This window comes from Macrosteles quadrilineatus, unplaced genomic scaffold (genome assembly GCF_028750875.1).
Source record: "Macrosteles quadrilineatus isolate MER2022 unplaced genomic scaffold, UCM_ALF_1.0 Scaffold_2__2_contigs__length_208266976, whole genome shotgun sequence".
Lineage (NCBI taxonomy): Eukaryota > Metazoa > Arthropoda > Insecta > Hemiptera > Cicadellidae > Macrosteles > Macrosteles quadrilineatus.
The window spans coordinates 66395030-66455977 of record NW_026542595.1 but is presented as its reverse complement, the minus strand read 5'-3'; the positions used below and the strand labels follow the sequence as shown (position 1 = coordinate 66455977).

General features: G+C 37.0%; 1 protein-coding gene across 3 annotated transcripts; it reads right to left on the bottom strand.

The window, feature by feature from the left end:
- Nucleotides 1–2276: 2276 nt before the first annotated feature.
- On the bottom strand, nt 2277–56723 carry LOC128985880 (sodium-coupled monocarboxylate transporter 2-like). 3 transcript variants are annotated; one of them, XM_054405841.1, is made up of 15 exons: nt 56634–56723; nt 48973–49166; nt 47389–47548; nt 46828–46893; nt 45091–45142; nt 23562–23629; nt 21779–21933; nt 20473–20613; nt 19207–19315; nt 16235–16344; nt 11112–11295; nt 10778–10864; nt 9669–9844; nt 2820–3003; nt 2277–2362 (listed from the first exon to the last, which is right to left on the bottom strand). In XM_054405841.1, the coding sequence occupies exons 2-15, from the start codon at nt 49164–49166 to the stop codon at nt 2327–2329; spliced, it is 1722 nt and encodes a 573-aa protein (XP_054261816.1). In that variant the 5' UTR covers nt 56634–56723; the 3' UTR covers nt 2277–2326. The 3 variants fall into 3 exon arrangements, with proteins under 3 accessions (XP_054261816.1, XP_054261817.1, XP_054261819.1); XM_054405842.1 differs by lacking the exon at nt 10778–10864; XM_054405844.1 differs by lacking the exons at nt 2277–2362; nt 16235–16344 and having other exon boundaries at nt 2887–3003.
- Nucleotides 56724–60948: the final 4225 nt, after the last annotated feature.

The following is a 60948-nucleotide window of genomic DNA, read 5'->3' as shown; positions in this document are numbered from 1 at the left end:
TTTAGAGGCTGAAAAGCGGCTTGACTCCCTTGAGAATGAGCTTAGCACCCTGAAAATAGCGACTCCAGAATCTGTCAATTGTGATACTATCCTCGAAGAAATCGCTGAGCGTAATAACTGCTCGCGCAATATCATAGTATATAGGATTGTCGAATCTAATAGCTCCGATGTTGAGTCGAGAGTCAATCACGATAATACTACCGTAACCCTGGTGGTAAATAAATACTGCCAGCCAAATCAAGACTTAGGATTCAAGACTTATAGGATTGGGAAAGCCTCTAACAAAGGTCCTAGACCTCTAAAAGTTATTTTCAAAGAACAAACTATTGTTATGGACATCATGAAGAATCTAAACATCGAAACTTTAAGGAATCTTGACCAATCCCTCGCCAATGTTTCTATCACAAGAGACCGAACCAAGCGTGAAAGGAAACTGCTCAGCCACTTGCGGGAGGATCTGGAGGCTCGGACTAAGGCTGGAGAGGCCGGACTGACAATCAAATACCGGAACGGTATCCCTAAAATTGTATCAGCAAAAACTAGATAGGCCTGGTAGCAGCAAAGCAGTATTAAGTTACTACCAGGTCTTGTGTGATATTTAATCTTTTTTTCTAATGTTATCTACCATATCTCTCTAGTCATCATTTTCTGCTATTGCTGGTGTATTATAATTGCTATTGTATGTATTGCTATTGCATGTACTAATTTATGTATGTATGTATTATCTTTTTTTGTTATTCTAGTCGCATGTTTTCTTGTAGTAGCCTATATTATCGATTGTTATTGTTGCCAAATTTTATCTATTGTTATGCTTGCTATTCAACCAAGTCTTTTCTATTGCATGTAATGTTAGTCTCTTATCTGCCTGTCAATAAATTATGCAAAACAACAAAAAAAAATTAAAAAAGCATGAGAAAAGGCAGAAGGGAAGAAAATTTAATTAGGCTAAGCAATTGTATTTCACTCTTTAATCACTTTTCGTTCATTTAATCTCAATCTTTCAATATTGTATCTGTATCAGCATGTCAACCCTGTAATGTCAACCCTTGTAAAAATGGTGTTATACCGTAAACAAATAAACAAACAAACAAACAAACCTTTTCTTCCTTTAAAGTACACGTATTGTGGCACTTTGTTAAACTTGAATTCAAAGATACCACTTACTCTAAGGACCCTTAATGGAGGATGGAACTGTAGACGAGAATGTCTCTACAGAATATAAACTTCTTCAACGCATTCATCTGATGGGAACTGAAATAAGTGCCAAACCAGTCTACAGGAGTCCCACAATCGCAAGGTTCACTACGACAACCAACGTCGACGGAAATATCCGTTCCAAGTTGGTCAGCTGGTGTTGAAAAGGCTGGCGCCTCAATTTGAGGGATCCTTCGAAATAATCTCGGATCAGACTTCAATGACAGAAAAATAAAACTACCTGCGTAGCTCATGCCAAAAATCTCAAACTATTCAATTCCTAGGCACCTCGCACATCTCCGCCGCGGGTGTGCCTCCCCTTCCTATCTACTAACCCGGGTTGATTGTCGTCTCCTAAGACTTCAGCTTAAACCCAACTCCCGTTAAAAGCATGGAGCGTGAGTTCAGCCGAGTTTCAAGGCCCGATAAGGAGAAGTTGAAGACGGGAGGCTGCTTCAATGACCTCCACATCGAAAGTTTCCTACGACTTGTAGAATGACGAAGTCGACATACCCCAGGTCTACCGAACAGCTTATGCATCGAGACCCTTTTTCTGGCAGACCAAGGGAGAAGAAAAATAAATGCCACCACTCGTAGATTCCGAAGAGTATACCCATTCCTACCGGAGGTCCTGCTGGTAACCCTATTTATTCCAGGACATCATGTGGTACTCTTGGTCTTGTTAACTGTACAGTTGGTCAATAAACCGATAAATGTGTACGACTCAATGGGCTACAAGCATCCCAAGGAGATGCGACAACTCTTCAATGCCCTGCAGAGGAACGCCCAAGTCAACGACATACCATGGTCCCCGGAAGCCTGGCACATGCAAGACACGTCAGATTTTGGGCCAAGGCAACGCAATGGAGTGGACTGTGGCATTTTTATCCTTTGGTTTGCCGAACTTATCTCTAGGACAACACATTCCCCATGCTTTCACCGATAATGTAAAAAACAGTTTTTCCTGATAAAGACCCTACATAACCTCCCACTTTGACAGCATAATCTAAGTCTTTGTTTAAAAAGAATTGACAACTTAAACTCTTAGAGCAGAGGAAGTAAAAAAACACACAAGTATTTAACATAACTTGTAATAAGAAAGAAAAGTACAAGGCAATGTAGCTCGTTCTCTTTAGGATTTCTTTTCCAGCTGCATATGTGATTTAGCCTGAAAGAAACAGTTTTATAACATCAGTATTGAACATGTATTTATAAAACCTTGACCCTTAGAGCGGTATTATTAAACAGTGTTGTTTGCACGTTATTGGTATATATTACGTATCACAAGGTGAAATGATTAATGTACAGAAGCAAACATTTAGTAATACATTTCTTTATAAATAGAAAATCCGTTACTGCAGAGAGTTAGCACGAATTAATTAGCTGAAATAATGGTTTATATACATTATCTGAAAACTTTGATGGGATAAGTACTGAATTTTATTACCTATGTTATTAAAATTAGTTTAGGTTTTTGGCTTGATTCTTACCATACCAATGCAAAATTTAAGCATGTAACAACCTGGTCCGGTTGATTCGAAGTTGATTTCACAAGAAAATGTATAAAAATTTTAAAGTTGATACCGTGTTGCCTAACAATAGTTTTATAGATTCACTATACTTACTTGTCGCTTGGCCGGGTCTGGTAGAAACCTGTGTATAACGGGAGTAAGCAGGTCGCGGTCGACAGTGGCCGGGTCTGTAAACCCCGTGGCCCAGCTGACTAGCATGCCTACAACTAGGGTGATTGTGGTACCAATAACTGAGTACCACATGTAGGAAACCCTGTATACGGCCAGTGGCTCCTCACTGAAACAAAGAAACCATCATGTGGCATATATAAAAGAGATAATGGAGAAATGATATTTTAAATTAGGTATTTTGGATTTGATGAAGTTAGAAACACTATTCTTACTCAGAGCATCATACAAGAGGAGACAATTTTAAAACGTGAAGATAAATATGAGGATAAGATCACCAAATACGATTCTTGGTATATTCTGGAAGTTTCTTCTTAAACCGCATATACTGTATAGAGAGTAGTACTCTAGTTATAGTTGTAAAGAACACACTTGATATCTATGAGCATTACGGTATGTTTTGATCTAGACGAAACTCAAGGTGGTGCCTGGGGAAAAAGTAGTAACAACAAAAGCACTCATTTTGTCATGCAAAACACAACAGAAAAATACACTGATGCACTAAAACAGTGCAGGGCCACCGAGTGAGTGGGGCGACGGGGGCGAGAGCCCGGGCACCGCGGTCAGGGGGCAGGTGCAACGGAAAAAATACAACAAAATTGAAAAAAAGGTTAAATGTACATAACGTATTTTTGAAAGTTATGTATAGCTGAATTTTGAATATTACGTTGTATGTAATTATTGAACAAATACATATTATTTGACACCAATCAATTTTTATATTTGCAACGTTTTCCCAAATTAAACATTTGATGAGAGTGGAGTAACAGGATTTGTTTGTATACTACTTTAAGTTTAGTAATAATGGCAGAATATTAAGCCCCACTGTGGAGTTGAAGGCCTTGTGCCGACTTAATTATCTTAATATAAATCAATATTTCAATCTCTTATTTCACTATGTAAGAACAACTGTAGGTAGAATTTAAAGTGAAATTGCGATACTTAAAACCTCGGATTACGGGCAAACTGATTTAAGTGAAAATTAAGCGGCTGTTTTAGTCCAACTAGTCAGTCTGGCAAAATGGGGATTCCAATTACAACTATGGAGCTACAACTTGTCAAAGGTTATTTGGAGCGTCACGAAGGAACAGTAAGAGCATTTGCCTATCTAAGGCAGCACTCCCGGAGAAGAGGGGGCTCTTAGTTTCATGAAGAGACACAATGAAAAAATAAGAGCCAGGGATGTTTATACATAACTTGACAGTTATGTCCCTAGGTCTGTCAGAAAAAGAGAGTCGATGCATAAGCTGTTCGGCTGGTATCATAAGCTGTATCTTCTTCGTTCTACAAGTCATAGGAAACTTTCGATGTGGAGGTCATTAAAGCAGCATCCCAGTTTAGGTTCTCCTTATCGGGGCTTGAAACTCGGCTGACCTCACGCTCCATGCCTTTAACGGTAGTTGGGTAAAAGCCGAAGTCTTAGGAGACGACAATCAACCCGGGTTAGTAGAGAGGAAGGGGAGGCACACCCGCAGCGGAGATGTGAGAGGTGCCTAGGAATGGAATGGCTACGCAGGTAGTTTGGTTTGTCTGTCATTGAAACGTGAACCCATTTCGCCCTTTACCCGATATTACTTCGCAGGATCCCTCAAATTGCGGTTCCAGCCTTTTAAACACCAGCTGACCAACTTGGAACGGATATTTCCGTCGACGTTGGTTGTCGTAGTGAACCTTGCGATTGTGGGACTCCTGTAGACTGGTTTGGCCCTTATTTTTCAGTTGGCCCATCAGATAAACGTTTAAGATGTTTATATTCTGTGGATACATTCTCGTCTACAGTTCCATCCTCCATTAAGGGTCCATATAGTGAGTAGTATCTTTTAATTCAAGTATAAGAAAGTGCCCCATACGTGTATTTTAAAGGAAGAATAAGTTAAGTCATACACATTGTTGACTATAGTTATTTTATTGAGGAAAAAGGTAATATTTATAACAAATAATAGTCAACTGAATACAATAAGGCGTAAATTTTGACAATTTTCATCAGAGCTTATGTAAATTTTACTGAGCATTATCCGCGCCACAATTTTGAAAATTATAGAAGAACCACTTCTGCATTTCGTGTGAGCCCAGTCTTTGCACTTCGTACATTGCGACCAATCTTCATTTGGGACATTGTCATAAAATCTGTTCCACAGACTAGGCATAGCACATCATCTTCTTCGTCCGATGATAACTTCAATATGTGCTATTTCTTGTGCTGTCCTCCAATTTTTTTCCTTACATAAAGTTTTCCTCGCTGGCTTCTTACCTTCTTGACATTTGAATGTAACCTTTAATTGAAGATTACCTTCTATTCTATAGCATATGTATGCCCTTCTCGTCTTGTTGTTGTCTAATGTCTTGAAGAGAGGCGGAAGTTGAAGACCGGGAACTCACAACCCCTGTTTGTTGTAAAATAGATACACCTAAATTCACTGAAAGTGAATTTGCAGTTAAGCTCCCGAGCCTGCTTGTTGCGAAGTAAATGCACCTCCATTCTTTCGAATATTTTGTAGTGGAGGGGCCATTGGGTCACCTACATTGCTGGATTCACCACCGTCATTGCAAGTAGAAGAGTAGAGTTGGTGGGAGTTTGTTGCTCTATTGGCACAGCTATCTGCTTGGGTTCAAGACGATCGGGGAAGTAGTTCGGAAGGAAATCAATATCCATAAAAATATCTCTACTTAAAGGATAAACTCCCGACACTCTGAATCTGACATAATATTGGAAGGCTTTAGGGAAGACATCTCACAAGGTTCCTGGATTGTCTTAAATACAAAGGGATTTTCCTGGATTGTTCTTAATCCAGCTATCACAAGCGGAATTTAAAAATGCCTTCAAGGGGCCAAACACTGACGTATCTAAAGGTTGGAGCTTGTGGGAACAGTGAGAAGGAAATAAAAGCTTTGTAATGCCGTTTCCTTTTGCTTAGTCAAGGGCTGGAACTGACATGTGGTGTTCATGGTTGTCCAGTAGCAGGTGGACTAAGCATTCTTTTGTACACTTGACATGCAGTACACAATGATTTAGAAATCTAACAAAATCTCGTTCTATCATCCACCCAGAAGAGATACAACTAATTGGTCCATCTCTAAAAAAATTTCCTTTATAATTAACCCTTGGGAATACAAACAAGGGCGGAACACTTATTCCTAAATGCTGACACAGTAACAGCAACTATCACAAGGGAACCTCTCTCTGCTGATGTTAAATTACCTATACAGGGTGTTTTTTAAAAAACTTGCATCTTTATTTATGTAAAAACCGCAATAGATAGAAATATGCAGTTTGCGGGAATCATCTATTGACGTAGGGGGACCAATTGTTTTGAATTCAACGTTACATTCACATTCCCCCCCTTTCCCCCCCTGCCCCCAACTTAATTTTTTTAAACAGAAAGGTACCCCTTGTGACATATCAAATAAAAGAGCATGAAAAAAGAAAATGTTTGATGAAAAAAAATTGAAAATCGGTTCATAAATTTGTGAGATTTTCCCCCCCTCACCCCCCCGGAACTTAATTTTTTTTAATAGCAAAGTACCCCTTGTGATATATCAAATGAAAGAGCATGAAAAAAGAAAATTTTTGGTGAAAAAAAAATTAAAATCGGCTCATGAATTTGTGAGATAATCACCCCCCTTTTCCCCTACCCATAACTTGTTTTTTAATAGCAAGGTACCCACCCTTGTGACATATCAAATGAAAAATAAATTTCACCAAACATTTTCTTTTTTCATGCTCTTTCTTTTGATATGTCACAAGGGGTACTTTGCTATTAAAAAAAATAAGTTCCGGGGGGGGTGAGGGGGGGAATATCTCACAAATTTATGAACCGATTTTCAATTTTTTTTCATCAAACATTTTCTTTTTCAATGCTCTTTTATTTGATATGTCACAAGGGGTACCTTGCTATTTAAAAAAATTAAGTTGGGGGCAGGGGGGTAAAGGGGGGGAATGTGAATGTAACGTTGAATTCAAAACAATTGGTCCCCCTACGTCAATAGATGATTCCCGCAAACTGCATATTTCTATCTATTGCGGTTTTTACATAAATAAAGATGCAAGTTTTTAAAAAAACACCCTGTATGCTTAAAACGTTATCGAGCAATAATTCTGTTTGGGCGTTGGCTTATGACAAGCCCAGACTCATCACTGAAACACATTGGAAACCTGCTGGACAAGCTTGACGAAGGAGTCATACATATCAGGTTGTGGAGGGCTATTAGCGATTTCTCTGTCAATGATCTCCCTAAAACCCGTCCAGTTGGCCTTTTTGAAATTAAACCTGCACCTTAGAGGAACAACTTCAGGTTTATCAACAGCACTAACAGTGCATACTATAGGTCTGTTTTGAGTTCGGGGAATCGGATCACCTACAGACTTTTCACACTGAGAGGCAATCCTGCTGCTCACAAAGATGTTGTCAGGATTTATAACCTCTCTTCCATCTACCGCTGTTAAAGGAGCAGGGGAGCTTAGAATCGTGGATGAGCTGCAGGTCATTTGTCTCAGCCCAGGTTTCAAGTTTTGTCCCATTTTCACTTGTCTCTCTGTGTCCCCAAGCAATGCTCTGACAATTAAAATCCCCCAAGACGAAATTAATGTCATCACAGCATAGATTATCGGGCTCTGTAAATACATACTGAGATTCGGGAGGCTTATACAAAGAGGTGATACTGTACTGTGGTGTCTGGCCGTTAGTATCTCAGTATTGTTCCTCTCAGTCAGCGAAGATGAAGTGATGTCAATGTGTGGCCTGGCAAAAACAGCGCTACCATATTGATCATGAGGTCTCTCTAGAATCAGTCTCATTCCCTCTATGTTGGGTCTAGGTTTTAAAATGCCCGGTGTGTTTCTTGCACAAGGAGGAAGTCGCATTCGAACGTCTTGCACATATCAGACAGTAATACTTCTTTGTCTTTCGATATTCCCTCGATATTAATCGAGATCGTTACTAATGGCCTTGAATAAGACCGTTTAGGCGGATTCATTTTTCGAAGTCTTCCGGTTGTAGAAGGATTTGCCACTGAAACGGAAACGTTGCCCGGGGTGAGCCCGATTGTGATGTCCTTCTTAGCGTGTAATGGTCACAATCTTCGGGGAGGCTCCATCTGTGCACCCCACTATCATGATGCATGCGAGTGAAAAGAACCGAAAAAAGGCAAAAAGTGTGTGTGCTTTTTTTAAGCACGTTTTCCTAATTGTTTGGGAGCATTTGATTGTGGATAATTAAAAATCTAATCACCAGGTGGTCCCAACGCAGAACTGTATAGGAATAGAAAGGGTATATTTCCTATAAATGTTCAGCTTATCTGTGATGCAAATCTAGTAATAAGTAACATTGTTGTTCGATGGCCTGGGTCAACCCATGACTCGCACATCTTTCACTCCTCCAGAATACGAGTTGAATTTGAATCAGGCGTGTATGGAAATGGTCTGTTGGTCGGTGATAGTGACTACGCTTGTGCTAACTATTTAATCACCCCATTAGGCTCTGTCACATCACAAGAGGAAAACCTATTCCAAGAGTCAATCGTGAGAACCCGAAATCCGATTGAAAGGTGTAACGGGGTGTGGAAACGTCGATTCCCTGTGCTTTCCCTAGGGATTCGATTTAAGTTAAACCGGATCGAAGGTAGCATTGTTGCTACTGCGGTTCTCCACAACTTTTGTAATAGGAAGAATGAAGATGTCCCACCCATAGATGATGAAATTGAAGCAGCCATCGAAGCTCTAAATGCAGCACAGCTGCTAGACCAACCAGCAACCAGAAGGCGGCAGGGTCGTGAAACAAAGCTTGACCGAAACCAAGCAGCCAAGGAAACCAAGGAACAACTTGATCCATAACTTGAGCCGTTAATCAGGGTCACGCCACACTATACACAGTTTTAACGAGCTTAACACGAAAGGATTTAGTCCAGAAAACAGCTATTTGCCACCAGCTTAATCAAATGGAATTTCGTACGTGATGAGTTTTTTGCGGACATCAACCAGCTAATTATATTTGGCAATGAGTGGTTATAAACAAAAACATAACCTCTAAGTACATAAGTAGTGATTGTTAGTCCTTAAGTCGGTGAGAATATATAAGGATGTGTACAGATTTTTTTATTGTTAAGTTAGCTCTGAGTGGTATTCCGTAAAATTTCGTACGTCCCTCATCCAAAATGTGTTTACCGGACTCGTATGGTAATACCGCACTCGAATACGTCTCGCACGGGAACGACCACACTAGTCCGGTAAACACACATGTTTTTAAGACTAGTAACGGAATATACTATTACCGGGGAAATATGTATATACCCCATATTTACAGCATTATGTTTGAAATAAAAACGTCTAAGGGACATGAAATACTACCCGCAATAAGAAATTTATTAAAAACATTCACCACCCGCATTACAATGTGTGACATCCCATTAGGCTGATAAGCAGTCACGACTAATAAAAATAGTTATGAAACTCAATATACTAACAACATATTACAGTAGTTTTTCAGAATTTTAAGTTAAATTATAGAAAACCTTAAAAATATGAAAAACCCGATTCGTTTGTTAATAAATATGTGTAATCAACTGAATCAATTCGGAAATTTTCTAATTAAATTTGACTTAAAGTGAAAAAAAATATGCTAAAGAGCTCAAACTTGCGATTCATTTCTCAAATTAATAAATTGTATTTAAAAAAATTACATTTTTAATACGTTAAAATTGTAATTAGTTTATTTATTCAGAGGGTAAACTACAATGAGAATCGTTTCATAAAAATAATTACAAATATTTGACACTTACAGTACCCGGGGATGTGTGACGAAGGCAATTGTCCGGTTCAGGATGTCCTCTGGACAGCCGTAGGTGTAGACTGGCTTCTGAGGGAATGTTATAACACCACGAGCAACAGCTCTCTGAGTACCCACAGACAGCCAAGCCAGGAACACAATGGACGCCAAACCTCCAGCCAGAGCACCCTGTGGAGTGGGGGAACGTTATAACACCACGAGCAACAGCTCTCTGGGTACATAGTCAGCCAAGCCAGGAACACAATGGACGCCAAGCCTCCAGCCAGAGCACCCTGTGGAGTGGGGGAACGTTATAACACAACGAGCAACAGCTCTCTGGGTACACAGTCAGCAATATACGCCAAACCTCCAGCCAGAGCACCCTGTGGAGTGAGGGAACGTTATAACACCACAAGCAACAGCTCTCTGAGTACCCACAGGTTAGAGCAACATAACTTTAAGCAAACAATATTTTTGTATTTATAGTTGTTGAAAAGGTCGTTTATAAATTAAATTGGTAAAAATAGTTTACTCCTCCTCTAAATATCATTTATATTTGCAAATAGCTATATTATTAAGTAACTATATCTTTTAATTTGTTGCAATAAGTAACTCTGATAGTTACTTTCCAAAATAACAAACTTGTAATGTTTATAACGCAATTCTTAGTGGTTATTTGTGTTATATCCATTTTGTTAAACTGAAATAAATTGGGAGGAGTCAGTTACATTATGTCATCATATCCCTGTCAGTCCTCCTGACTTGTTTGGGATTGTTTCATTCTTCAGATGGGAAAACAAGATGTTTTATATATTTATAAAACATTGTATTATATATTTTTATATTTTTTTCCTAATTTGTATATTATAACCTGTAATATACCTGTGTATATTATATCATGTATTTTCAAAATAGCAAAAAAGACGAACCATTAAAATATCCAATTTGTTTGCCATAAACAACACTCATCAATACAAAACGAATAGTCATACAAACAAATGTTTATTACATTTCCATTATACAAAATAAGTATAGATTTTTTGCGTTAATAAAACAAACAGAAACGGTAGTGTGCTGCATCAAATATGTAATTCAGTACAACTGTCATGCTTGAAGGCGTACCTTTGAATTGGCCCATGGGAAAAACATCCCTAGAGAGAATACTCCGAGTAGAGCTCCTGTAGTAATTCCCCCGAGACTCTTGCCAGCCTGAATTAGATAGAATATATTTAATGCAGAATCATAATTACAATAAAGTATTGCAATGACAAGATGCACTGAACATTGTATCTGGGACAGGATCGCCCTCTCATGTTTAGGTTAATATTTCGACAATTGTAACTGCACAAACTCTATTCAATAGTTCTAGCTACAGCACCTAAGATAAATTATTGAATTACTTTCCACGCTTGAAAATCTTTTCTGTTTACAGCTGCCCAATGTTCGCAAGGTTTACCTGTATGATCGCGCCCAGCTGTTCCACTAAGAAGACCATGGCGACACAGAGGACGCCAATGGTGAGGACTATCCCTTTCATTATCCAAGAGGCCCTCGCCTCTGAGATGGGTCTCCTCAAACAGGGTGTGACGAAGTCTGTGTATATCACACCACACATAGAGTTTAGGCCCGTAGACATGGAACTGAATGGAAAACATATTTGAATGTATGAGCAATAAATAAAATACTTAGGCACATAGAGACAATTCAATATATTAAATGACTCTTTTGTACGAAATCAGGAAATGGTTTGATGTAAAATATCTCAAAACTAGGTTAAGGTGTTCATTAGTATACTAAGATGTACCCACGTTTTTCAAAAGTTAAGAAGATTTTTCTACTACGAATTTAATGCGTAATATAATGTTAAAGGGAAACTGTTTTTATCATTGCTTCGAAATACCTAGCATTCTTTTCTAAATCCTGTGTTCGTAAAAAGGACAAGTACTAGTTATAGTTCATTAGCGCAATTGGCTTGAGTGAAAAATTATGATAATGTTTCGTCAAGGAGCCGAAAGCGGGTACTTGAACAGAACAAGGGCCTCTTAACGCGCCACCAACACACTGGAGTGGGCGTGAATAACGATCTCTCGCTGACTAAAACACAAAATTATGTAAAGCAAAATTTATTATTCATGTAGCAAAAACTATTCATGGTTCGAAATCGAATGTTTGGTTTACACAATTGTAAAATCAGCAATTTTGTAAACAATCTATTTTATTATTATTATTAATCGCAGCCTTATTATAGAAAATACTCCAAAATTACAACTATTCTAAAAAAAAATTGGAATAATACAAAACAAAGTTGAAAATAATGAATGCCAATCACTGGATTTACTCAATCATGAAAACTTTAAACTTTCATGAAAGAGTTTAAGATTTAAAGATTGTAACAATCCGATTGTGGGCGACCACTGGAGGTTGGACTGATCACCCAACAAAATTCTTTAGCATTGTATAATATAATAGCGCTCATGCAATGACAAAAAAAAACCCCTGTCGGTTGTAAGAATACTCAATGCCCGTACAAGAGGTATTGACAACAGCAAGAGAAAAATCATGATTTGAGGCTAACAGACGGGCTGGGTCTCAACTAGAGTTGACGCCCGGCTAGTTTTAGCCCTTTTCCATTTTGATTATGGAACATTGAACTTCTAGAAGAAAGCCCTCAGAAAAGCGCCAAATTGCTGATTTTGGAGGTAAGGCAGAGAAATAAGTTAATTCGTCTTTTAACTTATTTTTCCCATTTCATATTATCATTTTTAAATTTTAATTTAAAGGAAAACTAAAATTAAGTTCAAGTTTCGGCTTCACATTCCATTCATGTCTGGTTCTAACCAAGATTGGTGAGAATGTAGTTTTGAGAGATATATCCTTGATTCAGGTGATATTTCAGAGGGAAATATGTAGAATATTAACCAAACAATGTTTTCCGATAGGCTAATTAATTTTTCTGTTTTGTTTAAAATGTGTAATATAGGCCTCTGGTAAATTTACAAGGTGGGACGCACATGTTTTTAAGTTTTACTTTTGGGAATAATTAAGACAACTCCAAGGATACTAATAGCCTAGATTTGTTGTCTGCCTCAATTCATCAAGTAGTAAATTTTTAGGTAATATAATTTTGTAAACTTGAATTTTATGCCTAGGCCTAGCCTATTCAACTGGACAAACCAAGTGTTCTTAAAAGGCCCCATTTCTTGGGCTCAAGGCTAGTAAGTATTAGACTGGTTCTGTTGTGCAAGAAGAGTATGTAATTCTAGATTAGGTTAGGTTTAGTATTCTTTTCAATAATGTTGCCATTTTACTAGATCAATTATTGTACTTTTTCAGTTTAATATCACAAGAGAGATAAGCCTAAGCTGAACTGAGTCAATTTCTGAAAGACATAAGACGCTGAGTATATTTTGTTCATAAGCCGACACTGATTTTGTTAGTTCGGAGCGATACCGTAACTCCTTGCTCTAACTTGGAATTTTGTGTAAATAAAAGAAGGCTCTACAACCTAATGTAATATGAATATGTCTTTAAATTCTTTCATTATTTTAAATGTTGAGTCTCCTGTTAATTTCACGTTTTACTTTAGATTATATTATATAATTTACATTTTATTTGTAATAATTCAAAATAGGCCTAAGGCCTACACAGTGGGCCCCCCACTATGTAAATGTTGTGTATACGCCATACTATTATGTTTTGGGGTTTATATAGGGCTGGTATTCTGGTCTACTGCCGTGGAGACGTGCCTCGAGAATTCACCTGTGGACTGCGAAGAGACTGGTGAAGGGACGTGGAGAGCGGCCTATTCCAGACACGGCCATACTTAGGGCTACCTGGGACTAAAGCAGACTCGTGGAACACACACCCCCTCTTTGAGTCTGAGGGACTTCGCTTCAATTCCGATAAGTGATCACTTGTACAGTAAACTTACCATTAGAGTAAACATCACTTGTAAGAAACCCCAGTTAATTTGGTTGCTGGACAGCCTATCATAACAGTGGACCTTAGTGCGACGGACCCAGAACTTAGGCACATTTGGATTTTCCGGGATCTACGGATTGTTGTGTCAATTCATCTGGTTGGAGGGAGTGGGAATTAGTAATAGATAGGTTAGGCCTATTTTTGATGTTCCTATACATATATATTTTTGTATATTCATGTATATTATTTTTCGTTTATGCACTTGTTATTTCAGCGGGTGGCCACCGTCAGCTCATTTTTGTTAGATAATTAAGTTGTTTAGATTTTAGGAATATTACTGGTCTCAAAGGGTCCATTTAATTAGATATCTCATGTGATAGGTATAACCCATTAACTGGGTAAAGGGAACCCGCCATCTTTGATTGTTTGATTGAGATTTCGTATATATATCTGGCACACGATTTCTGATTTAGAGTACTTTTTGTTTGCCATTAACTCTTGTACATTGTCCGATTCAGCAAAAGTGTCTTAAACAAAGAATTGATTAAAGATAATTGTATTCTTCCAGAAATGTTCTTTTCATTGATCTCCTTGCTTGTCTAGGTCAGTAGGCAACCAATCAACAAATTGCTAGTGTGGCTTAAGCCAATTCTTTTCAGTAAATTTTAAACTTAAATTGAGAGGCATTAACTTAAAGGGGTAAAATAATTTCATGTTGGAGCCTTAGTCCTAAGTAATTGATCACTATTTTCTCGAATTTGAAAAATATTAGGTACTGTGTATTTGAATATTTATTTGTGGTTGATACTCTAGACAGACTGAACCTATTAGGGAAATGGATGTTACGGCATCAGACATTGAGTTCGAGTCAATTTAGGGTATAACCCTCTGCCTTACTAACTTAGCAACCACGAGAAGAGTTTTTCTCTGCGTTGTGAACCTTTAAGATAGATCTCCAAACAGAGTGGCGTCCCTAAACCGAGCTAGCACCACAGATCCGGTTGCTATAGAAGTTTAAGGTTGAAAGGAAAGTATTTGTGATTGAACCCGACCCATCTCCCTGAGCAAAGCTCGGCACAACAGTTAGTGAGGCTGCAAGATCATAAAAATCATAAAGATCATAGAGATCAAAAGTGTACACTCTCTAATTATGAGAATTAAAGAAAGATCATTCATATCAATTACTGAGATATGAACTCCCTTTAAGGAAATCATCTTTACACTTATTACCAATGCAAAATATTGGTGTATATTGTCATGGACAAAATATTGTTTATATGACTGTTTATCTGTTAATATTCCACATTCAACTGCTTTCATAGTGAGCTTCGATCCTCCAGCTGGTTCCTGAAGCTGGTTTTGATTATATTACAACTAAACAGAAAATAAGTATTCGCATGAGATACTACACACAACCCTCCGGACGTGTCATGCGTGCACTTTTCAGTTCACAGAGGTGTCTGTGATAAACGAGACAAACTTGTGTGTAGACGGAAAGATGACTTCCTTCAAATGAAAGTAAATGAAATGAAAGATTCTATATTTTACCAGGCAAAGTTAGGGCCACATGGCTTTTTCTTACACTTAACGTGACAAACGTAAATAAAAAAAAAAAATACAATGAGATTTCTTAATCTAATAAAAAATCTACGTATTTAACAAATCAAGAACAGGTTAAACAAAAATGCAATTTAACATAATAATAATAATTTTAAATAGAAATAACCAAATACACGTTCACACTCTTACACGCATACGCACCAGCAATCGCGCAAAGACCCAGAAGCCCTAGGACACGCCAGCCGAGACCATTTGCTTAAAGTGGAGATTTTTTAGTGCCACCACAAACTGGGAACGTTTTTCAAGTGATTTAATGTGCAGGGGTAGTCCATTCCAAAGACGGCAAGCGGTAACAACAAAACCCCTGTTATAAGCGGCGGTCACATGATGAAGTATACACAATGTGATCAAAGAAGAACGAGAAATTCGTGAACTACCCTGGGACACAAATTTAAAATCTGATGTAAAATATTTTGGAGAGCCTGATAAAAAAAACCAATGAAAACATTTTGATGGATCCTTCATAATTGGATTTCAAGATGTTTGCCTCAAGATAGTATGGCGTGATATGCTCCTAACGCCACAGATCATAGAAAAATCTCAAACAAAAATTCTGAAACCGCTAGAGCATACCCGCCTGAATCACAGTCATGTCATTGATTAATGAGTTGCAGTAACTGAAGTGGGGTAGTACAAATGATCAAATAAAGTTTGGAGTTTTGTGGCAAAATGTTCTCCGTAACTGATGTGTCCCAAGTAAGTGAAGAGTTGAAAGATATGCCAAGATTCTTTACTTTGTCGTAGTAGGGAAGTGCTTTGCCACTCACTGTGATTGGGTTTATGGAGTGTAAGTCAATTAAAGTGCGAAGTCGAGGGTGGCAGATTACAATCGGTTTTGTCTTTTCGTTATTTAGTCTCAGTCAATTATTCTCAGTCCAAGTACTATTCGGTTGACATCTTCATTGATCCTTCTGACACAGTCATTTTCGTTGTTTGCAGTAAAATAGTCATAAATTTGTAAGTCGTCAGAGTACATGTCGTGTTTACAGTTGGTCAAGGTCGAGAATTTCTTACGCATTTTAGATTTGTGTAGCTCACCTGAGAGCAGCACTGAACACACCAGACATAAAGACTCCAGGAAAGCCCGGCACTGCACCGGCGATCTCCATTACGAAGTACGGCAACAACTGGTCTGACTTGCCGATCATCTGTGAAAATAGGTGAAAACTGGAGAGTTCTTACTACCAAACCGGCGAAACACAACCCGAAATTCGGATTATTTACACACTGGCATTCTAACGGAGAGGGAGATTGTATTTTCCATAGACTGGATACTACAAAAATATTTTATCTTCTAAGTGATTGTTAGAATGGCTGCACATAAACGCCGGTTTAAAATGGCCCAAAGAGAAGGTTTGCACAGCAACTACGCGGTTAAAGTTCAGCAAAAGATGTAGAGGGTTTTAAGTATTACAGTATATAAAAGACGTGTGTAGTACAGTGTATCTTTGTCGGCTACAATAAACGAATTATTATTATTATTATTAATTAATGTTGCCGAGGCCTCTCGACTTTATAATTAGTTATTTTCCATCTAAAAATGCGTGTCGTTTTATAAGAAAGCAAAAAAAAACAAAAAAAAAAAAACTAAAAAATGTGGTTAACAAGGATTGGACGTTTCTGCTCGTGGCGAATCGAGAGTTGCGAGATTATTGTCATGTGAAATACTTGTACGAAACTTCAGACCCAGTTGTTCAAAATACGACTTTTAATGTCATAAAGGGCAAATCTATATAAATAAAATTAGAGTTTTGTCTGTACTTTGCTCAGAATTATATACTTTTAGGTTATTTTTACGTTTTATACATTAAAGAAGCAGAAACGAGTCTTATCTCTATTTCTGTCTGTCTGTCTTTCCCTTTGTCTGTAACACTCAAGATGGCATTTTACGCAATCTTCTCCGTGAAAACCAGAGTACCTATCAAGATCCAAGTCATTTTAATGTATTCACTGGATTGGCGAGAGTGTCTTTAGTGATTTAAATATAGCCTTACTACGTAAATAAAATTACGGACGTTCAAAAATGCAGTTTTGTGCGATTTTTGTCAAATTTTCGTTCAATTTTTATCACATAATCGTCTATGAAATAACGAACAGCTGTTCGGATCAAGATTATTTTTTCTAGCTGTCAATGATATGTTTACAAATGTTGTTTACAAATACCGCAACCATTTCGAATCACGTTTGGAAAGCAAATCCCAACCAAGTGAGATTAAAAACGTTTTTCTTACATAACGGATTTAATTAATCGCAAGTGCAATAATATAGTCTAATAGTGTAACCGTAAATGAAATTAAATAACTAGACATCGTCCAAATCGGAACCAGAAATTCTTTGAGTATAAAATGTTTCTTGAGTTTTGACAACCAGAAAGAAGACCTTGAATCAGTGTTGTATAGGGCTGGACACTGAAATAATCGTCGCCAATAGCTTACAAAAAAGGTTTCCACTCATTGACGGCGCTTCAATGGCGGTTGTGTAAAGTGTAAAGTAAAAAATCACAACTGCAGTGGGTGATTGTAACAGAGGTTTAACAGAGGAAGTGCTAAACTCGCTTTTCCAATGTGTCACTTTCTGTTTCTACTCACCGTGTGATGCAATCGCTGGACCATACAGCCAATAGGCCCATAGCTCATATCTTGGGTACGTAAGCCTACATATTTATTCATAACAACCTTTTTGACGACGATCCTTGATACCGGTACTTTTCCATAGAATACATGGCCTACCTACTTAAGAAATATAATTACAAATGACCAAAACCCCAACATTGTGTGATTTTCGTCACATTTCCTTCTAATGTTAAAAGATATACTAATCATTGTTTAGAGAATGCGTAATCTATTAAATAACAAAAAGTTGTTTGGGTAAGGTTGTTTTTTTTTTTTAAAACTGACACCGATAAGTTTACGCTATAACTTTTTACGAGAAAATCCAAAAGCAAGAGATTAATAACCTCGGGACTAGATATTAATGTATTTAATTGGTCGGATGTACTATAGTTCTTAGGTAGGTTCTTACGTAGGTACTGGTTCTTTTCCTTAGAACCGTTGGTAGCTGCTAGAATCATTTTTACGTAGGTACCAACACATCACTGTAGTTTACAAATTAGTTATCGTTGGTGTTGCACCTTATTTATTAGAGCCGTCCGTATTCAATTTAAGTGACGTCTTAACTCTGTATAAGTTTTGCTTTTTCTGTCTGGATTCCAAATCTTAGCTTACCCGGTATGCTAAGAAAATGATAACCTATTTGAGTAAAACATTTGTTGGGCAAACCATCATGAATTGTTTACGCCTTTATATTGTTTATGTATCAATAGTTCGTGGCCTTTATTGGATTGTTGTGTGTATGTCTGTTGGTAACGCATTAATGTCCTTATTTCTCAGTGTTTCACGGAATGGACAAGAGCACCTTTGATACTGAAAATGTCAACCACAATAAAGTGTTAAATGGTGAGGTTGAGGTAGTACTTTAAATACGTTTAAGTTAACCGATGTGGAAAGTAACTTTCAATTATAGGCCTACTTTAGGGCTACACTTCATGGATCTATAAAACATTTTTTAGTTTAATCATTGGACATATGGACCATAACGATCCCGGTGACATTTAATTGCGAAGCATTTATTTTGGCTTGAACTGTCAGATACTGTATTTGCGAAGGTTTATATATAATAGTTTTGCCAGCATATCTGCAAATATGCAAACTAACTGCTGTTCTTAATCTTAATATAAGAAGGTTTCAACTGACTACTATAAGATCCCCGTGCGTAGAACGGGCACACAGCTAGTTTTAACTAATTATAATAAATATTATAAATTAGAAATGTTATTATAAATATTATTGTGTTGATATCAAAAGAAATATCTGCAATAATCACTCATATGACATAAACCAAAGATAAACTTCCAATAAAATACTTTCTAGAGATGGACGTCAAAAGTACTTGAATTATAATAAAACCTGAAAAAAGATGCGTAATAAAAATGCGACAGTTTTTCTCCTGACCTTGGTTGAGACGGGGTCACAGTCGTGGAAGTATGCGAAGAGAACAAGACCTGTGTAGCAGCACATCGACACCAACCCCATGATACCCACGGCCAGAATCAGCACTGTGCTAGCAACAAGCATAAATGTGATCAAACAAACCTTCATTCTCTTATTCATAAATTGGGATCATATAAGTGAAATTGAAAATGAGAATCCTCCTCCTGATAGGATAAATTTGTAGAATGCAGTGTGAACGAATTGCACAAAGCCATAACATCAGTAATAGAGGTTCGCTCCAATATTCCCCTTACAAAAATGCATTAAAGTTCTATTAGGTACTCAAATAAGATTATTTATTACATCTGAATTAAGGATCTTTTCGTATGATATTTTAAGAACACAGAGGTGAAATAAATAGTTAAAAATGTTGTTAGAGTGTATTTTTCTTACTACGATATAGCAGGTTGAATATTAAAAGAAAACAATGCAAATGTATTGTATTTAAAGTACTGATATTCTATGTTGTGATAAATTTATAGCCTTTTTCTCACGACCTAATTAGTTATTTACTGCATTTAAGATATAACGCAAAATCAATATTACTAGTGCTTTTGATATAGGACTAATAAATTACAAACTATGTGGATTTCCTACTCAGGTTTGTACCTTTATTATTAAATAATTTATATAACTGTTGGATTAAGCTAATAGAATATACATGGTGTCTTACCTAAAGTAAACCAATAGATATTTTTTTACTATGAGAAATAGAGTTAAACTATTATGGGGCACTCCCCTATTTTTTTAAGATAAATAAATAAATAAATAAAAAGGCCTTTATTTACAAGCAAGTTTTATATACAAGATGTTTGAGAATTTGTTAAATATGTCCACGATTTTCCAATATAGCTGACAACTTTGTTATTTCTTATGTAACCTGTATTTTATGATTGTTTTATAATGCAAATGCAATTAAAAAAACGCGGTTATTCTTCAATTTTTTTTTTAAAGCTACTAGTTTAGGTGTTAAAAGGGTGTTACACCTGAGAAAGATGGCTGGCTTGTGGTGTACAGTCTCCATCATGTAACTCCTAATAGTAAGTTTAGAGAGAAAATGCAAAGAATAAATGAGTCTTGAAATCGCATATAAATTCTGTAAAAGACCATAAAATACCGAGTGTTCCAATCGTAAAGATAGCTGCCATTTGGATGAATATTTCTAATATTAGAAAGTCAAAATGTTTTCTTTTTATCCGTCGCAATATCTCCAACACTAATACTTACTAGTTAGCTTTTCTCAGGGTAGGCATGGCCAGGCAGCGTTGCACCATTGCCTGGTTGACAGAGCAGGCGGCCAACCAGTAGAAGTAATTGCCGAACAACATAGTCCACAGCGTGTGTCTGGTGGTTATGTCAAGGTCCGTGCTGTAACATATGTAGGAAGTGTTAAATACAGCAAGGTGCCTGCCAGGCCACGTTGTAAAGCCGCATCCCCAATATACCGACAGCGGCTAAACGACATAGTTATCAATGAATTATCACCGTCTTGCAAACTGCATCGTGACATGCGGCTTAACCTACGATTAGTGTAAAACGAAGCTCGTGTCGCACATCGCTGAGACGTCGTCTGATAATGATTTGTTGTTATCAGCTGCGTCAGTTATTATCGTAAGTGCAGTAGAACAATACATGCGGCTTTAATTGTGGACGCAGCACGCGTCGAAATAGATATCTAAACATTATCGTCTGGTGGTTGAATTTATAAGCTGGGAAGGCCTTTAACGCCCGATGGTAGTGTTAAGTGACTAGTTTCTTTATGCAAGCTTAGTAACTCAGTTAAATAAATAAACGATTATTTTAAGTTACAAAGTCAAGAGAAGTAATTTTAACTGCCAGAAAGTGTGAAACAACTACTTTCTACATTTGTAACGGAAATCATTCAATTTGGAATAGCCTAGACTTAAGAAAATCGGAATAAACCTCTTTAACGGTTATTTCTAGATTATGAAACACGCATGCTACGTGCAAAGGCTAGCGGAAGGGACTATTAGAGGAATTAGTTAACTACGTTGAAAAAGAGTCGCCCTTGATACCTAATCTGAATGGCTCAACTAAAAATCGCGAACATCGTCTGTGGAGCCTACCAACATAAAGAAAACCACAAAAAAATGAAATATGTATATGAAATATGTAGAAATGGTGTATATTCTTGATATTACACCTCCTCCATAGCAAAATCAAGTCTACTTCAGGTTAGAAGAAACGTTACGCACTTGGAAAATACGCCTTTTGTAAAAATTGTATGAATTTATTACTTGGATGACAAAACAGGGCATTAAAAATGTACTAAATAAATCCATCTTTTGTAAAACACGGATATTGGCAAAGTTCTATAGAATGATATTTTCTTTTTTCGGTATTCAGATATCAAAATAAATCGGTCCAATTAAACTACATATGTCCAATCTGCTGTATACATTAAGAATAGTTAAAAAACTAATTTGAAAACCAAACACACCCACGCTTGTCAGTGAAACACATTATCATGCACAATTGATTTAGTATGACTAACAAAGTTTTTACCGCATACTTAAGGAATTCCAGTCTTCCAGACAATCTATTTCGCTCCCAAACCACACCAGGCCCTCCTAAATGCCACGTACCCATCACTAGGACCACAACTACACCTGCCAGCATCAGGATGGTCTGTAGCGTGTCTGTCCATACCACCGCCTTCAGTCCTCCCTGAAAACCAAATCCAGGTATTACGATGTGATGAGAATGCCAAGACGTGCTGTTGCCGAGTTATTAAACAGCATAAGCTAAAGAAAAGTGTGAGTTGAAATAAGTGGATTCTGAAATTACATTTTAGTGTTTGGTTAGTTCTGGAAAGTCGAGTAGTTAGTGCACATCTTTCAATCTGAAGGTCGCTGGTTCGATTCCAAGCCAAGTTGTCAAGTTGATGTAATTTACAAGTGGATGGTTTCGACTGTTCCCCATAAGTCTTCATCAGTGGTAGTCATTTTGGATTTCAGTACTATAAGAGCAATGCTAAATTTGACAGAACATACATTAGAATCAGTATGCCGGTGTTATATATAATGATATAGTTTAGAAAATTTACGATTCGGTTTATAGCATAGAGTAGAGAATCGAGAAATGACATTCAAAATATTTGTTTTTGTTTTTTTCTAGAAAAAAACTTGTAATTGAAGGCTTAGTTAATGATCATTAACATATTAAGTGGAGGGAAAATGACAAAACTAAAATCATCACTCCCTTGAGGACCACTAAATCTTAACTTTAACACCTCAATCATTATGTTATCACAACAGGTTTTTTAGAAATCCTGTTACAAAGTTAACATTGCTCTTATGGGACTAAAAACCAATATGGCTACCACTGATGAAGAATCTTACTCTTAAGACATACTTTGTATTGAATAAGTACATCAAAGAGATGTCCCTAGTAGCAAGAAATCTAAGGCAAATCGCTAATTTGATTTGTGCAAGTATTGCTTCCCTGAAGCAGGTGTCGGGTTTTTTATTTTTTGGGTCCAACATTTTCAAAAAGGTAATAACAATTATTATATCGAGACATTCTAGTAAAATTTTTAAACAAAGCATTTATATTAAGCTCCAAACATGTCATCAAACGTCCACGACTTAAACTTTCTGCGAGGAGCACGTTACAGAACACAAATGAGGACACCTACTCAGCATGCTCTAGAGGCATGCTTCACCTGCGTGCATTAAAACGACAATTGAAACGAAAGTAGAAAAATAGTCGAATATAAATTCAATAAAGTGTGAACATAGCTTGAAAGACCAACTCTGTCAAAAAGTAAACTCTCTGGAAGTGGTAGGCATAACGCATTCATTCATCACATCCTGGAATTACACAAAAGCAACATGGTGTGCACCTAAAGTGAACTTAAACAACGAGCACAGCAATGTTACAAAAATGTTCTCCGCAGTAAAAAATGTATTAGGGAAAGATAAAACAGGATAAGAGAAAAAACTAAACGTAAAAGGTACCAAAGCCATACCAAAGAATTTAGCTCCTTTCACAAGCTACTCAACTACATGTATGATACACAATGGATATTAAGAAAAGGCACAAGAACGGTCATGGAAAAATAATTATACATGTGGTCAGATCAGCATGGACTTAAGTCAAGGCACGTCACCCATCCCACAGTCATAAAACTAAATTCATATTTGCATAACCCCCTCTAATACAGGCTATGACATTTTAATAAAATATCCCATTAAATTAAATACCCAGTCACGTTCTCCTATTGCTATAATGATGTATTGGCAACGTAATGTGTATATATCTCATCAAATTCTGATATTTACACATAAACTTACCACAGTTGTGTAGAAGATACAGACTATGCTTACAAGTGGAGTAATAAGATGAAGGTTCACACCAGTCACTGTAACATTAAAAAAAAATCAGTAATGTATGTTTAGTTAAGTCATTTTATTCTGAATTTTGGGAAACCCTGTGCTTTTGATACTTATGGCTTACTTAATTAAAAATGTATTTCTAGTGTTTGGCTGCTGATTTCCAACTGCTCCCACACTACATTATTTTGACGAACTTCCCACGCAAGGATTTGGTCCAGAAAACAGCTGTTTGCCGCCAGCTTATTCAAACGGGGTTTTATTGCCTACTACTGTACTGTAATGAGTTTTACCGGACACCAATCAGCTGATTATACTGTATTTAGGTGGCAATGAGTGGATATAAACAGAAACATAACCTCTCTTAGAGGTTATGCCTAGTGATAAAGTCCTTTAGTTGGTGAAAATATATAAGTATTTGTACAGATTTAGTAGTACTAGTGTGCATGTTGCTCGAAATCTAAGAAGTAAAGTAGTTATTTAAAAACAAATAAGTTATTTAAAAACGAATAAAAGTCATAATTTTCGATGAGTTTAAAAGACTCAACTCATAGATTACGTATCTAACAGTTCCATATAATCAACATTTCTTGTAAATAGTTTATAATTTTTCAAAAGCTGATCTGGTTTTTTAGTGTATTCTACAAATGTTCCCCACTTATAGCCGCATTAGGTTGTCCATGTTGATCTTCGTCAATGATAATGTAGTCTGCATTGTGCTACCCATGGTTGCCAATACGTTTACAAATTTCAGTCATTTTTTATAGCGATAACAATCTGTTTACATAACTTAAGAACTGCCTGACACTTCGGCTAACATCAGTAGTTGTAATTACTCAGTTGTATATGGGGCGGAGGGGGACCGGAGGTAATTAGTAATTACAACGAGTAATTACAATTAGTAATTACAATTAGTTTTTTTATGAGTATTTACAATTAATATTATTTTTTTGTAATGAGTATTTACAATTAGTTTTTTTTTGTTATGAGGATTAATAATTAGTTTTTTTTTGTAATGAGTTATCAACATTTTTTTATAAGTAATTACAATTAGTTCTTTTCGACAATGTGTAATTACCAATTAATACACATGGCGTAAGCGGTGGAAGGTAACCCTCACCTCCAGTGTTGTGAACTTCTCACAAAGATAGAAGGGGATGCTTCCACAATCCCTCCCTTCGCCACCCTTGCCACATGTTTCAACATAATTTATGATGTCTAGACACGTGGATTCCCTTGCAGGGGATACTTCCACAATCCCTTCCTTCACCAGCCTTGCCGAATGTTTCAACATAATGTATGATGTCTAGACACGTGGATTCCCTTGCAGGGGATACTACCACAATCCCTTCCTTCACCAGCCTTGCCAAATGTTTAGCATAATTTATGATGTCTAGACACGTGGATTCCCTTGCAGGGGATACTTCCACAATCCCTTCCTTCACCAGCCTTGCCAAATGTTTTAACATGATTTATGATGTCTAGACACGTGGATTCCCACGCAGGGGATACTTCCACGATCCCTCCCTTCACCAGCCTTGCCACATGTTTCAACATAATTTATGATGTCTAGACACGTGGATTAGTGCGTAGGAATCAACAGAGAGGGTTCATCACTGACACTATTACGTCACTGTCTTAGCTAAGCTGAGACAGTATGGAATAGTACTAATTATTAGTTTGATTGTTTGTTTGTTTGTTTTTATTTTTTTATAATTATTAATGTACATTATTGAGGAACCAGGAAGTCAAGCATTTAAAAAATTGTATCTAACTTAATCCTACTAATACTAAATCTATTTGAGTCCTCGGCTTTTTATCTCTTCGTCCAAGTTTATATATCGCTGCAACGCCATTCTTACTGTGTCCTGCGTGTGAGTGTCACAATATGCCCGTAATTCCCATTCAAAAATTACATCTTTCATTGCAGACATCAACTGCGACATGCTCATTGTCTTCATTACTGATTGTTCCCATCGTGCTTCAACCTCGATGCAGGCTTTGACTAAAGTCGTCTCACCAATGTCATTGATGAGATTATCTTCAGCCTCCGCCAAAATAGAAGCCTCGATTAGCTCGTCATTAATATCACTTCCAAAGGACATCGTGATGTTTGCTGGAGTGTAGGACGAGAAACGACGCCAAGATGAGAGATCTCCACTCTCGTCCCCTCCCCCTCATCCACTGCCCTCTCATTCCCTTCTTTCCAAATAACAAATCCCAGCCCTACATAAACTATGAAGGATTCATTATGCTTCCATTAGTCGTGTAGTGCGGACGTACCGATCACCAGTCCACTTCTACAATTGTGAGTTGATAGGTGCAGAGCAGTATCGAGATTTTGAATTAACCTTACAATCATAAAATGTAAGTATCACTAAATATATTTATTGTTACATACTTTGTATTCAAACAAATGTAGAAAGTAGTAACCAGAATTACTCCAGGTAATTAAATTTACTAGTAAGAAAAAGAGATAAATATTTAACTTAACTACTTGTCGACATTAAAAGATTAGATTTAAATTTGCATAAATAGAAGTAGTGACACCTGATTATAATAAGGTAATAAATTGAAAGAATTACATACAAATAAGTACAGCTGAGGTATTTTTAACATTATGTATATTAGTCTAGGCATATTAGGAAAGTTAGCGGAAAGTTTAGATACAGTCCTAATCATCACTTTTCTTAATGTTTTTTGGGTCGCTGAACACGAATATGAGGTTTGCTGACAGATATTTTGCCCAGAACATTGTTTATTTGGTGAAAAACCTTAAAATTTGGGCACTTTTTTTCGGGCAAATCTTGGTTATGATGGGTTTTTGAGAAGACCCTGCTTTGTAAAATTAAAGAAGACAAAATCTACTACAAGTTTCCTATATAATATTAGTTTCTACGACGAACCGTTACGCCACTAGAGCACACTAAATATGGCCAGAAGTACCAAAAATGAAAATAAACCCTAACCATTTTACAAAGGTTTTACATTAGGTTTCCATGGAAACAACCCATGTTACGATAATTTGAACTATTTATTCATCATAATGAACTGAAACACACTTCATAAATCTATGCCAAGATGTATGACTGGCTGCTGGAACATTTCCCGTTCCCACAAAACCCACATTTATTTTCTCAGCTCAAGGATGTTGCTGGCCACAGGGTCGACTGCTATAGTGATTGAGAAAAAAGGACGAAAGACATTAAAAGAGTTGTAGATAAATTTAACTTTGGTAACGTCAAATTCAGACGAGCAGACCGTGTCCAGCCACTTGCCATAATAAATAACGCGATGAAAGTAGAGAATTCTTACCCGTAAACCCTAACACATTAATTCAACGTATAAGCTTCGCTAAGAATTCTGGTGAAGAACTAAAACACTTCTTGTCCTACGAACTGGGTCCATACTCTTTCTCGTTGTTTGATAATAATGGTTTGCACAAGGAACCAAATCAAATATTTAAAGGCCTAAAGCCCCTAACCCCATTGAAAACAAGAACTTCCATGGTCAAGTGCAGTGTGTTATTGATGGTGGGCTCCTACTACACAAAAGTTATGGCCAGATCATCAACCTTTCAACTATCAAAAACCAAGCATCGACCAAGAAAAGGTTAATCGACAACATACTCACCACTCCTTACCTTGCTATAAAGAAGAAAACTGTAGGCAGCTGAGAATATTCAAAGACAAACTTCCTCAGTTTCTTACCCTTGAGGAAGCCTTAGAAGCAAATGAGGATGTGGAAGAAGATAATTTTTGTCTCCTCTTGGGCCCATCAAAAAAAGAATGGATGGAATTCCAGCCTTCAACCCGAAGAGAGTGAATTGATACAATAAAAAAAATTCACCATTTCCACCATTTTCCCCAATTTAATCTTAAAAGACGGGTTTTTCTTTCAGGTGGAGGCTTGTGGTCAGAGGACTTACTAGTTTGTTTATTTTTAGGTGTGTTTCAGTTTATTATCATTAATAAATAGTTAAAATTATCGTAACATGGGTTGTTTCCATGGAAACCTAATGTAAAACGGCAGCATTTAGCGAGGGTTTTATATTGTTTGTACTTCTGGCCTTTTTTAGTGTGATCTAGTGGCGAAACGGTTCGTCGTAGAAACAAACATTATGTATGAAACTTGTAGTAAACTTTGTCATCTTTAATTTTACAAAGCAGGGTTTTCTCAAAAGCCTATACTTACCGAGATTTGCCCGAAAAACAAAAAAGTGCCCAAATGTTAAAGTTTTTCACAAAATAAACAATGTTCCGGGCAAAATATCTGTCAGCAAACCTCATATTCGTGTTCAGCGGCCCAAAAAACATAAAGAAAAGTGATGATTAGGACTGTACCTAAACTTTCCGCTAACTGCCACTTATATTCCTAATATGCCTAGCATATATGGAAATTTCCCTTTAGAAAGGAATTACGATCTTAAAGGGAAATTTATGAAAAAATGGATAGTTTTCGCAAGGTTTCTCGTCATGACGAAAACTTTAAGTATATGGTTTATGAGAGAGTGACTTGTAATTTTCTCAAAAGTTCATGGGTACTTTGGGCTTTATATATGAATATTACAAGTATTTGTTTCGGTTTTCAGATCATGAATAATAACACCGTACGGCGTAGTTTCACTTGTTCCCTATGCGACAAGGCATTCACGCGGAAGGACAATTTGATGCGACATACTAGAATTTTGATGCGATACAATTAAAAAAAGAAAATTGCAAGGTAATGTCATGAACGAGACAACATTTTTTGATGACGACACCCAGAATACAACTCCTGCTCTTTCCCCTGCTCCCATTGGATCCCCCTGAAAACGAACCAGAACAAGAATTTCTTGATTCACATCCGGTCACAACGAAAGAAACTACGCCACCACGAAGCTTTAAGGCCCCTCCTAAAAAAGTTTCTAAGATAAGTAATGCCACAGCAGTTAAAAAATTGGTTATGCTGGAGGAGCAGAAAATCCAGATGTACAAGGAGAGAAATTCTGCTTCCCGATACGAAAATCCAGATTATAATTTCCTCGTAAGCCTACTCCCATTTTTAAAAAAAGTACCGGAAGAAATTAAAATGATTGTGAGGGCCAATCTTCAACAAGTGTTTTGCGATGAGGAGGAGTTTATGTTGAGACTCAAACAGCAACATCAACTACAGCCAATCCACCATTCACCACTTAGCATCCACACTGCAACATGTGGTTCATCAACGAGTAATAGTTGGGGAAGTTCTCCAGCACAAACGCCTCAGAGTACAGCTCAACATGAAGACCTTGCTTCGTTCTTTTCTAATGTATTGCCAGACGATTTGCAGTGAAAGTGCAAGTAACATTTTCCAATTGTACGGCTAACTTATTTAATTACTTATCCTTAATTGTTTTTTAACTTTTATAATTTCATTTCTATTGTAGTAAGAAATTAAACATTTTGTTAAAACTCACCTTACAGTAACAGCCAGTCTTTGTTGTGCTGAAATACATTTCCGAAAATTTGAGAACTTTGTTATTTTGTCTTCTAACCCCTCCAGGATGTATTCAAATGTTGATGGTCTCATCCTAAAATATTCAAAAAACCTTTCTGGTTCGTCGCACAAATCTTTAAACAACATTTTAAACTCTCCTTTCTCGTCTCTACTAACATTTTTTTTTTCTTCAGGAGGTCCGGATGAGTGCAAGAAAAGGTGGGCTTCCATTCGAGACCGGTTTCGTAGAACACCACAGAAGAGGAAAACAAAATCTTAAAAAGCGGCAAAGGAAAAGAAAAAAATACAAATATGAAGACATTTTGGAATTTTTGCTTCCTCATATCGTGGAGGGGGAAATACTCTCAAATGTCCCATCAATGGAAGTTGAAAGGGATGATTCTACATTCGACCCAAGTATTGAAGAGCTTGAAAAGGATCCTGAAACTAAGCTTCAAAGCCAAACCGAAGTTTGGACACAACCTACTAGTTCACAGACTCCAGTTCAGCCTACCTCTCCATCCACTTCAGCTGAATCTTCTCAAGCTATTGCAGGGACGGATTACCGAGTTCCAAAGTCTTTGAAACGAAAAGGATACAATCCAGAAAAACCTGCTCAGGAGTCTCCTCCAAGCCAACTGATGGCCTACATACTAGCCGAAAAAAGACAGAAAACAACAAAGTAAATCAAAGTGCAACCGACCATCAAAAGCATCCAGTTGATATTTTTCTAGTTGGCTTGGCTCCAACTTTGAAAACGTTGGAACCCGTATTGCTAAACAAGGCTGAGTGCGATTTTCAGTATTGTCCAAGATTTTGAGTTGAAACAATTGACAAAAACGAAAGAAACCAACAAATAACTAGCCATTCCCCATTTGAAAGGAGAATCATGACTGGCAACAATCTTCACACTCTTCTTACGAGTCTCCACTATATAATTCCCCATATTTAAGGCCATCCACAACTAACGATAGATACTTTGAACCAAAACTCTTATTTTTAACTGACAAATTAATATCAACATGTTCACTTTTACAAATATTGCCAAAAAATTGTAGATTTGTTTATATTGAGTGTTTATATGGGACGGCCCATGAGGAGTAGGTACATAATCTTTAATGTAAGCATAGGTTGATATGCGTATTATTTTAAAGGTCTGGTCATGAGGAGTTCATTGCCGGAAACCGCGTCAAAAAAGGTTCATTCGTTACAAAATGGCGGCATTTCAAAGTTCTTGCGGAATATACCTGCACAGGTAAAATACTCTTAGTCAACATTAGCCGGGACATCTGAAAACCGGTTAAATTAGTTTTAATAAATTTAGTCTGTGAGCTAGTTGACTTGAAAATACAATTTCAGCTCTCAAGGTAATGTTTAATTGAGCGGAGCGAGCGAAGCGAGCGAAGCTCTTTGGGATCAACTTCAATGCAAACAATATAACACCATCACTCAATAACGGCTGAACACATTTCAGCCAAACTTAACAAGACTACTTAGACTAATAATGAGATGGTTTATAAACAAACAAATTTCAATTAGATAATGCTAATGCAATTTAAAACGAACTTAAAATTTAAAATTTTTAACATTGGGCTTATGGGACTAAAGTAGCTATGACAGTAATGTAAACAAGAGAATCATAAGGTATTTCTGAACTTTCTATACTTTTCTTTTAAACGATTTTAAACCATTCCTATGATTTTAATAAACAAGAAAATGCCGTTAAAACATTTTTTTAAGGCACGGAATTCACTGAAAATCGAGAAAATATACTGAACTACTTTCTCAATGCGCGGAGCATAAACAAGGAGCGGAGGGATACGGACCGGTGACTACTTTCTTGGGAACCTATTTGTGTTGCCAGCTGATTAGAAACAGCCAATGTTAGAAATCAGGATTTAATAAGCGATATATCGAACCGCATCGAAATCGGTATCTAATCCGATAATACATCATAGGTTATATTATGTTTAATTACATCGACGGTACAGTAAGTTATTATACTTATTGATAAAACGCAGATTGAACACTGATTTAGGCATGTGGGGAGGTAGGTCGGGGTTTATGAGTATTCGTGACTACATTTCTGTAATATTAATAATTGTTCGGCAAATCCTCATTTTAATGGCTCGGCTGAAAATGGAATCTGCATTTTGTGAAACAGTAATTTGGTAACAATTCAGTTATTTCAAATGTTGATAACAGTAGCCCATCCTATACAAATACTGTAATTTGATTGCCAAGCCACGGACTATACATACGTCCAGTTACAACCGTTGATAAGTAAACCTGGGCTTATAGAAGTACAATTTTAACCACGGTATGGATAATTGTCTAGGCCTGTCCAGAAGTAGGCTACTAATTTCTAATTATATTATCTACATTGTATATTTAAGGCATGTCTTCCCTACTTATTATATTATTCTGTTTTCACTTAAATCAGCTGAATGCGATGTTTACTTATTACTTATGTTTAGGCCTACATTTCAGCCATTTTATGTTGCACGGTTGAATTTAAATGTCAAATTTCCCCTCCTGTTGTTATACTTTAATACTCGTTTTTTTATAGTTACTATTTTTTTATACTTAAATACTTTAACCGATTGTAAGGGTGAAAAATGTAGCCCAATGTTTTTTTGTTGTAGGCTACAGTTGCATTTGAATGTTAAATTACCTTTCTCATTTTTATAATTTACTTTTTGGATGTTAATATCAGATTCCAACTACTGTAATATTTTCCTGGTCAAAACTACCATAATGCACTTCTCGAAGAGGTAAATTTGAGTTATTATAATTTTAATCTTTAAAACCAGCATTAGTAAATAAATCTATTGACCTTTTTACATTTAGTTACTTATACAAATATCAAATCACGTTTGTTCCGCTCAACTGGCTTTCACCTCTCTGAAAGCAACCCTAGTAAGAGATCTTTTTCTTCTTCTTCAAGAGCTAAGGCAATCATTGCTAGATCACTGTTCCGAAATTTCGAAAACAGTTGAGATCACAAACAGAACACACCTAAAGTTAGCACACAACTGAACTGACTATTGATATAATTCTGACGGCTGTCGCTCGGAGTAGTGACGGGACAGTGTTCTCCTACCACCATCACCTACAGCAGTCCGTGTCGCGGACTCAGCTCGGACGTGTGACGGCGCGGGCTCGGTCGCTTAATTCAATTCGCAACAATTCTCTATATCCTTTACGCGTTACGCGTCGTCTCCTCGCGCAAATGTCGCCGCCGCCAAGCATCATACTTTCTATCTGTTCGTCAACTTTACGTATCAACGATCCAGTAACTCGAGTTATTAACACCACCTGCCATTGGCAACCGTTGTCATAAATTTAGACAATTAATAGTGCTGCACCCTGTTGGTACATCTTGTAACCTTTTAATGTTATTGATCATCACAGAATCATATTGTTTAGTTGAAACAGCTGTTAAGGTTCTTTAATTCCATGGAGGCTAAACATGAGTTCACAAGATCCAAACTCTCTAAGTCGTAAGTTGGCGGCTGTTTTTGGATCTGTAATTTTACCACCTGCCAGATCGGTTAGGAATCCAACACTGGATCTTAACGCTTCTTGTCCCACCGATTTCGCTCTGGACTTGATCAGTGGCGCGATAGTGCGAATCATTCCGCCAAGAAAACTTCCGATGCCATGTCCTCGCTGATATGGTGCACCGTGAAATACTCGATCGATAGCACCGCCAGTCTGTTGTAATTGTTGCCGTCGGTAGTATGCCAAATAGGGATCATTCAGATTGACTATCATTATTACTGCTGCTGCTGCAGTTGAAGTTTCACGTACGACGTTCCAAACATGAATGGCAGTTTTTCCCTGTGTGATCCCTCAAGTCGATTTCCACTGTTTCAAATGTGGATTTCATAACGGGCACATAGTGCGGACTTGTGAATAACACTGAATTGTACGAACCGTACGTGTACGTATCTATATTGACGTTGACTATATTCAATAATGGCGCTGTAGTGTCGCCGATAAATTGTGGCTCTATCAAGTCACAATACACATAAATGTGCGCTGGAATACCCAATGCGAGGTTTGGCGCTTTAGAACTAATCAATTCGGTAATATTGGGTTTTAATATATTATTTTTCTCGTCATAATCAAAACCCAACTGCTGTGATAGTTTTTCACTCAGACTCACGTTCGATACGTTTCCGTTCATGATCCTGAGTTTAACTCCGTTGATTCTCGTGTCGTATAAAAATTCCATATAATCGTGGATGTCTTCATGTTTGTTGATTGTATTCAATAGATCATCAAGATTCCTATAGTATCCGCCTGTTATTTTAACAGCGAAATGTTCTGTATCACAGATCGTTGATCTCGCTAATAAGCTATCATACTGAAATCGTATTGTTTCGTCATCAACATTGTTTCCATTCACCACAAATGAACAAGGATAGTGAATGTCCACCAAAGCCAACTCCCACTTGCCGTCCAATTGGATGTGTTTGGACAAGTGTGTGATATATCTGGTCATAGTATTTTGTGGGAAATATTTCATAGATCTATTGCTGGGCAATGTCATGATAAATTGACTGATACTAGACATGATGTATATCGTGCGCAGCTACCCAAGAGTTAAACTCGTCTCCGTAACCTTCCCACTTCGCTAGGTATCGCTTACTGTGTCCTCGACCTTTGGTCTTTGAAAAAGTTTCAACAATTCCCTCTTTTTGTCCAGGGTAAACACGTCGCTTGTTAGGTTCTTGCTGCCCATACTGTCTGTCTCTTTCGCCCGCCTCGTTAATCTGATCACCTAGTTTGGTGTTCACAATGGGGATACTAACTGGTTCACGATTACTTGACGGTACGTTTAAAATACGATGTAACACTTGACTGTACAACCATTTATCACTATCATTGAGTTTTTTAATATTATTCAAATTTCAATAAATTATTCAAATTTCACATTTCGTCATCCAAACTTTTGTATGAACGTTCAGTTGAAAGTGACTGTTGATTAGCCGGCGATTTTAAACGATCAAATAACTCTTGTGGAATGATAACCATTTTTCGTGCATGCTACATTGTCGCGTTCTCTGTGTAACTTCACGCACGGTGTCTCAGAATAGAATGAGAAATCTTTATATGTATGTAGACGTAGAAGTCACCTGATTGATAAAAAATTTAGTTATTCAAAGCTGATTGTACAACTGCTTGTAACACAGTACTTAATAATAATGGGATAATAGTTCCACCTCCTTTTTGTACTAAATATTTGCGTTTTTTATTCCAGCATTCACCTCGTTTTACAATTAGACGAAGAGTAGTCTTATGTCTTCGCAATTTTTGTTTTATCTTGTCTGATAGAGGAACGTTACCTCGTAACACATTGTAAATACATTCACAAACTGTACGAATAGTACTCAAGTCACACACTTTTTGAGCGGAGCGAGCGAAGCGAGCGAAGCTCTTATACGTCGACTTTTATGCATTTCGTAATACGCAAACTCCTCCTAGACGGCTGAATCAATCGTTTTCAAATTTTGCATGGTGATAAAGACCATATCGGTGAGTGCCAACATCTATATGGCGTTAAAAAAGTCTCTCAGGAATCCGCCCCGCTGGGTCTCAAAGTTTCAATGTAATCCTTATGGAAGCAGTATTTGACACATAAACAAAGGCATATGATCAGCTGTTGACTTTTGAATGCAGTAGATAAATAAATAGCTGATAGCATTATTTCACAGATATTAGAACATAAACGGTGGTATGGATCATAAATATAATCAAATGACGACACTAGCTTGAAGTCCGTGACGTAGGAAGTGGTGAAGGAAGTAGTAAATGTAAAGAGTCTGGAGTGTGGAAACAACTGTGACGATTAGATTTAGGTAGGTATCTGCATTCCTAAAATTCTATGGGAAGGGAGGAAAACGGGTCCGCGACGTAGGAAGTGGTGAAGGAAGTGGTCAATGCGAGCTGTCCGGAGTGTGGGAACTGTTTATGACGATTATATTAAGGTATCTGCAATCCTAAAATGCTATGGGAAGGGAGGAAAACAGGTCCACGACGTAGGAAATGGTGAAAAAATAGTCAAGGCGAGCTGTCCGGAGTGTGGAAAGGGTTTATGACTATTAGGTTAAGGTATCTGCAATCCTAAAATTCTATGGGAAGTGAGGAAAACGGGTCCGCGACGTAGGAAATGGTGAAGGAAGTAGTCAAGGTGAGCTCCCCGGAGTGTGGGAACTGTTTATAACGATTAGATTAAGGTATCTGCATTCCTAAAATTCTATGGGAAGTGAGGAAAATGGGTCCGCGACGTAGGAAAGGGTGAAGGAAGTAGTCAAGGTGAGCTCTCCGGAGTGTGGGAACTGTTTATGACAATTAGATTAAGGTATCTTCAATCCTAAAATGCTATTGGAAGGGAAGGAAACAGGTCCGCGACGTAGGAAATGGTGAAGGAAGTAGTAAAGGCGAGCTGTCCGGAGTGTGGAAACTGTTTATGACGATTTGATTTAGGTATCTGCATTCCTAAAATTCTATGGGAAGGGAGGAAAACGGGTCCGCCACGTAGGAAGTGGTGAAGGAAGTGGTCAAGGCGAGCTGTCCGGAGTGTGGGAACTGTTTATGACGATTAGATTAAGGCATCTGCAATCCTAAAATGCTATGGGAAGGGAGGAAAACAGGTCCACGATGTAGGAAGTGGTGAAAAATAGTCAGGGCGAGCTGTACGGAGTGTGGAAAGGGTTAATGACTATTACGTTAAGGTATCTGCATGCCTAAAATTCTATGGGAAGTGAGGAAAACGGGTCCGCGACGTAGGAAGTGGTGAAGGAAGTAGTAAAGGCTGGCAGTGCAGAGTGAGGGAACCGTTTGGGCAGTTAGATAAATGTATTTAACACTTTGATAATTTAATCGTCTTTAGGTTTCATTCATCCAATAGATCTTGAGGGAGCCTTCGACGTAGCCTCCTGTTCTCAGTTGGTTGGAATCATTCAGTGTACAGTTACATGACTGTGTTTATTCCCACTGTTGTTTGAGGTTATGGTTGGAATCATACAGTGCACACTTACAAAGTGATGTGATTTGATTGTGAAAGAATGGCAAAACGATACAAAACTTTAGATGAACATGTTATGAAACTGTGGCAGGAGTTTATGTCTGATGACGAAGATGAAACAGATAGTGAAGAATTACGTGAAGTTGATGAATATCAACCAACACACTCAGAAAGTGATGTTACAAGTGATGAAGAAGCAGAAAAACATGTTAAAAAGAAAAGGAGAATTTCCAAGGGTAAACAGCTAGAACCTACTACTAACAGAGAAATTATAGACGTACCTGATTTGGATATATCTGTTCCAAGTACTTCCAAAGCATCATCTATTGGTTCTATCAGTGACACAATTGATCAAGTTTTACAAAACCATAATGATTCAGATCTGAGCATTTTAGCCCTAGATGATAACTTAGATATTGACCAAGCTAACTATGATGGTCTGATCCCTATAGTCCTAGATCATAATATAGAACCAAATCAACCAAAATCGAGTAGGCCTAACCTAAATCCTACTGATCTATCTGAAACTATAAGTAGACCTTCAGACGAAGGAAATGCTGTAGATAGCGATCACAACTATGCAATACATAACATAGAGACTAGAGAGGAAAGGGACACAATTACAGAAACCATTGAAAGAGTCATAGCAGATGCGCAAATTGGCTTTTCTACACCAGATGCAGATGTAGAAGGCATCAAATGGGACAATGTTACCGGGGATAATTTGAAGCATTTTGTTTTTTCTGAGCAAAACCCCGGTTTAAGTCAGACTGTAATTGAAGAATTATCTGGCAAGACTGCTTATGAAGTTTTTAAATACTTCTTAAGTGACGAACTTCTGCAATATATTGCAGATCAGACTAACAGATATGCTGAGCAGACCATTGCTAAGGGTATAACTCCAAATGCCAGGATAACTCGCTGGAAATCCACAAATATCCTCGAGTTGGAAAAGTTCTTTGGCATTTATTTGTGGATGGGACTCTGCAAGTTCCCAAGTATACAAAGTTATTGGTCTACGAAAAAAATATACAACAATGAGATGAAGAAATTGATGTCACGAAATCGTTTTCAACTTATCCTCAAGAACTTACATTTCAATGACAACGAGAACATAAATTTGTCGGATCGTCTTAGTAAAATTACTCCACTACTTGATATTGTCAAGGAAATTTATAAGAAAGCTGTTGTGCCAGATGAGACAGTATGTATTGATGAGACTCTCATTCCCTTCAGAGGCCGCTTGAAATTCAAGCAATATATCCCAAACAAACGACATCGTTTTGGAATAAAGTTATTCAAACTATGTGTGCAAGGTGGGTACACTTATGACTTTAGAGTGTATTGTGGAAAGGAAAAGGGAAAATCTTCTGTCGCAACAAAAGTTGTCATGTCACTTATGTCGAGTTTGCTTGACAAGGGTCGAACACTATGCACTGACAACTGGTATACTTCTGTAGCACTGGCACATGAGCTACTGAAACGCAAAACTCATCTGCTTAAAACACTCAAAAGTAACCGAAAGAATAACCCGACTGACGTTACCAAGGCCAAACTAGAAAAGGGAGAGACAATTGCTCGAGAAAGTGATACAGGCATTGTAGTGCAAAAATGGCGTGATAAGAGGGATGTGCTAATCTTGTCAACAAAACATACTGATGAAATGGAAACCATTCAAAGACGAAATGACACCATCCAAAAGCCGAAAAGTATCCTTGATTATAATAAAAGCAAGGCTTTTATAGACACATCTGACCAAATCAAGGGGTACAACTCATCGCTTCGTAAAGGTAATAAGTGGTACAGAATAGTAGTTTTCATTACTAGACTGGAAAGTGACTCATTGCGGGGAGAGATGGCATTTTCGCGCGAGGCGAAGCCGAGCGCTGGAAACGCCATCGTGCCCCGCAATGACACTTTCGAGGCGAGTATTGAACATTATTTTTCATTACGATACCGAAAACTTATAAAAACATGAAAATTTTCGTTTATTTAACTTAGAATTAAGAGAAAAAACCGAACTAATGAAAAAAAAAACTCAACTCTGAATTATTAATAAGTGCACGGAAAAAACTCATAACGCTAACTTTCCGTGTGTATGTACCTCGACATAAGCACGGAAACTTAACGTTATGAGTTTTTTCCGTGCACTTATTAATAATTGCATGGCCAATAGTTTGAGGAAAAACAGACTATTTTGGGTAAAAAAAAGTATCTTTATTAAATTAACTACAGAACAAGCTGATGAATAAACAAATAAAGAAAGAGACCTTTGATGATTACATAGGATCAACACGCTGATAAATCTTTATTAATGAAAATGAAAATGTATGTTAAAGTCGCAGTTTTGATTTTCACTTATGTTTAACATTTTTTGTGGTAGCTTTAGGTTTTTTCTCATTTCTGCAACATTGACTTCCGAGTGTGTTCCATCAACTTTATTATTTTCTTGAATGAAATTGCGATTTTGCACAGTATCTTCTTCTGATGAAATTACATCGTCGATTGTAAAATATTGTTTTGAAACCAGATTCACCTCTTCATCATTGTTAGAAATGTTATTGAGTGGCAGTGAATCCAAAGAGGAATTGTTGTAATTTGAAATTGAATTAGTAATGTCTCTGATTGGAAGTAAATTCAAAGAGGAATTGTTTTGATTTGAGATTGAAGTACTTGGTTTTGAAAAAAGTTTTTTAGACACATCAATTTTTCTATTTATGGACTCCTCAATGTAACCTTCAGCAACGGTTGCACTTTTCCAGCCTCCGTGCCTCTTGAGTGTGAGTAAATCCGCTCCCCCTTCCACCAGCATTGACGCGGATGTGCGTCGAATAGCATGACCTGTGTAGGATTCAGGCTGTTCTAGCTTAAGGTACTGGGCGACCTTTTTGGGAACATCCGAAATCGTATGACTCCCGACATGTTGTGCTACGCACTTGCCTTGCCTGAAGCCAACAAAAAGTCTAGGGCTCGTCATTTTTGATGGGCGTAAAGACAAATATTTACGTACTAGCTGGCAGGGTTGATACGTACATTCATCGTCTGTAATGATGAAACTTCTGCTAGCATGTGTTTTACCATCTCTCAATGTAACCTTAATGAAACTGCCATAATCTTTTACGTCATTTATGCTAAGGCGTAATAGATCATCTCGCCTAAGGGCTCCAAAAATGCCAAACGTCAAAATTACTTTACTTAACAACCATTCTTTGTCGGGAGCGTTGATCATGAACTGAGAAATTTGATCAGATGTAAAAACATTCGCTTTTTTAGGTTTGAAACCAACAGACTTTTTCTTTAAAAATGCAACTGTTTTTGGAAATTTTAAATTTCCAAGATTTTCTTTTACTTTTAAGACATTTTTAACCATTGAATACTTGCTCCACAAGGTGCTAGGTTTCATAGTTTTCGACAGTTCTGACATATAGACTAGAAGTATGTCATCATTAACCTGGCTAGGTTTAATGTTTTCTTTTTGACACCAAGTACAAAGCTTATCGTATTCATTTTCGTATCTTAAACGCGACACATCAGGCAATAATTCGTTTGTTACACTTACCGCTCTGTTCATCAAAGTTTCAGGAATATTATCCATATTAGTACACATAGTTCAAAGAATCTATCTCAACAAACATAACCTAACTGACAATGTCAATATATAAGCGAGGAATGTGTTTTCAACAACAATACAATCAGCTGATCTGACTGCACCGCAAAATCCCATAGCGGTTACTTTCCGTGCAGTACATACGCACGGAAAGTTAACGTTATGTAACTTTTCCGTGCAGTAGCGGGAATTACCTATTTTCTTATCTCATTTTACGTTTAGAAAGTGTACTTTCGTGTGTAGAGTAATGAAAAATTAGCTTTCGAAGTGCTAACCGAAACCAATATAGTTAACGCTCTTCATGTTTTTAACAAACTTTCAGAAAAGAAAATAAGCATCACAGACTTCAAAGAACAAGTTGTTGAAGGACTAACCAGAGTAAATATTGTTCCTGCGCCTGGTCCTGAGCCCCAAGAGGACGGTCAACACAAGCTGGTGGACACTGGAAGAAGTGCAAGAAGGAGATGTCACAGATGCTATGAAATCCTGTCAAAAGACGAAGGAAGAACATATGCAATGAGGAAAACTCCGCAGTCAAAGTTGTTGCGACGCATGCAACAAGAACTTCTGCTTGGAGTGTTTTTTTTCTTGTCCATAAGGCTATGCCGGTATTGTAGTTTTCATTGAGCTGAGACAGACAATTTCTTGAGAGAAATTATTGCAATAAATCTGTAAGTAAAGACACTAAAAAAAAAAAAATATTTTTCAAGTTTACTTTTTTTATTATTGTAGTTTTCATTGAGCTAAGAGACAATTTTTTGAGAGACATTTTCGCAATAAATCTCTAAGTAACGACAATTAAAAATTAAAATATCCAGAACTAGCATGTGAGTCCAACGTGGTCTCACGGGGCAAGAGAGTCCTTACCCGGTGTGAGACCACTATGGATTCACATGGCACTCAAAGTGGTAATACTTAAATGCTATGAGAAGGGAAGGAAACAGGTCTATGACGTAGGAAATGGTGAAGGAAGTAGTAAGGCTTGCAGTGCAGAGTGTGGGAACTGTCTTTGGCAATTAAATTAATGTTTCTGCAATCCTAAAATGCTATGGGAAGAAAGGGAAAGAGCTCCACTACGTAGGAGGTGGTGAAGGAAGTAGTAAAGGCGGGCAGTGTTGAGTGTGGGAATGGATTAATCTGCAAATGAATTTATTTTAATTTAATTTAATTTTAATTGATTTTATATGATTTTTTTTAATTTATCTGCAATGGAAATAATGCTATGGGAAGAGACTGTAGGTTAAAATGATTATGAAGCACGAATCGTTACATATTTCGATACGTATTCAATCGTTTACAATAGAAATTTACAACTGAGTTGACAACAGCTGAGTTTTACTCCATAGAGGCTAAAAACGAATTTTATCCCCTAAAGAGTGAAAATGCTACTTTAGACCTGCAACTAACACACGCACCAATGACGACTGTTTTTACTGCAGTATGACAAAAACAATATAATATGAACCCTTGATGACTCCGCTCAATTTTGTGGATGCATCTGCGAACGCCACCTAGTAATAGCCCTTTGCGCTCTTTTGGAGTAGCATGTATCAACACTTTGAGTAGCGCTCTGTCCTTCCTCAAGCACAACATGATGATAACTAAATTATTTTGTTTTCCTATTTTGTTTCGGCACGTACACAAAATGGTTATCATCATCTGGAAATATATTACTCTGTATTCGCATATCGTCAGGTGTTGATTGTTTCAGATCTATCAATAGGTAGCCATGTGGTTTACTTATTGCATCGGCATACCTCGATAAATTTTGAATTTTCTGGATGGATTTGTCTAGCTTAGCACTTGATTTGCACCCTATCTCTAGGATTCTTAAAACAAACTAAGTAATGCGCATTTAGTGATATGTCTCTCTGGCCACGTCCTTGGTGAAAAATATTTTGAGTTATAAAAAACACACTTATGTTCCTATGATGACAAACTTTTGTAAATAGATCAACCACTATATTGTTTGTTTCTCGTATCATATCATCTATTACCACAAGTATCGGTTGATCACCATCAAAGTCTTCAATGTTTGGCAAACCTTCGAAGTATTTTATTTTTGAGTTTGATAAATTACCAACTCCTCCTCCGCCACTACCATAATGCCAGTATATGCTAGAGAATAATGTGTCACACATTTCTGAAATATTATCAATAAACCTTAAAACAAACACTGATTTACCACTACCTGAAGTTCCCGCCACAATGGCGGAGAATGGGTGTAACTACTTCAAAGTCATACTAACTACTTTTTTTTTAAAGAGGTTGGCGGCCTCTTTTAACCTTGCATTTGCCCGTCCACATAGACTAAGCGCCCGTGCGTGGATCGTTAACAGCAAAGCAAGGAGTGAGCCGGTGCAGTACAAAGGTGAACTGTACTGATAAAATGTTATCGGCAGTGACCAGGATCCGAACCCACGACATCGCTGCCTTGGGCCCGAAGTCCGCGACGCTACCGACTGAGCCACCGACTCACTAAACTGATACCAATCACTCATTGCTTTAACTATAGTATTACCTTCGGGTATAAGTCAAGTGTTTATGTTTGCAAATAAATCACAAATTTATTACTTACGAAAACTATCAAAATCTACATTGGTTATTTTAAGAATATATATATACATTTTTTATTTTTATTTACGTCTTGATGTTTTCTTGCTTTACAATATTTACACAAATTCCAACGGAGTGAATGATGTGCCGGGCCTGAGTGAGTGTTTCACCAAGCGAAGGCGATCTACGAAGCCGTTGTTGTAGCGATCGATGTAGGTATTGCTCACAACATCATTGAAGCGTCTCGGCAGATAGACTCTCAGGTAGTAATCGTCTCCCGCCTGGCCCTCCAGGATGACGATGATCGTCTCGCCGAATGGTTCAACCACTCTCTCCATCATCGTTATTAGGTATGGAACCTTATCAATCAAGTCGGTCAGTCTACTTCCTCCACCTTGGGGATAAGGGTTAATAGGTTACTCAACCTAGCCTTCTCCTCGTTATCCCTAGGTTGAGCTAACCATCCCTCATTCAGTTCTGTTGTTGCCTCCAAATGTATTTTGAGCAACTCCTCCATTGACAGCACATTGATGATGTACTGTTGGTCTTCCTCCTCCTCCTGCTCGACGGCACTATCCTCCAACTCCAATTCATAGCCAATCCTCGCATCGATGACATCAGCACTGGCGATTACCTCTTCATCCGTGATGGATGAATTGCGCTCACCATGCGTCTGCTGAGTCGCCGCGGTCCTAGCAGTCTCCAATTCGGCGTTTTGTCTTTCCACTGCTTCATCAGCGGCAGCGATGAGTTCTTCATCGGAGAACATGTTGTCTGTGAATGCTTGTAGTGTGGAAGCGCCGTAGCCACTCCCCTACACCAGCGCTCCAAGCGGCAGTGTTATGAAACACACACACGCGCGCGCGCACACACACACACACAGGGAAGGGGAGGCATATCCTCCGCCAGTTAGTACTTTCCCCCTGTGTCAACAGATGGATGGTGTCTAGACATGGGATTAGTGTGTGGGAAGCAACATCACGATGATTTCTCATTAAGATGAAAAGAATAATTACATTAAAAAAATTGAGGAAGGGGGAGGAGTACCCTCTGCGACCTACAACATGTGTATTAATTGGTAATTACACATTGTCGAAAACAAACTAATTGTAATTACTTATAAAAAAATGTTAATAACTCATTACAAATAAAAAAACTAATAGTAAATACTCATAAAAAAAAACTCATTACAAAAAAAATAATTGTAATTACTAATTACCTCTGGTCCCCCTCCGCCCCATATACAACTGAGTAATTACAGCTACTAACATCCTTGTTCATTGTTTGTGGGAATTTTCATATTGTAGGTGTTCTTCATTATATAGGATGATAACGATAGTAAAAGTTTTTTCCTCTATTTCTTCTACTTGGTGGCATACTATGACTTTCCAATGTTTCCATGTTTAAAAAATCGGTTCTTTCAAATGATTGCTCAAGAAACACAGTACCATGTCAATTCATTTTTCTTATTTGGTAAAATATATCACATTGCCCAGGCTTTTTCGATTTGTTACATTGTAATATGTACGAATGAAAATTAGAGTAGTAAATATTAATTTCAACAAAATCAGTAAATGTAACCTATGCGTTTCGTTGTATCTAAAAATAAATAACAGCAATTAAACTATACAGCTTCGATCAAAATGTAAACAATTAGGTTCTTCATAAGGATAACATGGGATTTTTCAAAGCCACTGGGGCAGAGCCCGAGGGACTTTTTTTCAAAAATGTAAGGCCAGTTTGCAAATCTCTTTCCAATGAGACGTCAATGAATAAAATCGGTTATGAAATGGCGAAGGAGTTCAACCGACAATCTTCGTGGTCGCGTATTAATTATATAGATGGCGTAAACTATCGTACGTAACTTGTCCAAAATGTGTGTACCGGACTCGTATGGTAATCCTATACTCGACTTCGTCTCGCACGGGAACGACCACACTCGTCCGGAAAACACTTTTTTCAGGACTAGTAACGTAATATACTATTTTAGAATTAATTGTATAATTACTTTTCAAAAGACGACAAGCACAAAAAGATAGGTGACATATTTGTATTGACTTTTACATATGTTCCAGTATTCTCGTATTAGATGATGAGGATACCCTTAATTTGGATGGGAAAGTAAATGGGTAAATGTAATGTCCGTATTTGGGCTGGTCATCTGGGTGTCTTCCACTTTGCGGTCAGTCCATTTTCCGGTTAAGTGTAGAAATGCGTGGGAGTTGAGGAGGTTCTAGGGGGTAGAAGGTTTCCATTTTAAGGTCAGGTTTTTATTCCTAGAATACATGACTATACTGAATGAATAGTAGTTCCACTTATATAGAGCAGCAACAGTTCTTAACTTTGTACAGATTTTGAGGTTTAGATTTTAATGAGAATTAATTGATAGAGCCTTTTTTTATAATCACGACTAAATCAAAATATATAAATCCATACAAAAATCCGAATAGTAATGAATCTGTTTAAACAATTACAAGTTAATATTTTATACAGTATACAGGATAAAATACAGGTCATTACAATATGACCTTGGAAATGACGCTCAAAAAATTACAAGTTAATGAATAAAACTACAATATATTACAACTTAGAGTTCCTACCTATCCAGAGTGTTAACACCACATTTCTAAGAGTAGATTTATCAATGGAATTCGTTGTTTTTAAATAAAAATAACTTTATCTTAGGCCTAGCACAAAACTGTACGGTAGAGGAAACACGATGTCAAAGATGCCAATAAGCAATATAAAAGCTTAATTGTGGCGGTATGTAAAAACAAAAAAAAAAAATAATAATTAATTAATTCATAAAACCTTGTATATTTTCTAAGACCCACCTTGACTAAATGCTAAAGCAGGTACGTAAATCACCATGGGAATATACAGCATCTGGAATCATGAATGGAAAATATAAACCTTGTTGAAATGTGTAACAAATTAAGTATATTGATTGGTGTAGGCGTTTGAGCCATGTTTTATTACAATATTTTCTATTACAATAGGACAACATAAATTTGTGATTATTCTGTTAAAGCTGTCGCACATTCGATAATCATGACTAAGGTGTCAATGATGGAATGGAATAAAAAAACAAGAGCAAAATTGAGTAGATTGTACACGAACTAAAGAAGAAACTTTTGGCAAAAAGCCTAATAGCCCGGCTTGGAAACAATAAAATTCTTACCCGAGCACTTGTGCCTACAGCAACCTCCATACAAGAAGATTGTTCTAATTGGGATTCTGACATATTTTTTAACAATACATTTATGAAAAGTTAATCTCACTATTTCTTGTAAAAATTTTTAAGTTTGCTCGCGTAAGACTTAATTTATCACCTACAGAACTTAATTTGGCTTAGGTTTAACTTTGTCACATCAGCGCTCCAATTAACAAGAAAATGGACTTGAGTTTATTGGGAAAAGATTGGCGATCGCCTTTGGTTGCAGAGGTCATTAGTCGAGAAAGATTCTTTTGATAAGAAACTCTATCAAAGTAGTGTATGTCAACGAGATGAATGAAGAACAAAAGTATTGTTATATTTTTTCACGTGACAGACTTTGGAAAATACTGCCTTGGCTTTCACGGGTTTTGCAGGGTTGTTTAAATTAAGAACATGAAAGGACATTTGCAATGACGAGATGATGGTTTCTGATTCGGTTCTTGAGGTTTGATAATATCCCAACTAAAGAAAAAGGAAAAGTTTGGACAAGCTGGCACAGTTAAGAAATTTGTTTGAAAATTTTGTATAAAACTATAAAAACACGTAATAGTCAGTGATTTTGTTACAGTATACCAAATTTTGGAATCATTTAAAGGCAGGTGCAGCTTTAGACAATTGATGAAGTCAAAGCCAGCGAAATAGATACAACATCAAAGGTTATGTTATGGGTTGCGCTAGAACTTCCTACACTGCAAATCTCGGTTAGCAAGCAGCCGGATGGACGATTCATCACTGATAATTTAACAAAAGAAGTTATAGTAAAATAACTCACAAGAATGTTTTTCATACGGGTTTTTCGCTATTAAAATGTTTTTTATTCATCATTGTTTATTGTCTGTAATCCCGAAGGTAACTTCCGTGAGGTTCTTTGTTGTCCAAAGAAATTCAGTGGAACGGATCGGTTTGAAAAATAAAATATTGTAATAGTAACAGCATTTTGGGGCTAATACTGTTTTCTGTTATTCCAGTCAAGCGTTGTTATTTACTTTTGTTTTGTAATTTCGGGTTTTTATGTAATTAGGGCAGACTATATACTAATGATCTGGATTTGAATTTAACGGAATTTAAATTATGAGTATTATAAATAGATTGCAACACATTAAACTTTATCCTCTGGACTCCAAGGCATTAAAAAGATTTTCAACTTCACACTTGCCGTTTTGAAGGATTAATTTTTTACCACATCTTTTGGGACGAACATTATTTATAACTAGTTTTTTTCTCAAAGATATTTCCACTACAAATTACTTTTTACATTCCAATTTTACATTAAAAATGATATGAGTAGGGGGTTGTAATAAAAATGTGTACAACTTATAAGTAAATCTGACGGACAACGTTGACAAATACTCACCATTTTCAGTAGGAAAATGCCTGATCCCATGATGCAAACGGCTTTGTTAAATCTCATGTTTAAGTACTATAAAAGCAGAAAAATTACAAATTTAATAATATTCATCACTCTTTACTATAGACAACACTTTATATTTTACAACCACATAGTCCAGAAGAAGTGAAAATAAAATGTTATCACATAATTGTTTAAAGACAATTTCCCTGTAAAAGGATGTCAAGTAAAAAAATAATAAAAAAATTACTAAAAAAAATTCTTAATTTTAAGACTAAGCTCTTTTAGAATAACTTTACAATTCTTTAGACGATAGTACTGTTCATTTTGGTGGAATCAAACCATTAAACATATTTAAGTAAATCTAGTTCTATACAGATTAAATAGTTAAAATGATGTTAAATAATTCCAGTTAAAAGCTCGTTTAGATATAATAATAACACTAAAAATATCACTCATGAAGAAACATAAAAATACACGGAAAACGCAGTTTTTAGGTTCTTAAACTTTTGTACTTTTGCATAAGATCTATCACAGTTAATAAAAAGTAACATAGGCAAAACTCACCTCGTAGGATGAAGTAATCTTGAGTTTAAAAAAGACGGGGAGATACACATAGATCATCGTGACACTGACAAAACAGTCAGAGAAGACGATTGCCCAGTACTGTGTGCCGTATACATACATCTCGGCTGGGATACCGAGCAGAGAGATGCCGGAAATATAACTAAAACATACGAGAGATAAAACATCGACGTTCGACACCCACTATGCTTTCGACTCTAATAGTCACTAGCCTAATAATCTTTTAGTTGTATTTGTTAAGAGCTTAGCGTTCTTCTTTCACATAGACCTGCAACACAGCATTGCTACCAAATCGTAGGTTAGTTGCGTGACTTTACCAGAAGGGATTTTATTTCTGTATTGTCTGGATTCAAGAAGTATTCCCATAGCCTATAATATAATATCTGCTAGAATTTAAAGTACCTATAATTCAATGTTATCAGTACACTAATTTTTTTCTTTGTTAACTTAATAATTATTGGGTTGTTGAAGTGTAACATTTTGCCGTTGGTCATCAATATTCAATATAACAGAGGCTGTCAAAAAAACTTTTAGGGCTAAATTTTGAACTTTAATTTTGATATTTTAGTAATTGAATTGATAAGTGCTATTTTTAATTTAGTTCCAAAGGATTAAATATTTAGATTTTGACATTATAAAATATCACGTTACGTTACAAGATAAATCTTTTAAGGGTGTTGTGCCCAATTATATAATCGGGAAAGGTAATTGGTTAAATAAGAGCCTTTAGGTCTATCTATTAAGTATGGATTCTTCAGAGAAACCTATGGAAAAGCATGCTTCCACCTCACGGAACTACCTCTACTCCAAGTACTTTACTGAAACCATGCAACTGTAAAAAATTGTACCAAGGCAACTTACAGCTGTTTTTACAACTTCTGTACAAATTATAAAACTCCCAAAACACTTTTACACACGTAGAAAATCATATCATGATCTCGAACGGGCTGACTTGTAAATTGGGGTCATGTTGTAGTATGATAAATGCATTTTCTTAACCTATTTAAACCTTCTCTTGTGCTTATAGACAGTACTTTTCGACTTAAGTGATTTAATTTACTAAATTCTTCGTTTAAAGTCAATCTTTTTAAATATAGCATACTGCTTGGGTACTTATATATTTTTTGCTAACTCGGAAACTTTATATTATTTTAAGATAAGTATTATGATGTGTGTTTAGTTTGTTGAACAATCACAATAACGCACTGTACTATTCGTTGTTTGAAGCGGGAGTGTGTTTTATAGGGAGCAAACCACAGATAAGGGATTTTTCTCATTAAAGGGAGATAAAATGTATAACACCATGCCGTTTACAACATGTTTCTATCGTATCTAGTTCGAGCGATGTTTTAGAACGCACCTCCGTGTTCCCCCCTCCCCCCTAACCCTTAAAGTTGTGCTTCTGCTGGGAGAGTGACAACATCAGGTTTCGTCATCTCAAAGACGCCCCGAAAAACCACCAAATGTTAAAATGCATGACACATTCAATGCATACTCAACCCCTATAGATGCTTAACTTTGGTAGCCAACTATGCCACGACCTCAACGAAAAGTTTGACAATATACCTGGCAATGAGGGACATGGATATTGGGAATATCCCCATAGTTCGGCCTCCCATGAGGTATTCGGCTGAGGACGCCTGTTTGTCCTTGGCGAGGATGGCAAAGTAGACGCCGATGAGGACAGATAACACTAGCATCGCTCCGAACACGGTGTAATCCACCCAGTCGAACAAACGCTCCTCCGGTCGTAGGGGCATCTGAAAACAAGACATTTTACATTTGGCATTCATAACTAATAATGCATTTATTATAGATTCTTCTTTCATAAATGGCAACGCTATCTTTAATAATCCAATAGGAACGATAGTTTAACCAACCTCAAAAATAAATTATGACAAAGGGGTTGCATTTCAGTAAATATCGCTTAACACTTTTTGTCTCTAGTATTTGAGTTTATCTTGTATAACCCTTGCGTACTGAGCCTGATCACCTCTTGATTACCTTTGGTCAAGGCCTAGGTCTCGTATAAATTATTAACGTTACCAGTTGTCCTTGTTTTGTGTTAAGAGATATTCAACTAATTAAAGTATTCTTGTACACTATTGACTGTAGCCTATGTCATTAAAGAGGCCTATGAAGCAAGGAACTAAGGAAAGTGCAGGAGAGACACAACAATCTTGCCGTGATAAACAATGGTTAGGTTAAGTCAAGTGGGCCGTTGTGCTAAGCCTTGTGAACTTTGAATTGGAGTGATGAACACTTAAAACAAATGCATAATCATTTAACGAAAATTCTTGTGCCTTTGAACGTTTACTGTAATTTCAAAATCTCAAACAACTAAAGAATTGTACAGGATTTTGGTGCTGGCGCAGTCATGTGGGAATACATTTCCACGGAGAGTAGTTGCCAAACTAACTTATGAGATCGGGGACCTACTGCGGATTGGCCTACCACACTCGGACGCCATCCCACCATGGGTCTTGCCTGATGTCGATGTCTACCGCTGCTGTCATCCGACCACACTACTTGGCCTAGCGATGCGGTTGTATACTGCAGCGACAAACCCGATAAGTGACAGAATAATAAATAGGGATGCTTCAAATTGATCTGGGCCTACATTTACATTTAAAACGCAAATATCCTAACTCTTTAGTAATTTTGTCAATTTAAAGAAAATTGTAATTTTGTCCTTTTAGTTTAAAATGCTGTCAGTACCTCAGTTTGATTAATTGTCAAATCTTGTCTTTTGGTCTTCTTGGAAATAACCTAAATTACGTAAGAGTAAAGTTATATTTTAGGAAACTATACAATCAGAGAACAAAATGTAGAAATGTAACATCATAGAAGTGCAGTTTATATCTTGAAATTACAAAAGAAGCTAAAATTTGCACTAAATGTAGGAAGGAAATCTCAGTTTTGAAGAATATCTTAAGTACCAATCAACGTTGCTCGGCATTACTTGATTGGATTTCCAGTACGTATTCAGACAGGGACCCTTAATTTTCTTCATCAAATATAATCTATATATATAAAATCCAATGTATGTTTGTTTGTTTGTCCTTTATGGACTCACAAACCGCTCGACAGATTGTAATGAAAATTTCAGGCACTATTTAGGAGCATTATTAAGCATTATTCAAGGATGGTTTGTATGAAGTTTGGTGATCCATCAAAAGGGCTCCGCCCCAGTGGCTCTGGAATTTCCCATGTTAACCTTATGAGTAATCATATTTAAATGGCATTAAAGAATCTTAACAGCTGGTTCAACTAAACAATTTGATTCTGTGATGTTCAATAGCATTAAAAAGTTAATAGGCTTACCAACAGGGTGCAGCGCAATTATTATTTTTTTAATTTATGACAACAGCTAATTTGCAACCAAAAATAAAATCTAGTACATCTGGAGGCGAGTTAGCGTAGTGAATGAGCTAACCTGAAGGCAAGTGAGCGCAGCGAACGAACTCCAACCTAAACGTGAGTGAGTGTAGCGAACAAACTTCAACTAGCACGCGATTGCGCCATGCGAACGAGCTCATCTTGAAAATGAACGAGCATTTGACATAAACCCACATTAGGACAGGACGACGTCTGTCGGGCCAGCTAGTAGTAGATAAAATGAAAACTTCTCTCTTGGAGCAAGAAAAGTCGCCCATTAACGAAAGGAAAATCCAATCCAAGCTGTATGCAAAAACTATAACAAGGAAAATACACTGTGATGTAAAACGAAAACTATTTGTAGAAGCAGATTCATCATCGCCATGAGTTTTGCAACCAGTTTTCTGCCTCAATCGTGTTAAGAAATAAATTACACTTACTTGCCTCCCTGAGAGGAAATAAGGATGATTATGAAGGAATTCAATGCACCAAATTACATGATAAGACAGGCTGATAAAATCCCAGACACGGTAAAACGCTTTCAGAGGATGGTGTAACTACAATTCATTCGTTTGACCTATATGATGGACTCAGCAGATCAAATACCCGGCATGAAAGATTATGTATCGGTTTTTGAGGCAAATGGAAACTTAATCAAAATATGAAAACGTATTCTGAGGGAAGCTTATACTTTATTAAAGACGTATTAAAGTAGTACACCCCGCCCCCTGAATCAGCAGCTTCATTTTTTCTCATCCAAGGAAACCGTATTTATTATGGATCTCAGTAACGGACGTCCCTGTTAAGTTGGTCCTACAACGCCTATTCTAAGGTTTTACGCCCTTAATCATAACCAATTAGGCCTGTGTGTTACGTGAAAGAGATTAAACGCGGGCTTCCACAAAAAAAAAAAAAAAAAAAACACTTCAGAACAATAAAACAATTAAAACGCAATTTTTTCAGGTACAAATGTATGTTTTTAGTTAAGTAAAATAAGATCGCCTGCAAAAGTTGCTCCAACTGCATTGGTGCAGCAGGCGCCGTTCACTCATATCCTTTCTGCGTCTTGAAAAACGGGATCGTATTTCATCGCGTGACATTTCGAAATTTCAAGAACCTTAACAATTAGCCAATCTACAGTTGTAAGAATATTAAAAAAAAAAAAAAAAATCATCCTTACCATATAGTATTTTACCAACAATTCCGTTCAAATGATGTCTTAATGCGAACTGCGTCTTGTAATCGGATGCAAGGTCAAATTCAAAATGATTCTGCCTTTTTATGAAAGGTTGTAAGACGGTTTCACTTGAGCCACAAAACGCCCGACGATCGCGGAACGCCGCTTCTGGCTGTTGTGGCACGAAAATCGCAGCCTGGCGCAGAAAAGAAGAGCCCCATTCACCTAAAACATTGGAGCGCGGCGTGCCTTTCACACGAAGTGGCGTCTTTTTGCGTTTGACGCTAGAACACGCTGCAATCGCCTGCAATGGCTCTGTCCTCGACAATTTTGGCGTTTGTAGCTGGTTATTGCATCTCAGACAGTTAAATTAACCAGTCACCCTGTTTTGTTCTGAAATTTCTTTTGCCTTTTATAATATTAAGTTATGACTTTGACACAGACCACTTAGCGTAGAAATATAGTGTAGGCCAGTAGAGTTGGACCAAGAATGTTAAGATTACTTAAATAAACATTTGAAGTTCGAAGCTTGGGAAGATGTGGCATCTACTATGTGGCCAAACTACGAGTTGAAGGGAACCAAAGAAACGACTGAGATATATAACTAAAATATTTGAATCAGTGAGTTGAAAACGCTACCTAAGTCAAAAAAGTGGCCATTTTGATTAGTCATCGATTTTTAATTCTTAGGAGTAGACACAAGTCTGAGTGCAAAAAGGGACCTCATTCAAGCATTATAAATGTTATATTTACAGCACAGTTTTACGTGTTGAGAGGCAAAAGGTACCTCAGTCAGTGACTCAAGTACGTTTTACTTCTCAACTCTGCTTTGTACTCTGTGTTCAGAAGACAGTCAGCTGTCCGTAGTTTCTTTCACAGTAAGCTGTATTATTGTTGATTGTTTGATACATTGAAGGATAGCTAGTTGTTAGGTTATTCCTTATGAGCTTTGAACAACAACTATGCAAGAGGGTAACGATAATAACCAAAAGCGAGGAAGGAAAAGGCAAAGACATCCAGAAACTTACAAGAGGAATATGAGAAAAGAGAAAATTCTTCGAGGACAAGAGCCCAAACAAAATTAAAAGCAAAGGGCGATAACGTAAGGTTGGTTCAAGTTCAACTAAGGAATAAAGGAACAAAGATAAGAAATTGACAAAATCAGAAATTGAGAGGCTGGAAGAGTTAAAATTTCGGAATTGGAAGAAGGTAGATTGTACATCTAGGGATGAACCTTATGTTGAGCCTCTCTCTGGGCCAAAAGATGAGTATTTTTCAGAATGTAAAACATCTACTGATGTATTTTTAGTTTTTGTAGAGACCCTCCTTGATCAAATTGTTACTCAAAGTAACTTATATGCCCGTCAAAAAGACCCTAACAAGGACCTGGGGATGACTAAAGAGTGGCTAATGACCTTTATTGGTATTAACTTCATAATGGGGTATCACAAACTCCCAAGTTGGAAACATTATTGGAATACAAATAGAGACCTAAATGTTTCCGTTATATCTGAGGCAATGTCCAGAAATAAGTTTGACGAGATTCTGCACAATTTGCACTTGAATGACAACCTACGGGTTCCTAATGACAACAAAGATAAGGCCTATAAAATTAGACCTATGATAAATAATTTGAATGACAGATTTATTGAATTGTATAGCCCAACAATAGGGTTAAGCGTCGATGAATCGATGATAATATTTAAAGGTAGGTTTTCAATGAAACAGTACAATCCCCTAAAGCCCATAAAAAGGGTTTACAAACTGTGGTGTGTAGTAGATCAGCAGGGCTATATAGGGGAAGGTGTTGTACCTAGGGACAGTAGTGGTATTTCCTTTTCTTTAACATTTTTTTCAGAAACCAGGATCTCTTAAAAATGCCACGGAGCAAGGAGAAAAAGAAAAGAGAGCAGCCAAGTAATGCGGCCTTCATCTCTGCAGTAAAAGATGTTGTGGAGAACCATTCTGTTCGTGGGGCTGCTGAAAAGTACGGAATCTCCAAGTCAGCGCTAGCAAGACATGTATGTTTCTGCATTCAAAGCTTCAGGCGCATCGTCCTATGAATATGCTCCTAATTATGATGTGAAAAAGGTGTTTACTGAAGCTCAGGAAACTATGCTAGTGGAATATATGAAGCAAGCTGCTTACATGCATTATGGCCTCACCATTCTTGATCCACGCAGACTCGCTTACCAGTTTGCAAAAGAAAATGAAGTTAAATATCCCACAAAATGGGATGAAGATAAATAAGCTGGAGAGGGGTTGGCTCTTTAGGCAAGGGCATTCCTCTGAACTATCATTACGTAAACCTGAGGCAACTAGCCTATCTAGGGCTACCTCTTTCAACAAACACAATGTTGGTCTATTTTTTGTAAATTATATTGATGTCCTTGGCCGCAGCCAGTTCGGTCCAGAAAGAATTTACAACTTGGATGAAACAGGCCTGTCAACCGTTCAGAACCCACCTAAGGCATTAGTCCCTAAAGGTGTAAAAGCTATTGGAGGTATGACATCTGCAGAGTATGATTTTTGCCACATTTTCTAAGATTGATTATTAAGGTAAAGAAATATGATTTTTTCACCTAGTTTATAAAAAGTGTGAAATCACGTTTGCATTCCTCTCACTCTGGTATTACAAAAACGAGGGTGTGGGGTAGGGAATCCTCCACCCGCCGTTAGCTGTCTTCACGATGGTGAAGAATTTAAGATTATGATTGAAAACTGCATAAAAAAACTTGACACCACATGACTTCATTGTTTTCCACAAGTAAAGAGCATCTGCCAAGTGTATCCAACTATGTTTATAATAGATAATAATGTATTTCTTAAATGGAAAAAGTTTACGAACATTTAATTGTATTCTTGGAGGGTCATATTTGTGGGAGTAGGGGAGTAAAAATTACCTGAGCTACTAGTAGATTACCCCCCCCCCCAAAAAAAAAAAAAAAAATCCTTGTACTATTCAATTTTGAAATGAGCTATGGTTAAATTAGTTAACGTTACGTTCTTAATGAAGTTGGACCGCCCTAACAACATACGAGTAAAAATATTGTGGTTTTAATTTTAAGAATTTATATTTTAAATTATGGCAAACGAAAAAAGTAAATATTGAAAAATATTCAACTAAAGAAGAAGAGAAGTTGTGAAACTACAGTAAGTATGCAGAGAGCTAGGAGAAGTTGAAAGAGGAAAAGGGCAGAAGAAAATCAATAAATGAAATGCCACCCCAACATCAAATAATTTTCAGAAAACAATGGAAGCAATGTTAGAAAATTAAACTATATCAGCAATCTGACACATAAGAAAAGAAGCTGAGAAACTAAGTATGCAGAGAGCTAGAAGAAGTTGAAAGAGGAAAAGGGCCAAAGAAAATCAATAAATGAAATGCCACCCCAACAACAAAGAATTTTCAGAAAACAATGGAAGCAATGTTAGAAAATTAAACTGTATCAGCAATCTGACACATAAGAAGAGAAGCTGAGAAACTAAGTATGCAGAGAGCTAGAAGAAGTTGAAAGAGGAAAAGGGCCAAAGAAAATCAATAAATGAAATGCCACCCCAACAACAAAGAATTTTCAGAAAACAATGGAAGCAATGTTAGAAAATTAAACTGTATCAGCAATCTGACACATAAGAAGAGAAGCTGAGAAACTAAGTATGCAGAGAGCTAGGAGAAGTTGAAAGAAGAAAAGGGCCAAAAAAAATCAATAATAGAAATGCCACCCCAACAACAAAGAATTTTCAGAAAACAATGGAAGCAATGTTAGAAAATTAAACTGTATCAGCAATCTGGCACATACTTTCTCCCATTAGCTTGTCAACAGCCTTTAAAATGGGTAACCGGTGGGAGAAACTATTATATTTTATATGGAAACTCACAAAAGATGAAACAACTTTTGAACCGTAATTTTTTGAGCAATGTACAGTTGCACTATTTTGTTTAGAATTATAAGGACCATAACGTATATAATTTTACTTAAAACCGGCTTTTATCTCAGTATCTTGGCTTTTTTCGATCCCATCAGTATCAAGCTCTAGATGATGTTAAAACAAACCTCCAAGACAATAAAATATATAATGCGACTTTCCGAAAACCTCGAATGTAAATACAAAGAAGAGGCCCAACCGGCTCACTTTGTGGGTTCTAAGTCACTATTGTCACTAAACACAGTTGTAGGATATAACAAAAGTACTCAATGAAGAACAATTAAAATCATTTTGCTCAATATCAGAATGTTTGAGACATGACAGCTCGGACTGTTCCCAACTTACACAACATAAAAACCCGTCCTAAATGTAGTTCACTTCTCATTTGTATATTAACTTTTGTAAGGTCTTTGATACTAATATAATTAAGATTCAAAAGTGTAAACTGTACCTTTTGCAGTAAAATATTTTACGATTTTGAACAGCCGTAATTATCCCATTGCTTAATAAAATACCCCATTATCAGTATTTTAAGGGAAATTGTAAAAGTAAACAGTGAAAATAAAAGATCTCTAACGGGACACAGCACAAAGAAGCTTTCTATCTAAAACTAGTTTATACTGCAGAACACATTTCTTTCTCTTTTTATCACTAAAAACTGCATATACGAAATATAGAATACCCGTTGCAGCGCTAAACGAGTCAAAATATTGAATATTTTGTTATAAGTTGATTAGTTACTGACCTCGTGAGTGATGAGTGATACTACGTCGGTGTCAAGATGTCAAGATGTCGCGGAGAAGAGTACGATCTGAGGACTCCCACTGCCGCCACTGCCACAATTGGCACACAAAACCTCGCCTTCCTGTCCACTACGGGCCATTACCAAGTCAGGACGAGGTCACGGACGTGCCATACCAAAAATGCTACATCTACACTTCTAAACAGTTCATTTTACATAATGACTATTAATATCAAGAAAATCGAACAATCTCAATTGCATTTAATATTTGATCTCATATTAAAAGTGAAATAACAATTCTAACATTGGCCTTTAGCAACCAACTCTCCGGCGCAAGCAGAATATAATTATTAAAGCTGGTTCTTCAGCCAGGATAATTAAAAAGCTAAACCACCAAGAACAGCTGGGTCCAGTTACGAACCACCAATAAGCTACATGGTTTTCTGAGGGTTGAACTGGCGACCTTATGATTACTAGACAGATTGAATCAACATCAGCTGGCATTCAACTTGAATGTACAGTAAACCAGTTGGCGTCCTTCCTTGCTATTAGTAGGCTCACTATTTCCACCAAGCGGTAAAAAGGCTTTGGCATTCTAATGAAGATCCTTAAACTTATCACTGAACAATTAACGAACACAACGTAAGTACTGTGTATGAAAAGAAACATGTTTCTCCAGTATACATCCCACCTTTTGAAATCAAATTAGTTCGTAAATACAATGATTGTTAGAAACAAATTCTTAAATTTAAAGTAAATGCTAGCATAGTAAATATCTATATCATTTAATCAACTGTAACGATAAATATTATCAGCTCTAATGGCAGAGAATATTGTGATCCATAAAAAAAAACTATCATTAAACCCTGTAAAAAAAAAGTTTGAGAGAAATTGCTTCATAACTTGTTCAGACATAAAACACTGAAGGGAAACTTACATACAGGAAAATAATGTAAAAATGTAATACTCCGGATTACATGGTAAAGCAAACAAAGAAACCTCTTTAAGATAATGGAAGTCCTAATTAAAAACCTGGGAAATATATGACACTATAAATAAATTGAAAAACTTGTCAGAATACAGTGTTTTGGCCTTAGATATGCGAACTTTGGAACAATTTTTACTGAAGGATTTTTATCTCTGTATCTTATTGTATCTTATCTGGATTTCTATCTTATTGCATAAAATTACTTATTTGGAAACAGTAATGTGACTTATCTCCAGGCTACGTATAAGTGAAATACAGACTTTTACCAGGTAAACACAGCTGTTTTGACCACTTTCTAGAATGACCGCGTTTTACCTGGTAAAAGTCTGTATTTCACTTATACGTAGCCTGGAGATAAGTCACATTACTGTTTCCAAATGAGTTGTTTTATGCAATAAAATAGATACCTGTAAAACTTACAAAGATAAAAATGCTTCAGTAAAAATTGTTCCAAAGTCCGCATATCTAAGGCCAAATCACTGTATTCTGGACGGAGCGAAAAGCCTTTTGACATACAACAATGTCAAGTGGATTGCCATTACGGTTTAATCTCACTTTATAGCCATACATGGCTTTCCTCAAATTAGCCTCGTTCATAGGCTTTCTGGGTTTCCTATGCTTAATTAATTGTATACTAATCAGTCCAGCTAAATGGTCTGTTTGCTTTTTCCACTCCCCGAGCTCATTAAATTTAGCGATCAACCCGTTTCTTTCATCTAAAGACAAATTATCAAAACATCGTTTAGAGCAAGAACAGTCCTCTCCTAACTCATGAGATTGAGCCCTAATCTTCTTACTAGCATCACTTACTCGACCGAAACGTTTTCTTTTCTTAGGAAAACTGACACACTCATCAACATTCTGATCACTATCCGACATTTTCTAACCTAACACTGCACTGTTAAACCCACTATATTGTGCAAAATTAGGTCGAAACCACACATTCATACGCCAAAATAGGTTATTCACTGACAAGCGTCTAGTCTCACTGACAAACAAGTGGGTACTGGCTTGGCAGTCAGGCGGTGAGTCACTCGTTTTACAAGCAACAAGTAGAGACTTGCCTCTTTCTTCCCCACTACGTACCGGACTTGCCTCCTTCTTCCCCACACCCCCATATCTTCCAATGTAAATTACAGCCGTACTAACCTTCTTCTTCCCCTTTTGAGTTTACCATGTGAAAATTTCAACAACAAAGAACCGTTTTTCATCCTTAACTCAAAAACGCAAAATAGTGGACTTACCCCCTTTTTCCCCTGGGGTCTTCAAGTGGAAATGTCCATTTACAAAATTTGTCATCGATGAGAGATTTATTGATTTGCAAAGATAACTTATTGCCTTTGTATAGACATCAGTACTTACAAAGGTATCATATTGTGCTTTGACATTTTCTTTATGCCACAATTAATTGTTGTATCCATTGAAACTGATTTATAACAACAAAAAAACATTCTAAAAAGGTTATTTCAAACTCATTACCCAGGTTCCTGTGTATGATTTCCACCGTGACTAGTATAATCGTCAGTTTATAATTAAGAGACGTATAAAAAAAGTTTGCTACAATAGTAACGTGTTTCAAATAGGATATTATGTTTATACCATAAATCACTTTTATGATTTTCAAGAAAATTAAAGCTCTGGCAGTGGTAGTTGTCTTGAAGTTGAAATAGGGAGTACTAAATACACTAGTTCACAACCACAGGTGCAAGAATGTGGTGAGGTGTATGAAAATGACATCGGTAAGATTTCAGAATTAGTTGTTTCCCATCGTCCCACTTAACATTGCTAGTTGAATTTACCCCACGGAAACTTTAATTTTCTAACTAATATGGTAGGCGGGCAAAAACGAAAGTTCCAACACAACACAACTAACTGGCTTCAAAAATACTGGCTGGCATATTCAACAATTATATCATTCATTAAAACTGTCTGTGTCGTATAACTATTTTATTTGTGAAATAAAGTACCGGTAAATAATTAAAATCACATTAGCTATAAAGGGTATGTTAACGTTCCTTAACAGTCATAACAGTTCAACATCGGAAGGTATTGCGTGTAGAAGACATATTTTCAAGTTCCTCAGAGGAATACAATGAAGATGTTAAAGAAAATAGCTTTGTTGTAAAATTAGTGGGGAAAAGTCTACTTCCCATTATGTTGCAAAGGAGTTGGAAAACCATGGGGATGGAGAGTACTGACGTACTGGTATGTCCGAGGCTTTCGAACGCCTGTAGCCGCCCTCTCACATGGATTTTTGATGATGACGTAGTTTCAATTATGACGAATCAATTACGTCTACTCCACCGAAAAAAGCTGCTATATGTTCCGCACCTGTTACATCGAAGGAAGTCCGAGTGTATATATAGCACTATGTATTTTTATACGACTTCATAATTACACTCCTAATAAAGAAATGTCTATTAACTAATCACTTGTCAAATGTCGCGGTAGACTTTTGTAGATACAGTATAAACCAAAGAAACGGGCTCGGTTTGGGATAAAGTTTTATGAATTATGTGACTCAACAAACGCATATGTTTGTAGTTTCGATATTGATGTCGGTAAGGACAAAATTGGAGACCTCACTTCTAGCCAAAAAGTGGTTCTACAGATGTGTGAACAATGTGACGTCCTAAATAAACGATACAATCTAATAATCCACAAGCTCTTCAGTCTTGGTACGGATACCTGTAGCACTGTTCATTGTGGCCGTGCGTAAATGCCCAAAGACTTCAGATAATGTCAATTACAAGTCGGCAAATCAAGTGCACGATCATATCAAAACATTTTGGCTATGAGGTGGCTTGACAGAAGATATGTGTACAGATTCAGATGCAGATTCAGGGATATTTGCTATAATGTGATATCTATGCATTGGCGGAGGGCAAGTGCGCATTGCCCACAGTGTAGGGCGTACAAAAATTGAAGAGACACGTCTCCCCCTAGTAGATGTCGGGAAAAATGGGAATTGAATTGTATATAGGAGGGTCGACAACATAAGAGGTATAGGCACGTACAGTAGGCAGGGCCGAGGTGGTTTATGAGGTATACCCTACCGAGGTTGTGGCAGAAGCACGCAAGGTATGCAGCCGTAGGTGCGATAAGAGCCCTAGAAAATAAACCCGACCAAGAGTGTTCAGCGAGGAAGTTGCACCACAAGTAATTCCAAGAGTTTAATAGATAGTAGAAATGAATCCATTTTGTAGCCCCTGAACTGCGTAGTATAGAATAAACTATTACGTACCTCGTCTTGCACTTCAAATATAGTGTTTGAAGTCCACTGCATATGTTTCGCCAAATATGGCATTCCTAAGTGGTTAGCAGAAACAT

What these genes read in the sequence shown, in the direction of transcription:
- LOC128985880 (XM_054405841.1), bottom strand. Translation starts at nt 49,166, where the DNA reads ATGCCCCTACGACCGGAGGAGCGTTTGTTCGACTGGGTGGATTACACC. An exon ending in TCCATGTCCCTCATTGCCAG is followed by an intron (nt 47,549 to 48,972) that starts GTATATTGTCAA and finishes CGTATGTTTTAG; the next exon opens with TTATATTTCCGGCATCTCTC. An exon ending in TGCTTTAGCATTTAGTCAAG is followed by an intron (nt 23,630 to 45,090) that starts GTGGGTCTTAGA and finishes TTAATGTTACAG; the next exon opens with TGACTGGTGTGAACCTTCAT.